The sequence below is a fragment of the Cryptomeria japonica genome, chromosome 5 (genome assembly GCF_030272615.1).
Source record: "Cryptomeria japonica chromosome 5, Sugi_1.0, whole genome shotgun sequence".
In the NCBI taxonomy this organism is placed as follows: Eukaryota; Viridiplantae; Streptophyta; class Pinopsida; order Cupressales; family Cupressaceae; genus Cryptomeria; species Cryptomeria japonica.
The window spans coordinates 77,388,803-77,460,891 of NC_081409.1; the positions used below are offsets into that span (position 1 = coordinate 77,388,803).

General features: G+C 36.5%; 1 protein-coding gene across 1 annotated transcript; it reads right to left on the bottom strand.

The window, feature by feature from the left end:
• Window positions 1–9,124: 9,124 nt before the first annotated feature.
• Window positions 9,125–38,241, bottom strand: LOC131032755 (uncharacterized). Its single transcript, XM_057963804.2, has 3 exons — window positions 37,869–38,241; window positions 10,207–10,283; window positions 9,125–10,056 (listed from the first exon to the last, which is right to left on the bottom strand). Exons 2-3 carry the CDS (start codon window positions 10,273–10,275, stop codon window positions 9,427–9,429), a joined length of 699 nt encoding a protein of 232 aa, XP_057819787.2. The 5' UTR covers window positions 10,276–10,283; window positions 37,869–38,241; the 3' UTR covers window positions 9,125–9,426.
• Window positions 38,242–72,089: the final 33,848 nt, after the last annotated feature.

The following is a 72,089-nucleotide window of genomic DNA, read 5'->3' on the forward strand; positions in this document are numbered from 1 at the left end:
CTGGATTAAGAGTTAATCCAAGGATAAACCTTTGTGCAAATGTTTAAGAGATAATCATGGTCAAAGCATTAATGGCCTGATGAGACCTTTGGGTTGGGTAGAGGTTGAGTCAAAACAAATGTTTTAACCATGTGGGAGGGTTTGAGGTAACCATTAATGGTTATTGGAGACTTTGGGGATTAAGTGGTTGAAGGTTGAAAGCCTTCAATGGTTATCAAAGACTTTGAGCCATTTAGTGGTTGAAGGTTGAAAGCCTTTAATGGTTATCAAAGACTTTGAGGGTTTGAGAAGTGACCTCCCTTTTGCTTAGGAATGTGACAAAGTTTAGAGAAGGGGTTAAGTTATTTAGAAGTGATTAGAAAATTCTAGAAGGGGTTTAGGCATGCAAGTGGATTTTGTAGGAAAATGCAAGTGGGAGAAATTTTGGTATTTTCAATTAAAATAAAATCATTTATTTCAATTAAATGGTGTAATTTGCATTTGGATAAATATTAATTTATTTAAATGAGAAAAATGAAGATAAAGCATTAAAATGCTTGAAGACTTTGAGGGAAACCATTAAAGGCTTGAAGACTTTAAGGAAAACCATTAAGTTTGAAGAAGACTTTAAGGGAAGCCATTAAAGGCTTAAGAAGACTATAGAAGGAAGCCATCAAGTTTGAAAATTTTAAAGCCATCAAGTTTTGAAGACTTTAAGGGAAACCATTAAAGGTTTCAAGTGGGTGAGGATAAATAGGATTTTAAATAAATAATTTATTTAAAATAGTTGTGCAACTTGCTTTTGTAGGAAAATACAAGTGGGTGGAGGATAAAGGTGATTTAAATAAATTATTTATTTAAAATAATTGTGCAACTTGCTTTTGTAGGAAAATGCAAGTGGGTAGAGGATAAAGGTGATTTAAATAAATGTTAATTTATTTAAATGTGAGAGGTGGGATTTTGGGGGATTTAAATAAATATTAATTTATTTAAATGTGAGAGAATATTTAATTAAATAAATATGATTTATTTATTTAATTAATGGTCTGAATTTGGTTAAGTGAATTAAATCAAATAAATTGAATAATTTATTTAATTAATAGGAGAAGAGGGTTAAGATGAATTAATTAAATATTAATTTAATTAATTATTAATTGATGGTTAAATAATCAAATAAATACTAAGTATTCATTTAATTAAGTAGACAGATTTATGTGACTACAGAATTATTTTTTGATCAAAATAAATACTCTAGTTGTTTGGCGTTGTCTACAAAGATGCTTGTTGCACGGATCTCTTTAACTACTTCATTGTTTAGAAAAGCTTCACCAAATCAAAAGTTATGGCATCTGAAAATTTGTATAAGAAATATAAAAAAATTGTTGAACACAAAAAAAAATGTGAAAGGGAGTTACATCTATTGACCAACTTATGATGCACGTGTTATAATACATCATAAAACATCTTTTTATCGGAAGATAATCTAGACACCACTTTTTGGGTGGTTCTAGCTCTACAATCTTTAATTATTATTTGATGGTTTTAGGTTTTGTATCTCTTAGATATTGTGTGCTTGAAATGGAGATTGAGTCCAAAGTTTTATAGATATTGTTAGAGTTTTATAGATATTGTTAGAGTTTTATAAATAAAGTTCAATATTTTATTTTTGATGGTTATCAATTTTTGCATTTGTGTTTCTACATAACTTTTCCAATTGATGCAACTTATTTATAATATTTCATCTATGTTATATTACATTAGAAATTTATGATCTGCTTTGGCTATCTTAAATGGATGGATATGCCTAAAGTTTTATTGAGTGTCCATGTACAAATTTGGACCCAATGGTGGTTGATTGGAGACTATTTAGTTTGAGCAAATATATTGTGTATATCCTTTGGCTCGCTCAATTGAGTTCAGATCTATATGTTTGATTGCATTCAAATATTAAGATATTAATATATTTAAATCTGAAATTGTGTTTATTGTTTGTGATACATACTTTGCTCACATTAGGTGGATATCATATGGTATTATATTCTAATATTTTCAATGTTAAATTGTATCTATAATAGGTATGTTTTATTTATTTTTGAATTATTGTACACTTCAATTTTTTGAAAAAACATCTATTTTAGAGTCATTACAGTAGCAAAAAATCCCTAATTTCTTGTGTGATACAAAAAGAGGGATGATATGAATATGACGACCATAAGAGTATGTTTAAATTTCAAAATTGTTTATTTTGAAAATAAATTTTTACAGTTCTAGAAGATATCATCAATGATGGATTTGGTAGTTGTGGTGTTTGATTTTTTACAATAGAGTAAAAAGTCAATTTCAAACTATGATTGTTTTATTTTGTGAAATGTAGTCTCCCTTTTGTTTTCAAATTATGCATCATTAGGCAATATGACATGGAATTTTGCATCATTTTTTGTGCCTTGATTCTTTGGGCTAAGGTTGATTTTTTATGTGTTTTCCAAACTTTAGATATAGGGATCTCAAACTTTGACCTTGTTCTCCATTCCTTAATTTGGTTGGTGTAAGATGCAATGAACTTTGACCTTATTTTCTATGCCTTGACTTGATAGGTAAAATTTGATTTTTGGACCTAAGATTTAATACTAAGGTCGCAAAAAAAAAAGTGGAACCATGTTTTGCTTGAAGAATTGGGGATGTCCTAATATGAAGTATTTGTATGGGTAATATACTAAGCTTAAAAAGTATTGGGAATTCAAACATCTAATATGAATTAAACTAAAGACCTTGAAACATTGCTTACATCAAAGGTCATAAGGGAATTGCATTAGATGTGTTCTAGACATCCTTGTGTCAAAGACCCTAAGGAAATTGCACAAGAGGGTACTATAATCATCACTTACATCAAAATCCCAAAGAGAATTGTGCAAGAGTAGTAGTATGATATGCTTGCACCAAAAGCCCTAAGGGAATCATGGGAGATATTGATGACACTCTATGTGGAAGACTTCATAGTGCCTTTCCTATTTTTATTGGGTCATTGGCATCAACTACATCTTTGAAATTTCTTCCTTGAGTGGGATGTGCATGCTTATTGCTTGATCTTGGTGTTTTTTACCACATCTTGTGTGTTATTAGTTGGAGGCTATAACCCTTGTTTTGGAATGTGTATTTTCTTGGTATGTGTGATGCCATGACTCATATATACCTTTTACTTGTATATAATGCCTCCCCAATCAATCATCTCTTAGTTCAAAAGGGAGAGCTTGAAAGGTTCCACATGGATGAGTAGTGTTGTTCCATTGTTGGCACTAGCAAAATTCTTGGATTTGCTTTGAAAGAATATCGTGTTAATTATTGTTGGTGGCATGGTAGGCATCTGTATACTATTTATTATGAAATGTGTTGTAGACTTTTGTCATTCATTGACTTATCTTGTGTTAGACTCATAATTGAACTTGTAATCTAGGGTAAATCATTCACTCTTGGATACAATTTGCATTTGTATTCATTCAAGTTATTGTTTATGTTATGTTGGATACTATTACAAATATCTTAAGTACATATATCTAAAAACATGCCAAGAAATATCAATTTGGAACTATTCTATTTATTTACAACTTATTTTATTTTACATTGACTATATATGTGGAAATATTATGTTTATTATTAGATATTAATATTTTGATGTGTAAATACCTATCAAATTTAAGATAAAAGGAAAGAGTTTTTGTTAACATTCTCATGCCATTACACTTCACTCCTACTATTCTAGAATGCCTCTCAACATTAATTACATTGAAATGGGATCTTGTGTCATGCTCATCTTGATATGTTGTGTGGGCATTGTTTATTTTTCACGCTTCCGTGATGTTGTTATCCATTTGTGCATCGAAATGTTTATAATAAGAGACATGACTTATGTTTTAGGGAACCATGCCCATTGTCGGGGTTCTTGTTCAACCAATACAAAGCCCATAGGTGTTCAAACATTTAATCCAAGTCATTTTCACTCAACACCAAAATTAAGGAAGATATACCTTGTTGATGACAAAATCATAGCTTGCTAGTTTTTAAACTTGTTAATTTTCTACAATTTGAAAATGTAAACTAGTCCACAATTCAATTTACAAGTACATAGTCCAGAGTATGGGCATTTTTCATGGTGCATAATGTAATTCAAATTCTAAAGTTTAATATGCATAATAGTTTTTGGTCTCCAAAGTCTAAGGTGAATTTATGGCAAACTTGGACTTGACCTTGAGAACTCTTGTTGTTGCATGATATAAATTGAACCCTACAGTTTGAAATGCACAATGCAAATCAGACTTTGAGGCCTAAAGAGCTAAACTGACCAAGCTTGAGGCCAATAAGAGGATTTATAGGATTTGTTAAGTATAAGATTGACTTTGAGGTCAAAATTGTCAAATTGTCTATTTAACTTTGAAGTCCAGTGTATAGTTCCTAGAGTTTGGTGCTCATCACGGGGACTTGCTCTTGTGGTTCATTATTTGAGGCCTGAGGCCCAAATTGTTGATGTGTTAAGGCTCGATGTTGTGGAGTTTTCCAATTTGCATTTTGCAACTTAGACTCTAAAGTTTGAGGTGTTGCATAATGCAACATACTCCCCATACCCCAAAGTCCAAGCCATGTTAGTTAGGGTCAACAATGTAAACTTCTTGTAATTTAGACCATGAAGTCCAAATCAATATAGGATTGCCCTATTGGTCTATTTTTTAAGATGCCAAGAGAGTGGCTTGGTAGGCAAGTTGTTAGGATTTGTAAGTTGGCTTGAGAACCTAACTCTCCTCCATATCTTGATGTTTGAGCCTATTACATGGTTTTTTCCTTGTTGGCTTAAGAACCTAGACCAAGAGTTGCATTATGAAGAGTAAACCAACAAGATGCATTGATCTTGACCCAGCCCCCTAGGGTTCCATATGTTTCTTCATTGTTGATGATTTTTTCATAGGCCTTCTACTAGCAACTATTTATATCCTACACTCACTATACATTTATGTAATCCATTATGCCCCCATGCTAATCTATCATACTCATTTGAGACTTTGTGGGTCTTCATTGTCATATAAATCCTATTTAAGAGATTTTTTATGAAATAAACTCCACCTCTCAGCCAAGTAGAAGGGTTTGTCCAAAGAGACTCCCACATTGGAGGCACCTTTTATCTAATTGATGTTGACAGATATCATATAAAGAGGCATCTTGAAAGCTTTTTTTCTTTTATCAATTCGTAGACATCTTTGGTTTTGGAAAAAGCAGAATATCTCAATTAAATGCTACCTGGCTTTTTTTTTTTGCATTAATTACAAATTTCCTTTGAAAATTGTCAATCTGCTTTAAAATCGATTGCAGGATAGTTAGAACTGAAAACAGGTAAATATGGAGAACTTGCTAGACTGATTTGACAAGCATAATTCTCCCAGATAAAGTCAAACATCCCTTTGTCCATGAGATCTTCCCATTGTTCTCTTCTTAAAGGTTTGACTGACAAGGGGGATACCCAGGCATTTTAGTGAAAAATATATGCTGTTAAAGATAAAATTTCAGATATTCCTCTTTGCATACGATTGTTAGTATGAAAGAATACAATCATGGATTTATCATTGTAACTGGCCTGAAGCTGGCAAATAAGTAAACAAACATTGCTTAAGGTTGAAGGCTTGTGTAAGTATAGATTCTTTCGTCATCAGAGTTTCATCTACAAAACATAGATCGGTGATAAATTGCATCCTCTCACAACTTTTCACTCCTTTGAGAATTCCACTCATTTGTTCTCCAGTTTAGTATCTACCCTGACATAAACCTTACTGAGAATTGAACTGCATTAAGCCGATCCATTTATGAGGAACCACTGCCCACATCATTGCTGAGAGAAAAGACCAGTAATGCAATCTTTGCCTTTTGAATCTTGACACATTAAGCTTAGTAATCATTAAGATTTACTTATATTTCTGCTTTAAGCGATAATGAAAACCCAATTCATTATAACTGCCCCTACAAATCCACCTTGCTCTCAAGAGATGAGTTTGAGGAGGAGTTCCATGCATGAAGCTATTAATTTGCTATAATTTTATTAACCGTGTTACATAGAGAAATTCACCAAATGTCGTCATAGACTAAAGCCTCTCTTTTTTGGAATTAAGAAAGCCATTGAATTATTTAATGCCAAACATCTAATTGGAATGTCAGGATTCTTCATCACATTCCTTAAAATAAACCACTCTAAATCTGCTGGGGCAACGAATCTTACGTTTTGGCATCAAAAGAACAACTAACTCTAATTCCTCCTTAGTGGTTGGAAGATCCTGATAACTCTATATATTTGGTATTCAAGATAGAATTTCATGCTGCTCTTGGAAGTTATTGGGGGTAACAGTTTAGAAAAAGACTACTGTTGCCCTTTGCATGTACACTCAGTTCTTACCTCAATACTTAAATACTTTTAATAAGATTTGATCGCCTTCATACTGAAGCAGTTGTGTTTAATAAGATTCGATTGCCTTCATACTGAAGCAGTTGTGTGAAAGAAGGAGGTGTTAAGGTGCTCCTCTTTAAGCTGTCAATCCCTTCATGGCTGCTTCCACATAAGTTCTCTATATTTCATTTCTTCAATTTGTTAAAGGTCGGTAGCTAAAGGTGGAAGATATAGGTTGAGTGATTGTCTGCTCTATCTCTTGCAGCTACATCTCTAATTCTTTCTTTTTGGTACTAGGATTAACAAAGTGAATTGTTTCCAAACCTTCAACTGTTGTTTCAACTTCAAGTATTTCAGGCCTCAGCACGCAAATAAGCATAGCTGTACCATTCCTCCAGTCCATCTCTTTTCAACAAGTTTCCTGAAGGAGTGATCTCTTATCCACATTAACTCAAATAAGAAGAACCATTTAAAGGCTTCTGCATCGTAAGAGATTCAAATGTTACTGGCCAATGATCTGAACCAGCCCCAGTAAGAAGAGAAGAAAAGAGGATACTCCCTTGAATAATTCAATTATCACTGGGGATGAATCTGTCTAACGTTCTGCTATAAAAAAAAATCCCAATTCTCCTATTAATCAATGTATAACATCCATTTATATAGGGGACATCTCCAAATATTTATCATTTAAGAAGTTAAAACTGATGAAATAAATGTCTGGGTTGATCTAAGTTCTTTATCAGTCAAAGACAGAATGGCAATTCATTGCCATTTAATATTCTGAATTTCATTTCTAAGGGATGTCAAGGCTTCTATTGTGCCATTACTCTCCAATTTCATTCGCTGCACAAACTCCTGTGAAAAAAGAAAAGGAACCCTTCAATTTACCAAAACATTCTATCCAGAAAGGAACCCTTTACTTTACCAAAACATTCTATCCATAAAGGACCCAAAGTGCCCCTATTATATCGATCACGCAGAATGATTTAAGACTTCATTACATTAGAACCACCCCAACCAGATTAGCTACTTCACAGCCCTTCCAGAGTCTATTGGCCATTTCCTCTATTTTCAATTTTGTTTCTTGAAGAATTTACTATATCTGAGTCATTGCTATGAATTTTCCTTTGATAGCATTTTGTTAGGGCTCACTGCCTAATGATAAATCCCTTGCATTCCGTGTGACAATCTTCATGATGAAACATGAGTTATAAAGTTCACATTCTCACCCTGCACTGTTGTTACCTTCATTGATTGTGCATGTTGCTCTTTCTCCAACAACTTCTCCAGCTTCTGTAATGTCTGTTTTTCTCTTTTTACCACTGGTTTATTTATACCCAAGGGGGAATTTCTGCTTTGTAGTTTCCTGTTTACCAACGTCAATTTCTGCTTTTGAATTTCCTTAATTGAGCTTGGTATCAACATTTTGTCATTTTGTGGGTTCTTGCTATCCAGTAAGCTCTGGCTTCAGGCCTTTTCATAGCATTGAATAGTAACTGATATTATAGGTGTGCTGTGCAGCATCAATAAGAATTAACTGTGCTGGAGGAGGGGATTTCAATTTCAACAGTAAAAATTGCTTTAAAATGTTCTACTTGCTAGCCTATAGAACAGTAGGGGGTGAATGAGTGGATGGGACCTATCTACAGTAGCGAAAACATTTCCATATAACTTGAGTACAAACAAAATACAGTAGGCATTGAACCTATGAACCTATACCAATCTATAATAGACAGCTGAACCGGGTATGTCAACTTATGCACTCAGTTCTCGATAGAGCCCTCCCTGCATGCTTATTCTAGCGTATTCTAGCCCCCTACCCCCAGCCAAATTGTAGGGGAAGGGCTAGCCCCCTACAATAATCTACCTCCCCCCTACCCCCAGCCGAATTGTAGAGGAAGGGCTAGCAGGCGTACATTAATTACCCCCCCTACAATTCTATGGCTAGCAAGCTGATTAATAAAGAGGGTTATTCTGCCATAGAATAGTAGGGGCCCCCATGCATGAGTGAACACTGCCGTTATTCTGATGAAGCTCGACTAAGGTGATAATTGTTCATTAATCTGCAGGGTGAAAATTATGCCACCTCCCCCTACTATTTTGAGAGGTAGCCCCCTACTATTCTAAAGGGCTATCAGGCTTATTAATCTACTGCTCGCCCTAGGGGTGGATGTTCTACTTCCATCCTCTGAACTCTGAAGGCTGAAATTTAGCCATATTCTTATAAAATATAATCCTTAACTGATTGACAACTCTTCTTCTGGATTTGTGAGTTATGTGAAGGCTCTTTCATTCTATCCCTTCCAATATTTTGAAAGTGTCAAGTTATTTAACTTGTTTTGGATTGCTGCTTGTGTATTTTAAGTTTAACCAATTATTAACTTTCAGTTTAAATACACTCTTGATTATTATAATAAGGGCAATTTGAGACCTTGGCTGTGTCACCTGTGTGAGATTTGAAAACATGCATCTGCCTCCATTCACACACATTAGGGCTCTGAGCCCATCAATTCTTGAACCCAAGCCTTTTGCAGGCAAAATCTGATTAGTGCGAGCAAATATTTTTAGAAGAAACTAATAACTAAGAAACCTAATTGGTTGAGTGACAAGTTATTTGATATTAGAAATACTCTTTCTTGAAAAACATATTTGAGATTAAATCCACACCATAACTTAAGCACTTGTAGAGAATAGAAGTAAGCATCTACAGCTTGCCAAAACATTACCTAAAACAAATTCCCCCTTGCTGCCATATTCCTGCTTCAAAATTCAGCAAGAAATATTGCAGCTTTATAGAGATAGGAGTAATTCATGTTGAACCTGCCATGATATCAGAATTTGTGAAGATTAATAAACCTATACATTGCAACAAGCATACAATCAAATGAACACCTGGAGGCATCACTGAAACAAATATAAAAATTCATAATCTAGGTTGCTGCCTTGCTATTGATGCTTTCCAATATGACTTTCTAATAGGAGTTGAAACAGACACTCTCTACAAAAGCTTCCATATGAAACCATGCAAACTAGAATCTAACCCAGCAGCGTGTACACTGAGCCATACAGTCCCCTTTACAGTCAACATTGTAACCTAACACCTTAGGATTGCGAAGGAGAAGGTTCCGAAGTGTGTTTCCTTTAATGCCCCAATCCCTCTCTAGAATAGCAATATTATTCTTTAGGTCATCCTCAAGACTGCATCCAAGTACTTCTGGGAATTTTTTTAACAGTTTGTGGAGATCATCATCCGAGAGGCCTAGGTTTCTTAAATAGCTCAAGGATGCTGATACTAGAATTTTTTTAGGCAGAGTTTTTCTTTTCTCTTCCCCCCAGTAAGGAGAATGTACCCAACCAAAAGCCTTCCCTAGAATTGCATCCACTTCTTCAATGCTAAAATTCAGAGCTGATAATGGTTCTTGGGATTCCTCCCATTCCTTCTTCTCCTCTTCTTTAAAAGCTTGCTGAAGTGTACTCAACTTATTTTGTGCACTGCCAAGACTGCATTGGACTGATATTTTCTTATTTTCTAATAAATGTTTTGACAAAAAATAATTGCCATGCCTTATTGCTTTTTTCTGCATATTGTTACAAGATACCCTGCATTTTCCATGAGCTGTGTACAAATCTGATGATACGAAAAAAATTCCCGAATCTACCTGAAACAATGGTCCAGTTAAAAAAGTGCCTTGTATCTAGAAATTAACAAGTTAATTTGCACAGGAATGAAACATAGAATTCTAGAAAGGTTTGAACATAGATGCACATAATCAAAGTTTGGCAACTCATAAAATATTGCATTACAATACCAAATTATTGTGAGAATGCGATAAATGCTTGTATTTGCACCAGGACCAAGGTGATATGATTGTTTGCATCCCTGCTTCTGCATTTTGGGGAGCCAAGTGGAAATATTTAGCTTCGAATATCAAGACAAAGGAGTATGAGGTATCAAATGTTTTGTTTCCAAATTCCAGATTGCCAATGAGAAAAATTAAACCAAAAAATCACTAAGAGAGAACTTAAGACAGTAAAAGTGAAAATAATAACCCTGTTAATAAATACACAAAATTTGAGTGTCCAATTCTATAAATAGCTAAGTGATAACACAGAATCACAGATAGCTTTGAATTATAATCAGACTCTTGCTATCTCTTGGGAACAAGCATCTTCAAATCTTCAATTTACGGTATGAAACTGATTTATGCAGATTTGCACCTGCATGATCTCATAAGCCATACAGCTTATAGCTATAATGTCTCATAGCTTTCTCAACATCAATCCTATAACAACTCATAGCTAAGATGTGAATATCAGCATTAGGGCATTGCATACCAAATTCTATCATGAGCAACACCCGCAAACATATCAGTTCCACTTGTTGATTGTGACTAGGTAGAATGCGGATTCCAATTGCCTTAAGGCAACATTGGAATCCGCCAAGGGCTGGGCCCTTCTCTCCCTTCTCACACGCCACTCTTAGGGCTGGGCCCTCTCTCTCACGCCAACATAAAATAGGGCAGACCCTATCCTCACACCACTTGATGTCGCTTTATAAAAACATGCTAAGGAATAATAATAAATAAAATAAAGGTTATTTTATGCTAAGCCGACTTTAGAGGTTTATACCTAGAGGAAGATATATATATGAGTTCATCAAATGAAGTAAATACAATTTTCATACACACATACAATGCGATCTGCTCTGATCCTAAATGTGATCTGCCCTCCTACACTTGGCAAATCTGCTCCTTGGTGAACTGCAAGAACATTTAGCTACATGCTGCTTCAGCCTATCGAAGTTATCTTCTGCTGGTGGATGTCTTGATCATCTACAACTAGGGCATCACTCTACATCACCTTGGCAACTTGTTGTTTGGATAGCAATCAGAGATAAGTGTTGTAATCAGAATATTGTATTTAAGGCATAATCAGATCTGAGGATCTTTCTTGCTGGGTTTTTCCTCCTAGGAGGTTTTCCCAGGGTACTTGTGTGTTGTGTGTTCATTTTGTTCATTTCTTAACTTTTACTTAATTCTGGAAATTCCTAAGTACTAACAGCAATTCATATAATCTGGAAATTAAGTTAAATTCCTATTTTCTGAGTATTGAATTAATCTAAAAGGCTAAACTCAACACCAATGTAAAACAAAGCTCTTGCAATGTGTAATGAAATTACTTGCACATGAGAAGAATATAATAGAAAATATGCTACAAATATTTGATAATAATAATCCACTTTGAGAGGTTAAAACTCCAAATGTCTTCAATAAAAACAGAATTCACAATATGATGCTTAACTAGTACTTACTACCTTCTATATAGGCATCATTAGGTAACACTAGAACTCTAATCTCAATGAGACTGACTTAGCGTACCACAATTATACTAACAGACTCACAATAAATTTAAGGATTATGTGGCTCATACTAGGATATCACAAATCTCAATACAATAAATAGGTTATTGGTGAAGCATGCCCCCCCACTCACCCTCCTCCCCAATTTCATTCACACAACTGTTGTCCTCAATGCTAGTCAGTTGTGGATACTTCTACCCAAAATCATCACTTTCCCATACAGTATCTTCAACCAGTATACTCTTCCACTTAATGAGATACTCTATGATTGTTCTCATACTCAGTTTCTTTGTGTGTGTTTGGAGAATTAATTCTAGATCCAAAATGATTCTTCCCCCTTCATCAAGCTGTAACATTGTCTATGCTGAAATCTGTTGTCCAATAACCCACTTCAAACAAAAGATGTGAAAAACTATATGTCTTTTGTTGTTGGAGGTAGCACAAGGTTATAAGCTACACTGCCAATCTTTTGCAAAATCTGATCAGACCCACAACATTTAGGTTATAGCTTGTTATTTTTCTTTTGTTACTTTAGGGACATTTGCTTATATGGTTGCAACCTCAAGAAATTCCAATCACCTACTTCAAAGTCCTTTCATTACAGAGTTGGTCAGCCTAATGTTTTATTCTATTTTTTGCCATGGCCAAATTCTCCTACCAAAAAGTACATATCCCAAGCCTTGGTGTAGCCTTCAATGATAATTGATGGATGGGAGGTAGTATCTATACAATGTCATAAATGGGAACATTTTTTACAAATTATGAACTGTTATACCACCATTCTACTAATGATAGCCAAGCCACCTATTGACACTTCCTATCCAAGTGAAACAATGTAGATATCCCTCCAAGCATTTGGCAACTACCTCAATTTGCTCATTTGACTAAGAATGATATAAAAAGCTACAAGCTAGTTGAAAACCTAAACAAGACAATAGATCTGTTCAAAAAATACTAGTGAATATAGGATAATAATCACTTACAGAAACCTTTGGGGTACCATGTCATTTCTAAATATTCTCTATAAATGCTTTGGCCAGTTTACTTGCTGTAAAATAATGGGATAGAGCACAAAAATGGGCATATTTGGTGAGCCTATCCACCACTACCATGATGACATTCTTCCCTTCGAATTTTGGCAGACCTATGAAGAAATTTATGGAAAGCTCTTCCCATCACTAGATAGGAATAATCAAGGGTTGCAAAAGACCAAGTGTCTTGACTGTCTCACCTTTATTTCTTTGACATTCTAGACATTCTGCCACAAATTTTTGAGCATCCCCTTTAAGCCCTTCCCAAAAGAAATCCTACTTGATTTGCTGATGTCTTCAAAAATATTAAGTGAACCTTGACTAGCGAACCATGTAGCTTGTATAGAATCTTTTCTTTGAGGGTGGAATTCTTGCATAGATATAGTTTCTTTATACCATAGGGTGTCTTTCTTCTAACAAAAGTTATCTGCGCTACTCAAGTCATTCTAGTCTCACTTATTTAACTCAATCTATTTGTAACAATCAAATCACATACAACAACACCTCATCCTTGCTATCCTTTCTAGATAGAGCATCACCCACTATATTCTCCTGTTCTCTATTATAAATGATCTCAAAGTCATATACAAACATCTTCTCAACCTGTTTTTGTTGTTCTTTAGAGGATAATCACTACTATAAAAATATTTTAGGCTATCATGATGTGTTTAGACTTTTAAGTGTCTATCCATCAAGTATGGCCTCAATTGTTTAACTAAATGATGAATAGCTTGAGTTTCCTTCTGACAAATAAATTTGAGTTGATTTTTATCTTCAATCAATAACTTTCAAAAGCAATGGGCCTAACTTCTTGCACAAATGCTCCTATTCCACTTCTTGAAGCATCACACTCTACAACAGAAGTTTTGGTGAAATTTGGAGTGGTACACATAGCCTCCTTTGACTCTCAAATGTGTGATCATCTCATTCCACTTGAAAGCATCCATTTTCAAAAGTGTTGCCATGAGTGCTACTATGTTGTCATAATTCTTTACAAATCTTCTATGGTAACCCCTCAAGTTCTTAATGGATTTAGAAACCAACCACTCCACCTTAGCCTTGATTTTGTTGGGATCAACCTTGACTCCTTCATGAGATACAATGTGCAACAAATACTCTAACTCTTTGAGTCCTAAAAGCTCACTTAGAAGATTTAGCACAAAGTTGTTACTGGAGAATATGTAATGCCTAATCAACATGATGCAAATGTTCCTCCCATGTTTTGCTATAAATCAATACATCATCAAAGAACATTAATACAAGCTTCCTCACAAATGGCTTAAAAATGCAATTCATCAAACTTCAAAAAGTAGAAGAAGCATTTGTAAGACCAAATGGCATTATGAAAAAACTCATAACAACCCTCATGGGTCCTAAATGTTGTCTTGGGAGCATCTTTCTTAATTCTAATTAACCTTACCTAAGAGTAAGTTTTGTAAAAAAACATGGCTTCATTTAGTTCAACAAGTTATCAATAAATGGAATAGGAAACATATTTTTGATGTTGAGCTTGTTGAGATCAGAATAGTCAAAAGACATGTGACAGGTGTCATCCTTCTTCCATACCATCACCACCAAAGAGAAATAAGCACTTTGACTATGACAAATCATACCTGCTTCCAACATCTCATGTACAATTTTCTCAATTTCACTTTTTTGCATATATGGGTACCTATAAGGTCTATTTTTTGGTGTTTGTCTCCCTTAGTAGGTGAATGGCTTGATACAAATCTCTTTGAGGCAATCCCTTTGGCATATTTCCAAGAAATCGAGTGTCTATTTAGATTTTTTGAGGATCTAGTGGTGCAAGAGCATTGCACATCTAATGAAAATAATTGTGCCACAATCAAATCTACAATCAATTTTTTGCATCTTTTGCATCCGCTCAGAGCTTACCATTTGTGTAGACTTTGCACACAACCCACACAATTGAAATGTCCTACCTTCTAAATAAATACACAAGAATAAGTCTTGGAAATTCATCTCTATTGTTTCCAAGGTGTAAAGGTGAAAAATGGGATTCGCTAGTCTAAACATGCAAGCTAGGAATCAATACCATTTTACAACCAAATTACATGATATTAAGGTGAAAGAAATTCAATAAGTTCGACCTCAAAAATATTGGAAAGGGGCTGAGCACAAATTGGATTCACTTCACCTTGTTGGAGTTGAAATTGATTATGAAAGTGTATGAATTCGGGCTAAATGGTGTGAAATTGATAATGATCAGCATAAACAGACAATCTTAGAACTGATATGCAGACATCAAGTACAGATCTGGAAATGGGAAGCAACGAGGAACCTGTATGTGAAACCTGAGCTTGAAAATGCGAGACAATGGAGCTACGTGACCTTGTCCCAAAGTTATCAAAGGCAGATATCCGAAACAAATTCAGGATCAAGATGTCGTTCTAAGTATCTCCTTGCAATTTCATTAGAAAAGTGTTGGACAATGAGGCTAGGCGACCTTGTCCTACATTTTTCGCTTCTACAAAATCTAGTTCTGTTTGTCTCAGTCTGCACTTTCTGGATATATATTTGTTCTCTCCATAATATGTCACTTGTGCACACAAAAGAGGAAAATGTTGTTGGGTTGATAGGGATTTACCTAGCTCAAACTCTGGGTGGAATTTATCCCATGATGAATGAAATAGAAAGCGTGCCTTTAGGGGTAGAGGCCAGATCTAGAATTGAAATGTTATACCTTTATGAATCTCCTGTGTCTTTAAGTCTTCATGAAAAGGTGGTTGTCATATAGGAATGCATAGATGTCTTCACAAGAATTTGATCATGGATGCCATCTTGAATGCTTGAAATTTGAATACTTGACATCTCCTTCAATTTTCTAATGATGCTTGATTGCTTGCTCCCTTGAATTTGAATTGTGGAGTGAATTTCCTTGAGAGATGTTTCAAATGAGAGGATAAGACTTGCTTTTATACCTATCCTCATGAAACGTGTTGAAAACTACAAAAAAGGCCGACATCGCAAATCAATTCCTACTCAACTGTTTATGATCGTTAGAGGGTTCAAATTTGGGCCGTTCTGGTTTGGACAAGGGTGCTAGGGGCCATTGTCCAAGAGGACAAGGGCACTTGTCTAGACCATTTGGATTGAACAAAGGTCTAGAGATCAGAGCAGAGAATCACATTCATAGATTTGGCACTGGTGTGAGCAGAATTGGGCAATATGTCATGCCTCCGCTCTAAAAAGATAAAATGATAAAATGAAAACAGATCTAAAAACCAACCTGGTTAAAGGCAACAAAATAATAAATATAATAAATAAAATAAAATGCAACTATTGGATGCCCCTTCAAGAGCTGACCTTGTAAAAAGAAATCAAAATAATTTTTAGTTTATTTTTAACCTCAATAAGAGAGCCAACCCCCATAGAAAGGTGTGCCTACCCTAGGGCAAGGGTTTTTAATTAATCAAAAAATATATAATAATAAATAAATAATAATTCTTCAAGCTGGCCGATGTGTTTCAAAAGGTCACAACTTTTGGCATGTATGGGGTATAAAAGGAAGGTCTTTGGAGGTCATTCATCAGGGGTTTCGATTGCACGTCTCTTCCATTTAGAGCAGACTAAATGAAGAAAGAGGAGCAGAGATAGAACAGAATAAAGAGTCAGATCAGAAATTTGAATACTGCAAATCGGTAATAAACATCAGCCACCAGAGCAGAGAATCGAACATCAGCAAAGATATTTCATTCACAGCAGATCTGGTTAAATAGCAACATATCAAATTCTTGTGGGTAGGAAAGTAAGTGCAAGGAGGAGACAATCAATCATCCAGCAGAAGTACTCATATAGCAGAGACAATTAAACAAACAGCAGAAGCAATTCGGGGTTATCCTATCATACATGTACAGATCAGAAGCAATGAAGAATCAGGCTCTAATAGTTGACCTGGGAGGAGATTTTTAGACAAGATCTGAGTGTAAATTATAGCAGATTCCTGAAGGAGATTTATGTGCAGAAATGAAGATTATTATAGCAGACTTATGAGCAGATATGTAGCAGATTTGTGAGCAGAATTTAAGGATTATGGCAGTAATCAAACCAGAATTACATTTGCATCGGCAAATGCAATCATATCTACAGCAAGGCGATATGTTATAATCTATTAGATTACTGTGGTATTAATAAGTAATATTCCATATATATATATATATATATATATATATATATATATATCATGTGGAAAGAAGGAAGGGAAGGAGGGGGAACGGTGAAAGATTCCTCACTCGATATGGCGCCTCGTAAAGATGGTTAAAGACCACAAGGCCGCCTCATCATGATGATTGTAAGCAACCCCAAAAGTCCGACTTATTGTAAGCACTGTCAATGGGTGTCTAAAAGTCCAACCACTGTCAATGGGCATCTAAAAGTCCGACCAGCTCTAGGTCATTTCCACTTAACATCAAAAGGGTCTGGCCCAAGGCTAGGAAATGACGATTATGCTGCTGTATCAATGCTTGAGCAATAAAGATGAGGTTGCTTTCATGAAGGAAGGTAAGAATGATTTGAATGTCTGATCAAACAAATGACTAAGGTCGATGAAGAAATGAAGAAATAAAGGTGATCAAGAAGGAAGTTATCACTTCTACTTAACAACCAAAAGTCCGACCACTGTCAGTGCCCTATCAAAAGTCCAAACACTGTCAATGCTCATCTAAAAGTCCGACCACTTCCAGTTGGTGTCCAAAAGACCAAACTTCCTATGCCCCATCAAAAGTCCACCCATCTAGATGTTACTTCCAATCCATGGCTTAGAAATCTAATGAGTAATAACAGGTCTCAGACCTGAAACCAATGGAAATCAGACCTGATTGCAAGCAAATTTTATCAGCAGACTACCATTTCCAGATTTGAATTATTGATTAGTGATGCACTAGGGGTATGAAAGGTTGCTTTATTATCATGATTTTTTTTTGTCTCCTTTCAGGTTTTGATGCAAGGAAAGAAGGCTGAGAAAGATGAACATTCAGAGAGACGTCAAGGAATTTAGCATGTGCAAGACAAGGAATCAAGTGCAAAAGGACTCTACTAAGGCGAAGACCCTCAAGGATGGCATGAAGAGGATTTCACAATGATGCAATGGAGGACCCTTCATCACCAGGTGAAGGTCAACATCATCAATGAGCAGGTACAATAGATAAAATGACAAAAGAAGAACAAGAACAATACATTCAAGGTAGAGAAAGACATCTCACCAGCTTGTGAAGATGACGGATTCTAAGGTTGAAAGATGAAACACATCATAGGTCGGAATTCCCCAGTATGATGATGGATGCAAAGAGAAAGAGCTCAAGCACATCAAGACATTCACATTGATAAATGTGAGAGAAGGACGTCTGTTGGCGGCAATATTGTACACGGAAATAAAACTAGTTAATTAAGTTGTAATTGTGTTGGTTAGTTGGCAACCGAGGGGTGGCAGTTGCGGTGCGACGGTTGGCGCTCGCACCCCTCCGCATCTTTATATACTTCGTAATGTAACTTGTAAAAGAATGATTATGAATGGAATAACATCTGATATATTGCATCTGATATCTATGGCATTAGTATTCTGCATTACGTGTTTTAACTGTGTGCTTTAAGTTATTCACCCGAGAGGGCAAACATTTGGCGCCGTTGCCTAGACGTACTCGGGAACGAAAGACGCGGATGGCGCACGGACGCGATGGGCCTACCCATCGGTGAGATGAACCTAGAGGCCGACGACGCGCCCACAAAACAATTAGCGAAGGGGAAATTGAACCCTGTAATAATCCCGACACAATGTTGAGATAAATTGTGGCCGAAAGGAAAAATAATAAAAGTTTTTTTTTTGTACATGGCGTGTGCTTGCTATGTACGGAAGTGATTTATGCCCAATGTATTAAATAAAGATAGAAAAAAGAAAAAGAAACGAACGAGTGGGAAGTCGCGCAAAGGGCCTTGATTCTGGAGCAACAAGTAGAACGAAGGCGTAGGCTAAGGCAGCTTGCCGAGGGACGACCGGCCGAGGGGTTGCTCGAAGGGAACCCAGGAGGTGTCACGAAGGTTGCGGAGGCAGAGATAGACAGAGAGAAGTACACTCTCTACACTGTCGTAGGGTTGCCCGAAGGGAACCTAGGAGTCACAGAGGGTGCTGAAGGCGACCTCTACAGTTCGCCTGAATACCACCACCGTAGGGTAAGAAGTCACGAAGAGTTGGTGGAACAAACAAGGTAAAATCTAAACTTGATTGACGCTACCAGAGACCTACTAAAGAATTTGTCCATTTCGGAGGACAACCGGAGGGAGACGACCGAAGGTGATGGTACGGCCAACGGTGCCAAGGGAGCACAAGGGTACCGTAAGAGAGGTAATTTGTTCGGTTCGGGGTCAACAACCTTCTCCGGAGGACCCACGAGTGGAGGGTCAAGTGCAGGAGGCGGAGGCAAAGGATCACCAAGTACAAGCACACAAGGCACTAGAGGAGCGAGACCGAGCGGTGGGATGGCCAGTAAACAGAAGTTGCCGAAGTTCAACGGCGAGGGGAAGGAAGATCTCGTCCGCCATTGTCGAACGTGCGAAACCATATGGTCAGCGAACGGTGTTACTGACCAAAACGAATGGGTAACACAATTCCCAACAACTTTAAGGGGAGTGGCCATAGACTAGTACTCAGACATGGATAAGGCCAAAGTCGGCACATGGCCCGACCTGAAGAAGGAGTTTGGGATAGAGTTCCACCTCCTGAGAGATGACAACGAAATAGTCACTGAGATCTATGGAACGAAGCAAAACAAGAACGAGACTATCCGAGCCTATAGTCGGCGACTGAAGGAACTATTGGGAAAAATGGAGAGTCAACCAGCAGATGGGTTGAAAAAGCGATGGTTCGTGGAGGGACTAAAGCATTCCCTCCGAAAGAAGATGAAAATCGTTCCACCTACATCGTACGAAGACGCATACAATAGAGCGATGGATCTCAAGAGCGAGACCAAGACATCGAAGAAAAAGAAGAAGGATAGCTCATCCGAGGAGGATGACTCGTCACAGGAAAGCAGCCACGACATCGAGGCTGGCAAACGGGTGCAAGCGCTCCAGAAAGACATGGAGCAAATGAGGAGGGAATTCAAAACAATGAAAAGCACCGGTCGGACCAAAGGGGACATATGGTGCACTGAGTGCAAAGAGGAGGGGCACACAAAGGGTACTTGCCCGAAGAAGGCATTCTGCGAGATTTGCCAAGTGATGGGACACTCCACCAAGGAGTGCCCATACAACATGAAAACCCGAAGTACGCAAATGAGCCAAGTGTTATTCACAGAGCAGGCCACAACATCCGCACCAGCGGGTACGGCCCAGCAAACCAATACAACGGCATCATCTGGAGGTTACCGGGACAACAGACGCGGTGGCGGAAGGAATAGCGACAATAACAATAACGGAAGCCGTATCCAGTATGATGCCAAGGGCCGGCCAATTATCCAATGTAGGGCCTGTAATCAGTGGGGGCACTTTGCCCGTGATTGCACAAAGGAAGCCACCCCTCAGCACCTTTGTCGATGGTGTGGGCCAGGCGACCATGAGGACGCAAATTGCCCACAAGCAGGGGTTAATCTCCTCAACATTGAAAAGGCTGAGAAGACTGGTGAGAAAGAAGTACTAGCAATCACCCGCGCCCAGACGAAAAAAGCCACTTATCTCGACCCCCGTATGGATAAGGAGAGATTACGGGAGGCAAAGGCCAATATTGAATGAGAGATGATAGCCGAACGACGGGACAACGAGGTGGCGAGTACATCATCCCGTACAGAAGCGGAAAATAACATCATTGGGCAAGTACTGCAGATGGAAGTACCTATAAGGGTAAAGGACCTTCTAGAAACAATGCCACAGTTACGAACCGCCATTTTTAATTCCATACAAACCACTGCGCAGGCACCTTTGCATGCCACACGAGCGGAAGTTCCGGTCAACCCCTCGACTGACCCAATGTTGTTGGCCTTAAATAGTGGTCGGCATTCTGCTATAGCAGAGATGGGAATTCTCGGGGCTATCCTCAAAGACACCATCGTGGACGGAGGTTCGGAGGTGAATGTACTACCAAAGGATACATGGAAGAAGCTGGGGAAGCCAACACTATGGTCGCCCACGTTCAACTTGGTAGGTGCAGACCAGCATGACATCAAGCCACTCGGCACCCTGATGGCCCAGCCGGTCACCATCAGCATGCAACCTTTCATACTAGATTTTGTGGTAATCCCACTCAAGAAGAAGGGGTACGACGCCATCTTAGGCAGAGGGTGGTTGGTTATAGCAAAGGTGAACCACGACTGGAAAAAGAACACCCTTTCTATGGAGAAAGGGGGGCAGAAGTACACCATTGATCTGAGGACCCAGGTTGTTGACAAGGAACTGGCATTATCTTCGGAATCGGAGGGTGAAGGAAAATGCTACCCGAGGGACAAAGGACGGGGCTGCAGGGAGCCCAACGACGAAGGGATTCTCAAACTAGGAGAATGCTCTGAGGATGAGACAGGGTCATTAAACGGGCTCGTCCACTGGCAGATGGAGGATTACGAAATGTTCCAGAGCTACAGGCTCGAAGTAGAGGAACCAGAGCAAATAACAGAGGAGGCGTACTGCAAGAATACATAGAATATTGGAAGGGAGACGCCCCAAACCTCGGTGACGTAGAGAATCCGAAGATCAATTGTGTCGGCAACGATTGGAACCTTGTGTGGAAGGCCGCAGCTTTCAAAATCTTTATTATTCTTCTTCTTCTTATGTACGTGTTGACGTGTATTTTGTACACTATCAAACACAGAATAAAATACCTAAAGGTACCTTATCCTCTCTTGAGTAAAGCCTCCGAATGCTGAAGATGTCGCGAAAAGGATCAATCGGGATGACTTCAAGGTTCTTGTATGTAGGGTCTCTACGTGTGGATAAGCTCTCTGTGGTATGATGTGATTTGCTGGAATCACAAGGGGACTTACATTTGATGATTGAACGTCTGATCTGCTTTGGATATTGCTGGAACACAGGCTCTTACTAGCTTAGACTTGAAAAAAAAAAGGAAAAAAAGACAAGGGCGAGGAGAGGATCTAATCCTAATACTAAGGAATGTAGGAGCAATGATTGATCTTCGATGAAATTCTAACTAAGTCTTGTTTTGACATCGCTGGACCATCTCCACAAGGCTAGTGCGATCTTCAAAGGAAAGCTTTATGATGTTCAAATCATCACTGCAGGCATAGACACCATCAGGTTGATGCATATCAATGAAGAAGCGACAATTGAAGTTAAGCTTAAGCTGAATGATTCCAGTTGACTACACAAGGCAAGTCTGCAATCAACAAACTGCTAGTAGTATGGATATACGAATTCCACCATCAATCAAGCACATTTCTTCCACTCATCTAATCATAAAATCAAACATGAGAAGTATAGAGACCATGCAAATTGTCGAATCGACCCATAAATTTCACCATTTCCTCAATGAAGTTACAAGTCTTTTACAACAACATCTTGGCAACAATCTTTGCCTTCTCTCTCTACTCTACTCTAATTGCTATTCTATCAACTAGCTAATCACCTTCTAACTACTCTCTATCTGTCTTCTAACTGCTTCCAACTATTTTCTAACTATTTTACAAAATGAAGAGTCGGGGTTTATATAGTGCCCATAATACAATTCGATGGCTGAGATCAATTCGAGATCAATGGCCAAGATTTTACAATGAAAACCCTAATTAGGGTTTGTTACAACCATTACATAACATTTAATGCTCGACCAATGAAATAATTGTATTGCCTGGACACATGTCCTCTCTAGAAAATTCCACCAATGGATAGTTGGGGTAGGTACATCGGAGTTTGTGCCACCTTCCATGAGTTAGGTACATTGAATCTGGACATGCTGAGGTGGACCACACTGACTGGAGGAGTGATGACTGGGATGCCACCTCATCTAACACTTGTAACTTGGTAGATATTCAACTTGATGTTGTTGAGAAGCTATCTTTAATTAACTCTTCTGAAATTATCTGCTTCTTCAACGAACCCTTTGCTCTGACTTCTTGTGTCCTTGATTTGCAGGATGATGATGTACCTTTCCTTGGAATGCTGGATTGGAAGAGGTCGCCCTTATCTTGATGATGCTGGATCGAAGAAGGTCGTCCTTGTCGATGCTAGACTGGAGGAGGTCGCCCTTGTCCTTGCTTGATCGTCCTTGATGAGAACCCGCCGACTTGTAGATCTTTCGAGCTTGAGAGTCGCCATCTTGATACCTACACAACATTTCACAATTAATAATATATCTTGAAGTGTAGAAATTAGGATTCAAAAGGAAGATTTAAGATTTTAATTAGGAAACTTCATGATAAATCTTGAGTTATCATTTCCTAATTTAGGATTTTCAAAACAAAACGCAAAATTTAAATCTTCAAAAAAAATGGTGCCAAGGTGATTACGCCATACCTCCACTTGGGAATTAATTCTAAAAAATGATGCAAAAATAAGATGAATTTGCTAGGCAAAATGTAGATCAAAGCTCTCCCTTGGATAAAATGCACCTCCTTTAGCTTGGAAAAGAACTCCACCTTCCTCTTCAAAAATCTGGAAATTCGCCTTCAAATACCTTCAAAACATCTGGAATTTATCCTCCAATCTAGCAAGAAATACGCCTCTCCAATAGCCTTCAAGATGAATTTCGCCTTCCTTAGTCTCCACACTTGGTAGAAATTCGCTCCACACAAGCTAGATTTCGCACCTCCTTCCTTGCTTCTCCAAATTGCACTTGAAACAATGAGTGAATGATTTGAATAATGAAAAACACACCCCAAATATATAGAGCGCTCACCATTTCACCTCCCCATAGGCCGACTTGATGAAAATAGGCCAAAAAATAAATAAAACTAAAAAGGAAGAGGCCGACTTAATTAAGCAATAAAAAATGATACCTCAAGCGCTCTTCTTTTAAATTTTAAATTAATAATAATTAATTTCGAAATGCCTCAATTAATTAAAAAAAAACGATTTTCCAAGGCTCAAAATTAATTATTAAATGCTATGCGCTTTTCATTAAATGCCAATTTAATTAGAATTTTTTAAAATATTTCGAAGTTTTTTGGCGAACTTGGCATCTAGTGCGATTTGCTAAAATAAGGCAAAAAATAATGAATTTTGATAACTTCGCTCTGGTCCCTTGGAGAGGGACAGGAGCGCCTTTTCACTTTTGTCCTCAATCCTTCATTTTTTAATTGCCAATTCACGTTATGGGGCTAGCAATGATCCCTTTCGTCCCTTCAGTGCATGTTCAACTCGTTTTTTGCAAGGCAAAATTGATGTTCTAGAGATTTTCGCCCTGGTCCTTCAGTGAGGGGCAGGAGCGAATTTTGTCTTCTAGGCCAAAATGCTTCACTTTTCACCATGAAATGTCTTGGCTAAGGAAGATATCATCTTGTTACACGCCATGAATAAGAGTTCAAGTCTAAGAAAGGTCTAAAAATGTGTATATAAAGAAAATCGCTCTGGTCCCTTGGTGAGGGACAGGAGCGCTTTTACCTTTGTAGACAAAAACTCCATCATTTCATTGTCTTTGATCAAGTCTGGATGCTCTATCATGCTCATTTCGTCCTTCACCATGCCTTTGATGTTTCAATCTGACCAAACAAGGCCAGGAATGACCCAAATAAGCTTTTTCGCCCTGGACCCTTGGTGAGGGACAGGAGTGCTTTGCCTTGGTCCCTTGGAGAGGAACAGGAGCGAAATTCGCTCTGGATCCTCAGTGAAGGACAGGAGCGAAATTTGACTTTTTGAACTCTCTATCAGGATAATTTTTATGGAATATAACACTTAAGTATAAGAAAATGTCACTTATACTTTAAGTTATATTCCATATATACTTTCAAGATGTTTGAGAGTGGTTTCAGACCTCCAGGAGTTATATTGCAAAATCTAGTTTTTTGAGGTTTTTCAGTTTCTAGACTTAGTCAAATTCAGGATCAGGACATTCCAGACTTAGCCAAATTTCAGGATCAGGACTTTCAGACTAGCCAAATTTCAGGATCAGGACTTTCAAACTAGCAGGACCTGCTATCCTATTGATCTCCCCGACAGCACTCAAAATGCAAAGGCTAACTAACAAAACCCTAAAAGACCTAGAAAACAAACCCTAAAAAGCAAAAAGCAAGGGTCCCCATTTGCAATGGGGCGATGTGTGAAATGGTTACAACAGTATGGGAAGGAGACCATGGTCCCTGTAGAATTTGTGGTTCCAGGTCTTCGGATGGCCATTGAAAGTAGATTGGCCACCAAAGGATCCAAATTGAAACCCTACCACGCGAAGCGCGTAGGGGACCCGAGAGGCCGGACGGACACCCGAGAGCCCAGAGGGGGACCCGAGAGCCCAAAGGGGGACTCGAGAGGCTGGGCAGGCGACTCAAGAGGCACAGGACCACAGCAAGAGACTCTCGGGCAAGGAAAACCGAGAAGAATGAAGGGCGATCCCAGAGACAGGGGACCCGAGCCGACGACTCTCTAGACAACTAAATTAGGAGATCAAAAAAAAAAAACGTACGGTCGTACGACAGGCGACCATACGGTCAAAAAAATTGGAAAAAAAAAATCCGTACTACTGTACGGGTCCGTACGGAAGTTGACCGTACGACTTTAAAAAAAGAGAGAAAGGCAAAGTGCACCGTGCGGTGGCACCGTGGGTCCACCGTGCAGTGGCACCGCGGGTCCACCGTGCATTGGCACCGCGTGGTCACCGTACGGTGGCACCGCGGGTCCACTGTGCGGTGGCACCGCGTGGTCACCATCCGGTGGCACCGTGGGGTCATCGTGCAATGGTACCGTGTGCCCACCGTACGGTGGCACCATGTGTCCACCGCATGGTGGCACCGTGCGGTGGCTATTTTAACCCGCACAATAGAAGAGGTGAACAAAGGAAAATAAATAAAGAGGGAAACAACATGGAGGAAGGAGATTGCACACACCCGCACGCCAAGTACACCGCACAAACAAACACAGCCGTACGGTGGAGGGATATTGACCGCACGGGAAGCGTCCGTACGCTGGAGGTGTGTCCGTACGGTAAGGAGGTTGTTGACCGTATGAGGAGGTTGTATGGCCGGGGTGCCATCGGGGACATTACAGTGGAAAAAAAAAAAAAACGACGACCAGATTGAAAAATCATTCGATGACATATGGAGCCAGGACGCTGAAAATATTAGAGTGGAGAAGAAGGGTTTTTACACCTTAAAATATCACAGAAATGATGTGCGCCATGGACTTTCGTATGGTTCTGAGGGTTGTAAACAGGGAGCGCACTTGGGGCATCTTTATATACTTCGGAATGTAACTTGTAAAAGAACGATTATGAATGGAATAACATTTGATATATTGCATCTGATATCTATGGCATTAGTATTCTGCATTAGGTGTTTTATCTGTGTGCTTTAAGTTATTCACCCGAGAGGGCAAACAACATCACACCATGAAGGCAGCGAAAGCAAAGACGCTATAGGGCAAAGAGTAGAGATCAAATCAGGCAAGAAGAAGGAATGCTAAGGACAAAATCCATACATTCAAGGTGATTGCAATGGATGAGAGGTTAAAATCAGAATGAAGGTGAACGCAAAGCACTACAACGTGAGAGATGAATGCAAGAGCAAGCATAAGAGATGAAGTGCTAAAGGAAGGAATTTTACAACTATCTTGAATTTCATCCGAAAATCCAAGAATCATCACCAGTACATCAAGAAATTTCCCAATGCATGAAAGAGAATTGGAGAAGATGATCAAGTCAGGCAAGATGATGCAATTCATCATCTCATTTCCTCCATCATCACTGCAAGCGCTTGGAAATGTTAAGTATCAAGACATATGCCTCAATCACCTACAACTTGTGATGAGTTACAAGGCATGCAAGTAGTTGAGGTGGTGCCCAGTCATCACCACCTCACCCTACACATCATTCCAATTCAAGACGTCCAGATTCAATGCATATGACTTATCCAACGAGGAGGATAACTATCACATGTGGGCACAAAGTCCGATGTACCTACCCTCATCAATCACTAGTTAATCATTCAAAGAAGGCCGTGTCCTACAAAATGTAATTTTATCATTGGTCAAGCATTAAATGCTACGTAATGGGTGTAACAAACCCTAATTAGGGTTTCTATCTTGTAATCTTGGCCATTGATTGTGAATCAATCTAAGCCACTCATTGTAAAGAGCTATCTATATAAGGCTCAATTTTCTCATTTGTGAGGGTTAATGGTTAATAGTTCAATGGCAGTTAGCAATTAGAAGTAAAGGAGAAGGCAAAAATTGTTGCCAAGCTTGTAAATAAACATCCTTTTCATTGAAGATACGGTGGAATGCATTGTTTCTTTTACATAATTGCATGGTTTCATGTTGGATCTTCATGTTAGATGATGGTAATTAGATGGATGGAAGATTATTGTGGATGATTAATGGTGGAATTCTTATGTTCATACTACTAGTATTTTGTTGATTGTTGAACTCATTTATCCAAGCTTAACTTCTATTGCTACTTATTAATTGATATGCATCCTCTTGATGGTGTCTATGTCAAATATCATATGCTTACCTCAGAAGATCGCACTAAACTTTGTGGAGTTGTTGCTTTTGCATGGCAAAGCAAAGTTTAGTTGAATTTCACTAAGTCATTCATAGACTCTTACATTCCTAGGATTAGACTAGCTTCCTAAACCCTCACCCTTTTTATCATTTTTTTTAAGTTAAGTGAATTTCCACGTTCCAACAGCACATCATACACATTGAGTCTATCCAAGAGCACGTCAAGACCTGACATTCGGAACCTTGGAGTCATCCCATTTGATCACGCAATTTAGCACTTAGGAGGATATTGTTCAAGAGAGGATAGAATACTTAGTATTTTATTTTGTGTTGCATAGTGCATAAAAAACGTATAAACAAAATTGGCACTAGGAGGGGATGACAGTAAATACATGAATGCGAACTCTTGAACAAGTGAATTCAGTGGAAGATAAGTGAAGAGACATCCTCAACACTCAACAGAATTATCATAGGAGGAAGGAAAGAACATTGGGTCATCAGTTGGACTTGCAAAAGAAAGGAAGTAGTTTACGCAGCTAGTGTGAAGTCCCTTACTAGATCTGAATGCAAATACATTTGTATTCCCAAAATATAGTGTTGTACTATTTCATTAAACTGGTTGATTTCGAGTTGTCTATGATTTCTTTCAACAATGTATTCCATACATCTAAGGTTTTCAATCAATCGTATATTCCATGCAACTATGATTTTGACTCAATAGTATGACCCATGCATATAAACTAACTTTCATGCCTTATTTAACCAACATAACCTTGATTGAATAATCAATGTTTAATTTCATATAAAAGAACACTACAAGTGCACCTGTTGGTTCGCAACTGTATTGCCAGACTTTTGTTGTGGTCTCCCCGGAAGCGTCACCTCTTGCTCATAGGTTGATAGCGTGTGGAACTCAACACCATTTTTTTTTGCTTCCCTCTGATCCTTAATCGCATGGCCAACAACTACGATCTGGTTACTGGATACAATCACGTGCTCCGTTTGATGACTCCCGATATTGATTCAAGCCACAGGTTCTGATGGTGAAGATGTCTTCATCCCGCGTTCTGGAAACATTCCGTCACTGCAATCGATAGCCACAACTCGGGTTATATCATCTATCTTATTTATGTTCTGGAAGCCTTCGGCACGTATGCACGGCAATCACAAGTCATGTGTATCGTAAATCTCCCTCCCGATACCATAGTAGACATTCGCACTTGTGCGGAGTTCCCGACGTCGTGCTTTGGAAATGCTCTCTATCTCGGACAAGGGTTGGTGCAAATATTCAGAGTCTTTACGCTACTGCAGTGAACTTTGGTATTCGCTAGACGAACTGTGTTCCACTGCTCACATCTCCCATCGCCACCAATAGGCCAGGTTTTTCCTGACGAAAGGGGATTCAATCTTCCATGGTTGATATCGTGTAGATAATCAACTCCTATCTCTGGTTTGATAATGTTTATAACATTCTACTCCCCCTCCTCGAGGCTATCATCCATCCTTTTATTACATCAGGCAGTTGGAATTCCCGTAATAGTTAGACACTATTTACAGCGCTAATCAAAAGATATAAGTTAATGTCTTTTACTCATAGAGCAAGAGTATATTAATTATTTATATAAACGAATGGAAGGATTCATATAATATAATTAATATATATTTTTTTTTTATACAATTTTCAATCATTTGTTAGGGGACATGACAGCTAGAACCAGTTGAGCTTTCAAAGTCATATTGGAGATTTGCTAGATCTCTCTTATTCAAAAAACCAAAAAAGGTGAAAAACCAAAAAAATTAGAAAAAATCAAAAAATCAGAAAATTCCAAAAGAAAAGATTTCTCAATGGAGCAGCAGCAGTTTCACAATGATCAGCAAGTTGATATCTCTCAACTTTGGTGGTCATTGAATGCACAGCTTCATCCAAGCAGTTTGTCCGAGTTTGCATCGTCTAGGAAGTGTAGAATCCATGAGACAAATGAACATGATGAGTTGCATTGTTTGACATTCTTGTCAAGAATTGACCTAGCACAACAAGGGAAAATCTTCTTTTGGTATATAGCTAAGCCGGAGGAGTTCATCAATAGGAAATATGGTTGCAGCTATTGTGGTGGCAATAGGAAGTCAAAAGGGTAGTTCATTGCTCACTTAAGGAAAATTTATTACGGTTGCAACTATTGTGGTTGCAACTATTGTGGTGGCAATAGAAAAATCTTCTTGCTCACTTAAGGAAAACAATGCCACTGTCAGGAATGATGGTTGCCACCACAATAGACAAATGGTTTGATCAGTTAATCAAGCAGATGTGCAATTGTCTAGTACTTGCACAAGGGACAAAATGTCATGTGGGTGTAGATGGCAGCAACAGAGTGGGTGCAGTGATAGAGCGGAAGTCAAAAGGGTAGTTCAGCAGGTGGCAACCTGACAGTGGCAATGTTTTCCTTAAGTGAGCATAGTCGTTCATTGTCCCTAACAGCAATCTGCAATGCTCCTTTGGCAGTGACTGTTTCTATGTCTATTCACATTACTTACAAGCATCTTGTTACTCCCTTTGGGCACGTGATTTTGGGTTTCTCTAATGACAAATTGTTTACCCTTTGGGCACTTGCAACTATTCAGATTCGCAAGCACTTTGTTTTCCTATGTTGGGCAATCATCCTTTCACCTTCCCACATCTGTGCATATCATCTGTTGGGCAATCATTTCCCCTGTTCTAGGTGATGCCATTTTTCTCTGCCCTAGCCATGATTGCTGCTATCGCTTTGAACAGTGATGGTTGAAGGCCACAAGCTGATTTCCTGTGAGTTGAGCATCAGTTAGCCTGTTGGGCAGCACCCATTGATTCCCTGGCCAGCATGGTTATTGAAAAGATAGAAGGACAAAGCAAAGAGTTAAAGAAGAGAGGCTCCTAATTTTAAAGGTGTGTGAAGCCATCATTACGACCCTTGGGCCCTTGGCCAATGCCAGAGTTGGTGAGCTGGCTGTCTATGCAAGCCAGAGCCATTTGGGCTAACGGTGCTAAAGGGGCTTGGCTGAGCTTTGCTTGACCCGGCTGGCAGAGAATGTCAGAGCCATGGGAGGCTTTTTAGGCAAAGCTTGGAACCATTAGGCTTGCATATTAGAGATGGTTGGAACCATGCTCTAGGCTTGCCTATTAGAGATTGTTGGAGCCATGCATATAGGCTGACAAGTTGGCAGAGACTGGTTAGTTGACAGGGTGTTGATGGAAGGTAGAGGTATCCTGCCACAAGTGTGGAGCGACCTTCCAGCATCCCATTGAGTGCCAATGTTGTCTTGTTGGACAACGGTAACAACTCAATTACAATAGAGGTTGCATATTGAGCCAATGGGGCTGCTGCAAGTGTGGACAGCAAATACATTTCAAGGAGTTTGGTGGTATAAGTCCTTCATGCAGAGCTATAAGTCCATCTTTTCTGACTACAAATGTTGTGGTCCTTCATCGCACACTTCTGTCAGTGTAGCTCATGTTCTCTTCGGGATAGCATGCAGGTATATTTGTAAGCCCATCGAGGCAATGTGACACTTTCTGCAGTTTAGTGGCATAAGAGCGCTGCTCATTCTTCCAGGAGTTTTCTGCCCATTTGAGGGCTTCTCCAGAATTAATCGTCTTGGCATTTTGTGTGTGCAATTGCAAGAATGTTTATTTCTGCATTTTGAGTTGTTCTCTGTATTAGCCCTTGATTGCACGTCATGGCATGTGACATACATTATAGACCTTGTATTGAGGCACTCATTTGAATCCACATGCTGATGTGCCAGAGTGTGGCATGCCTGCCCCTGATTATGGATCAGTTTATCTCATTGTTGGTAAACAGATTTGTCACTGCGAATTCACCTTCAAAATTGACCTTGTTTGCCCGAAGAGCAGTGACAACCGTTCCCACAGTTGGGGAGATTATGGTGAAGCCACAATCTTCCTCTGCGTTTGAGAGGGGCAGCTCCCTCATATGATGGGGGTATTCGGGATTTTTGTGTACTTTTTAACGGAAAGTACAAAAAGGAGACAAAACTAAACTAAAGAAAGGTGAATAACAGAAACCCCAATGGCAGACATATGAACACCAAATGAGATTCCACAACTAATAATGATTACAAAGGGGGTTTGAGCACAAAATTGGTTTTTGATATGCAATGATGAAGAAATAAAGCTAACAAATCTTGACATATGGAAAGATAAGTTATTTTTACACATCAAACTCAAGATACCAGGAAGTGATTGTGTTTCATTACATCAATTGCATAGATTGCTGATAATTCACGTGGGCACAAAAAGGAATCACCAATTTAACATATGAAGAAAATTAGTAATGACAACTTAGAAGAACATCAAGAACATACGAACTTGAAAGCTTTCTTTATTGTCTTTGTGAGATTATACAATCTCATAAACCTCTTTGTACATAGTGTAAAATCAAAATTCATTACAAGATCCTCTAACAATTTTTGCAGAGTTTCCCCTCTCTAAGAATCTCCCCCCACCCTCCGCCCTTTAAAAATGAAAATAGCCTCGTATTTATAGGCATTTGAGAGAACAACTACCTTGTAACCACTTAGTCTAACTACTTAGGACAACTACCTGGGTAATCCACTTAGGATAACTACATAAGCCAATGCTTAGAATAACTAGCTTTTTGAAGAAAAGTTAGGATTTACCTAACTTTTACAAAGCTCAATCCAAAAAGATAACTTTAGTTACAGTAGGTGACTTAAGTCAATTTTACAAAAAGAAACAACTTCAAACTTGTGACTTTGATGAAAACCAAGTTATTGGTTCTGTTGTATCACTTGTCCACCATGAACCCTTGATTGTGTACCCAATAATCTATATTGAGATTATTTCCTTCAATTCCATTGAGCTAACTTGGGCAAGAAAGAAAATCCATCCGATGTCCAGAGATTTAATCTCACCACTTGACACAGGCTACATGCTAGCAAAAGTTTTCAAAACTTGGCACTATACCTACCACATCTCCATTTAAAACCTCCTTTCGCTTCCTTGGCTTTAACATGGTATGTTTACGCATCCTCTTCACATATCCCATTGCCATCCAACTTCATCATTATTTTCCTTCTTTCATTTGGCACTATGTTTCTATGAACAATACTGAATTTGTGAAATTAAGATGCATAGTGAAACAACACCTTTACATCTAGAAGCACGCGTATATTGGAGGACTTGAAACTATATTCACAAGACATAAATTCCATTCACATTTCTAGTGCATTCTAGTTTTAAATGGCATAAATGTAATTCTTCCTTTCCATGTCATTTTCAGCTTCCCATTGAATCCAATTGTTGCCCTTTGAGAACTTTCAATTCAAAAGAACTCATCATCCTTCATACTTTGATAAATTTCCATGCATAGGCATTATAAGGTCGAGGGTCAATTCACAATGTACTTTGATGGTAATTGATACCTTTTCATTTCATTCCTTGAGATGACATCCCTTCACGGCTTTCTGTCAAACAATTCAGCCACTGTTTATGACTCCACATTTTACATGTACACCAGCCAGAGTAGTTGCAGTTGTAACATCTGGTAAAATCCTTCTATCTTTCGTGCTTTGATGGATATTTGTAGCCTGCCCTGTAGTCATTACATTTGATGAAACATCGTTTTGAGACATTCTGTGTAACATCTCACATGTTGTTTTGTGCTCTCAGAGATTGCGTACACGATGGCCATAGTATCCCAAACCATAATATCTGATAAAAGCCCAATATGATGAATGCTTCAATAAATGTCCACAACCTGTTCCAAAGCTCTCATTTTGGTACAAACAATGAGTATGTTTGCAAAGGTTTTCCAATTCTTCTCTTAGGCCTACCAATTGCATTTGTTTCAAATATACCAGATCCATTTTGCACATATCTTGCAATTATTGCATTCCATGTGAAGACATCTTTCCGAATCAGTTCTTGTGCCTTGACCATGCTTCGACGTTTGGCAGGCATGACTATTAGAGCATTTTCCAACTATAAACGTGACAAAATTCATAATGTGCTCTCCATTACTTGTAAATGTGGTAAAATTGATTTTAAGCCTATCGATTGCTTTTTTGCTTCAAAGTTTCTAAAGCTTTTTAGTTTTTTGAGAAATATATTTTGTGTGCTCCCTGTTGTCATTGTGTTCCTTGAGACGGCATCTGTCTGATGCACTGTGTCAAACACTTAACATGATGCTTTGATGGATGTTTATTCGATGTTCCAAAGTTCCTACTTTGGCACGCAGGTAGAGAGTTGGCAGAGGCATGGGTGAATTTGGCTTTATGCTTGCCGATTGCATTTGCTTGAGAATTTCTAAAGCTTTTTTTAACAAAATCTATCTTCTACCAAAAACCACGACCACTTCTGTCGAACACCCATCTGTATATGTTGCAGTCGATACTTTCCTTGAGGTGACATCTTTATGATATTTTTCTTTTGAACATTTCAACATCTCATTTCATTTAATTCCTTGAGATGACGTCTCTTTGAGCATTTGGTGGGTTTTAATGGATTGTATGACTTGTTCCAAATCTTCCATTTAGGCACAGAGGTGATGGTGCTGGATATCATCATGGAACATGGTATTACACTAGTCTCTTGCATTTGCTCGAGAACTACAAACTTGTTTGACAAATGCATTTCGTGCATAACCTGCAATCTTCGCATCCCATGAGAAGACATCTCTTTAATGCATTATGTTAGACATCTCACGTGCCTTGAAGGTTTCTAAAGCCTTTTCAATAAATCCAGTTTTGTGCATTCTGCCCATTATTGTGCCATGAAGTGATGTGTTTTTGAGGCTTCTGTAAAACAGTACTCGTGCATGTAGATGTGATCTAACACTGCATTCTATGAGATGACGTCTCATTGATGCATTCTGTCAACTAGTTCAAGCACTTGTCTATGTTTCCATTGCCTCGCAGACATAATGAAAATATCTGACACGAATCCCAAATTCATTACAATTTGGTAGACGTTCATATGCTGTTTTAGAATTTTCAGTTCATCCATTTCTTGTAGATGCCACGGCTTGCACTCATAGCATGTTATGAGACCACATTTCTTTGAGGCATTGTACAAACAATTCTCGAGCATCTTCTATGCCTGGCATGAGATGCACTTGCTTGAAAGTTTCTAAAGCATTTTCGCCAAGTTCATTTTGCCTATGATCACGACATGTAGTTTGTAGAATAAGTAGTTATAATAACTACTTTCTTTGAGCCATCGGGTAGTTACAATAAGTGCCTTCCCCTAGCGATCGGCAACTTTCTCTTCTTTTCAAAACCTCCGACTTAGCCAACACTATATCCATCAACATATCAAAGTTGTTTTGGAATTTTATCGGTGATTTTTGAAAGCGCCACAACTTGCCAATGAGTTGATGGGTAGTTATAATAAGTTGATCAGTCTCTTTGCCAGTTTTCACAATTTATTGAAATGGCCGATTGAAGTTAGTAGTCCACTTGCTATTGATTTTTTAATAAACTTAGCCAACTTCTCTAAATTGTTGATGAATAACCAATTGGCTATATCGGTTACTTTGGAAACTTACATAACTCACCGATAGATCATTTAATGGCAACTTTGAAGACCAAGACATTGACTTTTGTAACCATTCGTGCTCATTCACCGCCAACTTGATTTAGTGTAAGAATTTTGTAACTGATCAATTTCAGCTAATCTGCATTCTTGTCGGTCTTTTTGTAAAGTGACCCAACTTACCAATAATGCCAAGAGATTGAATATATCAACATCTTTGAAAACTTGACCAACCATGTGAAAGGGCCAACCCATACACTTAGCAAGTGTTTCGGCTCATTTACAAATTATTGGTGATTTGAAGAACATCCGCAAGTCTATCGATATTTTGATTGATTGTTGAACTCAGCGAGATAACCTATTTGATGGCTCCTTCACTTTGGTGGAAATAAGAATATCCACGACTTTATTTAATTTGTGAAATAGCCGATGAGATAGGAGACTTAGCATTTGAGGATTATAGGAGACCTTTCAAATCGACAAATATCGTGCACAAGATTTTAAATGCCAAAAGTTTGAAAATTGCCAAGTTTAAAAATAGGGGTAACACTCATTTTCAGCTGTTTTTACATGTCAAACCCTCTGCGTAGGGTACACAGAGAAGCTACGGTGCATGTCAGAAGTGCCCCCAGCACATGCAGACCATTATTGGAGTGCATTTCTCAAGTGCACAGAGTGAGTCATCATATCCAGGTGTGTCTTGAATCTAATTTCAAAAAAAGTCAAGTATGTCACTCTGCAACACCACAAATACCAAAAACTGCAGTGGCAACAGGAGAAAAGGCTCCTGGTTGATACTGTGAGTTATTAAATTCAAGCTGAGTTCACCTTTTCTCAAATTCCATAGATAATTGAATCAGTTAGTCAACAGTTTAAATCTGAGGAAGCCAATACAATCTTCGACAAATGAAACATCAGTCTAAATTATCTAAATCCTTAAATATACAATCCTCACTAGTTGAAAAGTCAGAAAACAAAACTGTATAATTTTCTACATTCCAAGCAAGGCAATAAAGACTTTCTAAATAACTGAATATGCTGTTGCAATCAATAGTTTGTTTAATCAGAAATATAATTTTGTTGATCAACTTGGTACAACTGTGATTATTCATTTTAGATGATCATAAAACAGTTAGTGCAAACTTCTTTTATGATCAGAAAACCATATTTATCTTTTCATTCAGTAAGTAGGTGGAGAAAAAAAATTGATAGTTGATACCGGCACAACTTTACAAAATCAGCTGCTATACAAGTTGTTTTACATTAGACAAATGAAAACCCATCTTTTTGGTCATATCACCTAGACTTGTCGACAATTTAGAGAATCAAAAAAGTTAAGAGTGGGATCCATACTCTGGATGAACTTGGAATAGAAAATAAACAAATTTGATTTAAAATTTGATAAAAACCCATAATTTTCTTTCATGAAAACTTCACTTACTGGACATTAATCAAGTATAAAAACATGTATCAAATAGGAAAACATTAATGTGATGGGATGCAAAACATCAACTAATATATAGACATTGAAGTATCATGAGTAACTGTCGACTTGGCACTTCATGAAAATTTCAGAAATTACTCACAATAATCAATTCTACTGGTTTTCCACAGGTTTGTGCAAATTTGGGAGTACTTGACCACTAAAGAAAAATATTGTGGATATGATCACTTAGTGATTCATTAATGAATGGGTCCACTATTGAATCGAGACCTTAAAATTTGATAATTTGAATAAGGAGCGACAACTAAATTATATTAGCAGGGATAGAGAGAATGATACAGAACCCTGGACACTTAACAGGTCAACCTGGTTTTGAAAACAGTAGAATTTCAAGCTTGCATCTGCTGAAATGGAAAACTTGTCATTCAACCACATGGCCAGTTCCTTGGCATTCCAATTATAAATCAAACCTAAGTATTGTCATTATGTAACGACTCCAGCCTTCTGATTGCTACTCAAAATCTGGAAATCAAATATTTATGCTATGCCATTTATAGTAGACTAATTGGAAATGGTATCCAGTCAGGCAGCCCAAATCCTCTTGTAGAATACCCTGACATGAGACTATTGACCTTTAACCATCCTAAGGAGTGGAGCAATTGCTCCTGTAATTCCGTTTAATCCCTCGGTCTCATGATTTACTGGCCTCCACCAACCATTGTGTATTCTCTGCAGCAAAATTTCACTCCATCCAAGCTTTTGGATTCAGGCAACCTAATAAATGGACTAGCATTGTAGCCTTGAACCTCCCTAGCTCAAAATAAATTCAACAATGAATAAAAATTACAAAAGAACAGAGAATATGTAGAGAAATAAACAGGTAGGGTACCTCAAAATTGCCATTACAGTTTTTCATAAGCTCCTTGAAAGGTTACTCACAAATAAGGGATTATTTGGTATTTGAAATAAGACTATCATGCCACTACGCCAAATTTAGAGAATGTTTTAAAGAAAAACATTAATAAGAGCTAGCAATCCCTAAGATTGGCATACAACTTCGTCAAAAATAAAGAAAATCTTCAGGAAAGCCTCACAAGTATTCCATAAGAATACTTGAACGGCAAATCTCTTGAAGATAAATACACAGTGAAATGAAATACCAATTCACTACCCATATACGGTAAGATATGTTTGGCGAGAAATCTGATTTTGTGGGCAATCGTTCTTTTTTTAACTTGTTAGCTCGAATTGGATGGAGAAGAGGGAGAGGAAACACAATAGCGTTAAGCAATTTTAAGTGATATACAATTCCATTTACGCATGGTTTAACAATGGAAAAAATGCAATACCATTGGTCAATACACAGTAAGATTTTTTTTGATTCAGCATACTCACCTACTGAAAATGTAAATGTAAACCTGAAAAGTGATTCAGAAACAAGAAAAAGCTAAAGATGCCTATCAATTTGAATTAGAGATTTTGCTTACCTGAACTGCAGGAGATCGGCTCCTCACCCTGTTGTTGACTAGAGGATATACACAGTTAATGAGAGTAGTTACAGTTTGCATAAATATATACACTCCCTTAAGAAGGGTGTTTATTGAGGTCCATGTAATGGCAGGGAGTCTCCTAAGATTCGATGGAATACAGCATATTTTACGATTGTGTGGCCCTCACTTTCTCCGAAATTCTACTCACAATTTTATATATTAAAGATGCATAAAGGTCTGAAAATTCCCCATTAAGTATCTGCGACTCTTTAGATAATCGTGCATTACAAGAGTTTTAAGTGTTTTTTCCCTTTGTTGCAGCAACGTTCCAAGCAGTTGTTCCTAACACTCTTTTAAGAAATTGTCTAACTTTCTAATATCTTCATTCGTAAGTTTTATGTTCTATTAAAAAAAAATTCACTACTACAATTACTTATGAATCTTATATTGTTTGCCATCACAATTTTAACAAGTGCCACATTTGTTATAATATATTGTTTAATTTAATTTATCTTGTTTTATATTATTTATCTTTTTGATAATTGTGTTGTCTTACATGTATTATGTCAATTTGATTGGTGAGAGAAAGTTTTATTCATGTAGTGTTGGACTATGATAAAGTTTAATTTTTGGGGGTAGAAAACCTTCTTGGTATATGCAAGAATCAAATCTTTGGATGTTCAATGACATTTTGTTAGGAAGTCTGTTTACCATTTGATGCATGAGTTATATAGTTTATCTATATTACAAATTATGTCATGGTACATGCAAAGTTTGGGTGAGTTTAAAACACTATCGTGGCTATAATTATAAATTATTTGGTGAATAACACATTAACAACTATATTTTAATTGTGTTGTGTGGAGGTTGTACACTATAGTGTATAGATGAAAACTTTATGAACTTTGGTGTGCAAATCAGCAACAAACGCAACAACAAAGTGAGTTATATTTGTTAAGATAAATCATTATACAATTACCCGACAAAGATAGTGCATAACTAGAGAAAGTGATTGACAAAGATAGGCGAATGAGTGATAGGTATTTGCATAGGAAGTTGAGTTTGTCATGAAAGTTGTTGTCATTGACTATGTGAGTGTTCTTATGTATTTTATTTGTTGATAGGTTCTTTTTTTCAAATGGTACTTTTGTATTGGGAAGCATCTCTTTCTTTGGAAATAATCTCTTGAGATTGTCATATCTTGTACTTATATTACAGTTATCATGATCTTGTATTGTAAGTGTTTCACTTATATCATTTTAATTGGAGCAATGTTGGATATTATTAAGATTTTATATGATGTATGTACCTATATACTATAATTTTACATTTTATATGTATATTGGTAATTTGGTTTTCAATAATCTTTGTGTGTGTGTGTGTGTGTGTGTGTGTGTGTGTGTGTGTGTGTGTGTGCCAATAACAATATTGTAATTGTTTTATTAAACTGTTATAAGCTCTTGTGTTTTATATAATTGTTATAAGCTCTTGTGAATTGACTTTATATGCATTAGAAGTTAATTAGTTTTAAATCCAAAACTGTAATATTTTAAGTTATTCTTTGCGGAATAGTGAACTTATAGATGAACAAACACATTAGCATCTTCCATTCTTTCTTCTTAGGAAATACCATTGCCAATTGTCATAATCTCAGTGGCCAAAGTTTGAGGTAGGAGGATTGTTAACCAAAATTCTTTAGCCCTTTTGAAATTGTGCTTTCAATCTACTCGCACTTAGAGGATAAGATCTGCCTAGTTCTATAATAAATGTCATCATTTTAGTTTAATATCTACAAAATGAATGGTGACCACTTGGACTTTGGAGTTGTTTGAACAAATGGTGAAAGTAATATAACAATAAAATTTCATGAGGCAAGTAGGGGAAGAGCACCAGTAGCCGTCATAGCTAACTTCGCGCACCGACAGATCCTAAATGATACATCGAATTTTGATTATTTTGTTTTGGTTGTCTTCGTATGCGACTTAACTTCTTAAACCTATTGATCTGGCTTTTGGGTATTAACGATCCAATCTCTATGGGTCATTATGCGTCGAAAGGTCAAAAAGTGGTCATTTCAAAGTGTCGACCAATACTTGACCTCTTTTGCGCCAATACCCACACACCAAAAGACCAATATCCATTTATAAAATACCTAAAAAGTAATATGTTTTTCACGTTTTTATAAAAATTAATTAACCTATAAAATTTATCACATGCATATAATTAAAAATATGATGAATATAAAAATGTTTAAAATGGGTGGTCAAAAAACATGTTGACCACCCATAACCCCCTTCCTGCGTAGGTATGGTGGCCCCACGTGGCACGAACTCCCGCTATCTTTTTTGCCCTAAAAACTTAGGGAAATGAAGATTTTTCATTGCATTTTCTTCACTCGCAACTTCACAAGCCCCTGTCGGCGGCCTCCTCTACAACCTCTTCTTCACTCGCAACTTCGGCCTCCTCTACAACCTCGTCGACGGCTTGCTCTCAGGTAACGATCACTCTTCCTCCTTGCATATTGGATGTCCAATGATGGTTTTGCTCCTTCGCAGCTGCATTATGCTTTGTCTATTGATGATTTCTTCGTATGTGGTTTAGGGTTTCATTTCAATGCTCTATTAATATCAAAATCCTGACACAAAATGGCAAAACAATTGAATATCTCTTCATTTACTTTGAAACCCCTTCATTATTTTTCATTTCATTTTTTGGTTGCGCTGTTAAATGGTGTTTCTTTGTTTATAATGTTGAAATCCTCACAAAGAATGGAAAAACAATTGATTATTGTTCATAATTATTCGAGGCCCCTTCATTATTTATCATTTCTTTTTATGGGTGCGCTGTTAAATGGTGTCTCTCTGTTTATAATGCCGAAATCATTACAGTGAATGCAAAAAAAATTAATTATTGTTCATAATAGTTCGAAACCCCTTCATTATTTATCATTTACTTTTATAGGTGAGCTGTTAAATGGTGTCTCTTTGTTTATAATGTTGAAATCATTACAGTGAATGCAAAAAAAATTGATTATTGTTTATAATTATTCGAAGCCCCTTCATTATTTATCATTTCCTTTTATGGGTGCGATGTTAAATGGTGTCTCTCTGTTTATAATGTCGAAATCATTACAGTGAATGCAAAAAAAATTGATTATTGTTCATAATAGTTCGAAACCCCTTCATTATTTATCGTTTCCTTTTATGAGTGCGTTGTTAAACTGTGTCTCTCTATTTATAATGCCGCAATCATTACAGTGATTTCAAAAATAATTGATTATTATTTATAATTGTTCGAACCCCCTTCATTATTTATCATTTATTTTTATGGGTGCGTTGTTAAATGGTGTGTCTCTGTTTATAATGCAGAAATCAGTACAGTGAATGCAAAAATAATTGATTATTGTTCATAATTGTTTGAAACCCCTTCATTATTTATCATTTCCTTGAATGGGTGCGTTGTTAAATGGTGTCTCTATGTTTATAATGTCGAATTCATTACAGTGCATGAGAAAAATAATTGATTATTATTCATAATTGTTTGAAACCCCTTCATTATTTATCATTTCTTTTTATGGGTGAGATGTTAAATGGTGTGTCTCTGTTTATAATGCCGAAATCATTACAGTGAATGCGAAAATAATTGACTATTGTTCATAATTGTTTGAAACCCCTTCATTATTTATCATTTCCTTTTATGGTTGTGTTGTTAAATGTTGGCTCTCTGTTTATAATGTCGAAATCATTACAGTGAATGCGAAAATAATTGATTATTGTTCATAATTGTTCAAAACCCCTTCATTATTTATCATTTCCTTTTATGGTTGTGTTGTTAAAAGTTGTCTCTCTGTTTATACTGTTGAAATCATTATAGTGAATGTGAAAAAAATGGACTATTGTTCATAATTGTTCAAAACCCCTGTATTATTTATCATTACATACACACACACACACATATGTGTGTGTGTTAAATGGTTAATGGGTGTGTTGTTAAATGGTGTCTATCTGGTTATAATGTCGAAATCATTATAGTGAATGCAAAAAAAATTGATTATTGTTCATAATTATTTGAAACCCCTTCATTATTTATCATTTCATTTTATGGGTGCGCTGTTAAATTGTGTCTCTCTGTTTATAATGCTGAAATCATTACAGAGAATGCAAAAAAGATAAATTATTGTTCATAATTATTCGAAACCCCTTCATTATTTATCATTACATATATGCATATGTGTGTGTGTGTGGGGGGGGGGGGGGGGGGGGGGGGTGGGGGGGTGTACACATGGCACGAACTTCCGCTATCCTTTTGGTCCTAAAAACTTAGGGAAATGGAGATTTTTTGTGGCATTTTCATTGTTTGCTCTTCCTTCAATTTGTTAATATACTCACTGTAAATAATATTATCAGGCATACCATACATTACTTCCAATAAATTTCATATGAGAAATACAACAACATCATTCAATCATTTACTCATTTTATTTTCAGCTATATGGTTATTGTCTATATTATCATGCATACAGAAATAGAGACACGATACCATTTTATTTTGTTCAAATATGTACAATGATGAGTTACAGAAATATATTTGTTTTTCATCATTTATCTCAATGGCATTGAGGGTTTCATTTCAATGATTTGTCTCTCTATATATATTTATACGGTAGCACTTATTTTTTGTTGAAAGATGTTCAATGATGGAATTGTTCACTAGATCTAGTAGAATATTAGCAATATCCAATTTTCAATCACATCACAGTTGCATATTTTACTCATGCATCTCATGCTTTTTAGTTTGTCTCCTTGTTATATACAGTTTCAATATCTCTGCCTATATCATTCAACCATTTACTCATTTGAGAAATGAATCTGCATATTAATACTATATCAACAATATCCACTTTTTAATCACATCACAGTTACATCTTCCACCGATGCATCTCGTGCTTCTAGTTTCTCTCCTTGTTATATAATGTTTCAAGTTCTCTACCTATGTGTGTGTGTGTGTGTGTGTGTATATACACACATGACACAATTTTTTTTGTTGAAATATGTTCAATGATGCAATTGTTCACTATCTAATAGAATGTCAACGATATCCAATTTTCAATCACATCACAGTTCACTATCTCATGCTTCTAGTTTCTCTCCTTGTTATATAATGTTATATATATAGACACACACACACACACACACACACACACACACACACACACACACACACACACATCACAATTACATATTGAACTCCTGCATGGCTTTTTTGAGTTCTTCGGCTATATGGTTATTGTCTATATTATCATGCATACAAAAATAGAGACACAATACCATTTTATTTTGTTCAAAGATGTTCAATGATGAGTTACAGAAATGGATTTATTTTTCATCATTTATCTCAATGGCATTGAGGGTTTCATTTCAATGATCTGTCTCTCTATATATATTTATACAATAGCATTTTATTTTTTTGAAAGATGTTCAATGATGGAATTTTTTACTATCTAATAGAATATCAGCAATATCCATTTTTCAATCACATCACAGTTACATATTTTACTCCTGCATCTCATGCTTTTAGTTTGTCTCCTTGTTATATACAGTTTCAAGTTCTGTGCCTATATGGTTATTGTCCATATATATGTCTACACACACACGCACACACACACACACACACACACACACACACACACACACACACACACACACACACACACACACACACACACACATATGTGTGTGTGTGTGTGTGTGTGTGTGTACATGTATATGTATATGTATATATATACATGTATATGTATACATGAAGAAACACACAATAGCATAATATGTTCTATAACAATGGTTGATTCGAGTTCTCTGGCTATATGGTTATTGTCTATATATATTTTTATATGTATATGGACAATAACCATATAGCCACATAACTTGTTGCAATCAACAATAGTTTCCTTATTCAAGGGCGGTCATGCAGATTGGTACACATTGAATAACTAAATTCCTTCTACAGTCAATGTTAAATGTTATAAATATTTCAATTTAAATTATACTATTTTCAGTAAACCAGCATTTCTTTCAATATAGTCACTGTAAATAATATTAACAACCATATTGGATGTCTAATGATGGTTTATGCTCCTTCGTAGCTACATTATGCTTTGTATATTGATGATTTCTTTGTATGTGGTTTAGTGTGCCTATATGTTTGTCATCCACACACACACACACACACACACACACACACACACACACACACACACACACACACACACACACACACACACACACACACACACACACACGTGTGTGTGTGTGTGTGTGTGTAGAATAAAACTGAACAATTCGAAGCAATGGAGGTCTGCATATTCAATATGACATGAACGACTGTTTCCCACAAAAATTCAAATTTGAAAATTGCTAGATACCACAATTGAATGCATTGCACATTCGAATTATATTATAAGACAAAAATTTCCATGTCACTTTCATTACAATCCAATTCATTGCATATTTCCAAGTTCTGCAAATTCCCTTTGCACATTCCTTAGGTAACTATTTATTTGCAATATGTATGTACGTTATACATATGCATATGCATATTTATGTATATGTGCATATGTGCAATTCTATGTACATGTGCATATGTATGGAGCTAGATATGTATATGTATGTACTTATGCATTCAATAATGTATGGATGATTTGTTGTTACAACATTACGCTACCCTCAATTATTGTTGTTTTTTGCAGGCGTGCTAGAGCATCGAGGGAAGAACCATACTTGTGAAAGATCATCATATCAATGTAAATGTGTTTATTAACACACTTAAATTCTTTGGAGATTATGCCTTTAATGCTTACATTTTATATGAACTTGTCTTGGGAATCCTGCAATTTTTTGGCCTGTTTTTCCACCCTCATAGCCTCCTTTTCTATCGCTTCTGCTTCACATTGTGCCTTCCTCTGTCTCATATGTTCTTTCTTTCATTCTGCCAATTCCTCTTCTCTTTTCCTTTCAACCTCTTTATCTTTTTCCCTTTGAATGTATTCATCAGATGTCAAGATCTATGACTGGCTACTAAGACGTAAAACCTCTTTCTTACCTCCACGTGAAGATTGATTCATTCTCTGCACTGGAAGTCTTAAGAATTTGCTGATTTGCCTTGGCACTTGCTGCCCATCCTCTTGTGTGTATGGCACAAACTCAGGTTCATCTTCACAATCAACACCATCTTGCTGCTCCCAGTTGACTGTATTGGTGAAGTAATGTATGACATCTACTGGATCAATTTATGGTAGACTTGGCATGGAAAGTGTTACATCATCACAGTTGGTTGCTTCTTGGGTCCACTCTGGTATGTCAGCTTGTGTTGGCAAAGACATGCCCATTGATGTATTTTCAAAACCCTCATTTGGCTGGCTGGTTTGTGGGGGCAGACCTGCTTCGGCAGTTTCTGGTGTCAAACTTGTACCCTCAACCGTTGCTTGTGTTCCGCTATGGAGCTCTACAAAATCTTGAATCTCTTCCTTATTATAACCTGCCAATCGCAAGCACGCTTCCACTGCCATCTACTCTGGTTCTTCATCCCTTGAAGCGGCATCATGTTTTGTTCCAACAACTGGTTGTATATCAATTGCAACCTCAAATGCCTCACTTGGTCTCATATCATTCTATAATGCAGTTTGATTAAGTGGCCAAATACTTGTCCTACAAAAGCTAGTGATTATATTAGTCAATGTCAATGCTTGGGCAAAGGCCTTGCTTGCAAGAGTTGCCAACTCTTCCCTTCCAATTTCAATTTGTGGGAACTTTGACATCCATATACTCCTTTGTTGTTTGAAATAATTTTTGAAAGGTGAGAATACAGAGACATCAAGTGGCTACAGTTTGTGGCTTGTATGAGCTAGAAGGGTTACCAAATCTATACATATTCACCTTGCTTCTTCAATTGTCTTGAAGGCTACATGGCTGTCATGACCGTCAAAGATCAATAGGGCCCTATGTGAGGGTGAAACTCCACTAGGGACTGAACGTGCAAAATGTTCCAACCAATTTAAGAACAACTCCTTCGTCATCCATGCATGTTCTTGGACTGCCATGCATGCTCCTGGCTCACAGTTTGCTATGTAGTTTGGGATATGCCTCTTAGATTTGAACAAATAAAATCCAAGAATGCTAAAACCACATGCACTAACACATGCCAAAACAGTGATCCACTCTCTACTCTTCGAAATTAGGTGTGGTACACACCTCTGCCCCAATTTGGCTAACACTCTCATTCCACAATTCCTCCCAGCTTGCACACCAGTCTCATCATAATTCCAAATCTGACTGCTACCATAGTGATTGAGGTTGTACATTACCTCCAAGTTGTCATAGAAAGAGGCAACAATAGAAGGTCAAAGCATAATAGCCCTATCGGAGTCCACTCCTTCTGTTGTTCTCATCATTAGATCAGGGTGCCTTCGTCTAAAACCTGCCCACCATGACCTCCCTGGCATCCCATTTTTGAATGGATTAGGCCTATTCTCAGTAATTTGGGCAATAGTTGATTGAAGTTGACTGATTTAGAGACCATGACCAATTTCAGCCATGTCTTTGCACCTTTGGACAACTGCATCCTCCTCCTCTGCTGATAAAATGGTGCGTGGACCCCTCACAGTTGTAGTTGTGGTTCCCATCAGCTATGCCCTCAAAGAGGCAATGGGGATACCATATTTGATTGATGTGCCTCTAAGAGACATGTGTCTATCTTCTATGCATGATATTGCCTCTTTCATGTTAGATATGCTCCATTTTGGTTTGGGATCCTTTGAGGCCACCTGTACTTGTGATGTTTGTGGAATAGGATTACAATCTGCAGTAGGATGGTCATGTACAGCATCAGTTTCCATTGCAGTTGCATTGTTAGGTGAATGGTAATCTACAATAGGAGTCACTGGGTCTTCATTTTGGACAAAATTATCTTCATAACGGAAGTGCACCCCACGAGTGACTCTAACTGTTCAACGTCTAATAGACATGTTTCCCTTTCTACCTCGTACCATTATGTTCAGTGAACCTGCAACAAATCATTGGAATGAAACCCTCAATGCCATTGAGATAAATGATGAAAAACAAATCTTTTTCTGTAACTCATCATTGAACATCTTTGAACAAAATTAAATGGTATTGTGTCTCTATTTTTGTATGCATGATAATATATACAATAACCATATAGTGAGAGAACTCAAAAAATCCATGTAGGAATTCAGTATGTAACTGTGATGTGATTGAAAATTGGATATTGTTGATATTCTATTAGATAGTGAACAATTACATCATTGAACGTCTTTCAACAAAAAAAAAATGCTACATTATAAATATATATACAAAGAGAGATCATTGAAATGAAACTCTCAATGCCATTGAGATAAATGATGAAAAACAAATCTATTTCTGTAACTCATTATTGAACATCTTTCAACAAACAAAAAAATGGTACCGTATAGCCATATATGCAGAGACAGATCATTGAAATGAAACCCTCAATGGCATTGAGATAAATGATGAAAAACAAATCTATTTCTGTAACTCATCATTGAACATCTTTCAACAAAAAAAAAATGCTACCATATAAATATATATACAGAGACAGATCATTGAAATGAAACCCTCAATGCCATTGAGATAAATGATGAAAAACAAATCTATTTCTGTAACTCATCATTGAACATCTTGCAACAACAAAAAAAATGCTACCATATAAATATATATATAGAGACAGATCATTGAAATGCAACCCTCAATGCCATTGAGATAAATGATGAAAAACAAATCTATTTCTGTAACTCGTCATTGAACATTTTTCAACCAACAAAAAATGCTACCGTATAAATATATAGAGAGAGACGGATCATTGAAATGAAACCCTCAATGCCATTGAGATAAATGATGAAAAAAAAATCTATTTCTGTAACTCATAATTGAACATCTTTGAACAAAATAAAATGGTATTGTGTCTCTATTTTTGTATGCATGATAATATAGACAATAACCATATAGCTAGAGAACTCAAAAAAGACATGCAGGAGTTCAGTATGTAACTGTGATGTGTGTGTGTGTGTGTGTGTGTGTGTGTGTGTGTGTGTGTGTGTGTGTGTGTGTGTATAGACACACACAGACATAGGTACAAAACTTGAAGCATTATATAACAAGGAGAGAAACTACAAGGACAAGATGCATGAGTGGAAGATGTAACTGTGATGTGATTAAAAAGTGGATATTGTTGATATAGTATGAAGATGCAGATTCATTTCTCAAATGAGTAAATGGTTGAATGATGTTGTTGTATTTCTCATATGAAATTTATTGGAAGTACTACATGGTATGCCTAATAATATTATTTATAGTGAGTATACTAACAAATTGAAGGCAGAGCAAACAATGAAAATACCACAAAAAATCTTCATTTCCCTATGTTTTTAGGGCAAAAAAGATAGCGGGAGTTCGTGCAACATGGGCCCATAACGTGTCAACGGGAAGGTTGTTATGGTTGTTATGGGTGTTCAACATATTTTTTGACCACCCATTTGAAACTTTGTAATAAAAGTTGTCTACCCTGGTGTGTGTGTGTGTGTGTGTGTGTGTGTGTGTGTGTAATCACTGTAAGTAATAGTATCAGGCATACACATTATTGTAATGATAAATAATGAAGGAGTTTCGAACAATTATGAACAATAATCAATTTTTTTTGCATTCACTGTAATGATTTCGACATTATAAATAGAGAGACACCATTTAACAGTGCACCCATAAAATGAAATGATAAATAATGAAGGGGTTTTGAAGAAAACGAAAAGATATTCAGTTGTTTTGCCATTCTCTGTGATGATTTTGACATTATTAAACATTCTCTATGAGGATTTTGGCATTATTAAACTGTAAGAGAGCACTGAAATGAAATTGTAAACCGCATACAAAGAAATCATCAATAGACAAAGCATAATGCAGCTAGGAAAGAGGTAAACCAACATTGGACATCCAATATGGTTGTTAATATTATTTACAGTGACTATATTGAAAGAAATGCTAGTTTATATTATTTACAGTGACTATATTGAAAGAAATGTTGGTTTATTGAAAACAGTATAATTTGAATTGAAAGATTTATAGCACTTAACATTCATTGAACAGAGGGAATTTAGTTATTTTGTGTGTACCAACCTAAATGTGCGCCCTCGAGTAAGGAATATGCAGAGGGTATTTGTAGAGCTCAGGAATATGCAATGAATTGGTTTGTAGTGAAAGTGACACAAAAAATTATGTCTTATAATATAATTAGAATGTGCAATGCATTCGATTGTGGTAGCTAGATATTTTCAAATTTGAATTTTTGTGGGAAACAGTTGGTCATGTCATATTAAATATGTAGTCCTCTATTGCTTCGAATTATTCAATTTTCTTCCCTACTTTGAATTAAACTTGGTTTTTTAAATTGGATTTTATGCAAATTCTTGGATATTGGGGAGCCTTACACTAGTTGTTGCAAATGCAGGTGCCAAATGCAGATCCATTTAATGCATGAAGCTATGAAGTGATATTTGGAAGAATGTACACTTGACTGTCTAAGAAGTTTACAATTGATTGTTTTTATGTCATGTAATGGACCAATAGCTTTGCATATGTAATTGTAATTGGAGTACATTTGTACTCTTAAGCCACTTGCATAAAGTGGCAAATGTAAACATTAAGTTTTAAAAAAAATTAAAATATTTATTATTTGTGCAAGATGTTTTGTATTAAAATAGGAAATATACCAGTAGTTGTTTATTTTTTTTACTTTTTGGTTCTCAACTACTAATTCATTTGTGAACATGTATTGGTGTTAAAATAAATATTTACTAGTATTTTTTTATTTATGTACTGACAAATTTTTTTTAATGTTTTGGGGGGTCAACATGGTATTAAGGTGACGGTTATTGGAACTATTTCATCTATTGGTACTCTTCCCCTAGCATACAATTTAGAGAGATTCATTGGTATGACATGTCAAAGGACCTCTTATAGCAGCCTCAACACAGTCAAACCAATAAAGCCACTAGCTAACAAAGGTAAACTTGTTCAAGTTTGTCCCCTATCTAAAAGGATCAAAGCCATAAAGATATATTAGAATTTATTCAACAGGAACCTATTGTCTAAGTCTTAATTAATGAAAGGCATGCAAATGGAGCAACTTCTACACCATGGATTTTCTTATTCAACTTTAAAATCATTGTCATGTCTCGGGTGGATTCAGTAGAGTAGTCTATCAATGCATGCATAACTAAGATAGATTTAGAATGTTATCCGTGGTGCAATCACAAGCAATGGCATAGGATGCCAAACCATTCTCTTGGGGTCTTTTACTTTGCAGACAATTACAGCGATAAATTATCAAACTAAAATTTGCAAACTGTGAACTAGAAGAAACTAGCAATTGGAAAGGCTTTCTAGAGGGGAATAGAGTTTCCAAGACAAACAAATGAAACATATTTTACATGTAGAAACCCGAGATCTGAGAAATTAGATTTACATATTCAATGGAAAGAATGTATGACTTCAATCTACTAGCTATCCAAATAATATATATGTCAACTTTGAAAATTCGTAGTAAATACACAATCAACTCTATCTGTTTTTGCAAGTTTTGAAATGTGGACAATGACTGATATAATGATTTTAACTTTGACTACATAAACTAATAGAAATTCAGTAGTTTGTTAATTTACAAATATGTTCCATCTTGGTTGTATAATTATTAACACTTATCTACCTCCAGATAAAGATGATCAAGCTTTTTACCAAAATGATGTGCACTATACTATTGTTTCAGGTATTTGGTTGCAGCCATACCTCTATTGTCCTTGTAATAGATTATAGAATAGTGGAGGTTACTATTTAACTTCTACAATAAGGAATTGGAACTGTAAGATTTTCAATATAGCAGTATTGACCATAACAATTCTCCTTTGTTGTGACTGAGTGATAGTTACAATTTGCTCTGTGTTTCACAAGTAATGAGATCTGTATTATGATTGATATAAGGGTGCAGATTTGGAGTATAGAAATTGAGATAAATTAATTAGTGTATTAAAAAATATACTCTATGATTATAAAGATCACATAGATACCTCCAGATAAGCTTATAATTTTCAATCCCCAAGAATGAAAAATTTCCCCAAAACTTCCCAGGGACAACGAAAACCTACTCACACAAACATTGTTGAAAATGAAATTTATGAAACTGTTTACAATAAATTAACAACCAACCATTAGGTATATATCTGTTAATAGACTATCAAAACTTAGGCTCACTTAAATTTATGTTGGGATAGTATCCGTTTTGTGTAAGTTGTGGGATACCAAATAAATGTACAGTCTTTTGGGTCTGTAAATAAGCTGAAAAATGAATAGAGTGGAGTGCAAAAAGAAATAAAACATAAAGTAATTTTAATGATATGGTGTCTCTTCTAACGACGTATGCAAAAAGTGTCGAGCCGCTGGGAATAAACTTGTACATATTTCACATGCCTTTCTTCAACCGATAGAAAAAATAAATTATACGGAACATACCATAAGTAATATCTTCGTCAAGGTTTCAAACGATGATGAGGATAAAGTTCCTATCAATAGGATACTGAGTTGTAATAGAAAGGGGGATGCTTTGAAGAAACAACAATCGTGTCTTGAAAATTACAGTGATGGTGAAATTCCTTTGGATAACCTGTCACCTGTTGATTATAATTTGTTTACCAGGGGTAAGAATGTATTGTTGGAGCGGCGGGACAATGCTCAAAAGATAAAAAAGGAAGTGATAATAGTAACATTGATGATTCTTCTCAAAAGATTGTGCTTTCTGGAGGTGAAGATGTTGCAACAGAACATGAGTCGGAAGAAAAATAAGCCTATTCTTTGAACCAAGAAATTTGAATAGGAGGAAAGTGCAAATTCAACAACTGTGCAATAATAGCAAAGGCTGAGAATAGAGAAACCGTAAAATATGTTCAGATAAATAGCAGAAGAAACATTATCGCCCATTTTCAAAACAACCAAAAAATTTATGCTCATCTCATCGCATGCAAGATTTAAACAATGAAAATATTACTAACATGACAGATATTTGTATTCCCTATAGATGTCGGTGAAGCTTTCTGAATGAAATGTCATTTCGATAAAAAATTTAAATAGGAAAAGAGAATCCGATTATGAGGGGAAGAGAATTTGCATGAAAGACAGCAAAGTTGTGCGAGGAGGAATGGCATCGAGAAAATTGGGACTGCTTCGGGAAATAACAGAGCTCATGCCAAAAAACTCATGTATAACAAGCAAAACAATATTAGCCAATCGTTTAAAAGATAAATGATTTTTTTTAATTATAAAGTTAAAAAATATGCATGTATACTTTAAAATAACTTTAAAAAGTTTTGAAAAAGAAAAATATTTGTTCATAATTGGTCTAAATAATTTTTTCTAATAACCATTTAAGCATAAGAAATGAATTTTCATTACAACAGTATTGCCTAAGGGCAAGTACTAATAAGGACTCTCTCTTTTCTATATCTTGGTGAGGAAGCTTACTAATTTCATCTTTGGTGTTGTTTTGTTATTCAATATATAATGATTGATGATGTACAAGGTTTCAATAAACGAACATCATGTTGAATTTGGTCTAAGTCTATTATATACAATTGTATCTTTTAATAAGATGTCTCTTGAGAGCTTGAAGTCCCAATCTCAAATACTTGACACTATATTCAAATATAGACCTTAATTGTTTTAATTTTTTTAGTTAGGTGAAATAGCTTCAAATACATGGTTGTTCATAGAAAATTACTAATTCTTTACTATTTTTTTGTCAATTGAAAAATTGTCTTTGTCTATCACCCATCTTCCATTAGTACCATTGGTAACGTCCTAATGTTGAATATGATAAAAACTATGTCAACCATGGCATTATTTGATATATCACGAAGTTTACATTGTTGTTCTATGAGGCTTATCTGTGACATTATATTTCTACCATCAAATTTATGATTGTCTATTCTTGGTAGGTATGATTCTTGACCTTGAAAACGTTTTTCTATGCATTGATTTGGTTTATTAGGGTTACACTCATCTTGGTGATTTCTTTGGGACTTTAATTCTATAGAAATTCCTTTGTAAACTTATCTAAACCCTCATTAAAGATTTTGGAAATGTGTCAAACAATTTTTCTTTAATGAAATGTGTCAATGTTTCATGTGCTTGTGGAATTCTTTCCTCAATTTTAGGTGGTAGAAAATAAAATGGGTCCTTATATTTTGTATGTGGATAAAGGTGCTCTAATCCTTAAGATGACATGGTTTTAATTATATTTTTATTTTAAGATTAATTAAAGTAAAAAGGTATTTGGTGTGAGAGAAAATTTTATGTTTCTATTTGGACCAAACTTTGGCCACTAAATTAAAAAAATATATTTTGTCTAGAAATAAATATCAAAAAACTAACCCTGCTTAATATTTTATAAGATTTCAAAAAATATAAAATTTGAAATAGGCGGAAATGGAGTCCTCATCCTAGGAAAGCAAATTAGGAACCATTTCCAAACCCTTTCATTGAGAAAAGAATCAATTAGGCTCAACTTCAATCCTTTAGGAGAGCTTAGCACTATGATCAGTAGTTCCCTTTTGAATCATGATTGAATATGATTAAATGTGATTAAATTAAAGACACAACAATTAGGTAAATTGATGCAAAATTGACAAGATTAAGCATAAACAGACAGATAAATATCAAAAAGCAAAAATAGAAGGACAATCTAGAAATAAGATGTCGAAAGGAACCTTTCATTGAAATTATTAAAGTATTATTAGTTATTATTTAATGGGATTAGTGTAGTATTAGTTAGCTTAGTTAGTTTCTATTTTAGTCTTTAGTTCATGATTGTTTTGTTGTAATTGCCTATGTGTATCCTTTTGTCTTCATAATTAATTATGCAATTACCATTTCATGGTATTAGAGCCAGCTAAATATTTTTTGGCATATTTTTTAACAAAATAAATTCACAATTTTTTTGAAATGATTTTCTTTTGGAAGTTTTTCTCAAATTTTTACAACAAAAAATCGTATTTTTTCAAATCAGGAGGATTTTGAAAAATTGCAGAGGTTTTCAAGGTGAAAATCGTGGGCATTTTCATTCTATCTAAATCGCGCGATGGTTTCTTGAGAAATTTTGGCTTCTATTTATAATGCAAATCACATCGGCTTGTCTAAATCATGGGTACTTTCGTTGAGAAAAATTGCAGCCCACTAGTGTTCTTTCTTACTCGCAGCTAGTTATTCAGCTTGCATGTCTGTTAACCATTTTTGTGAAAAATTGTACATGATTTAAGGGTTTCTACAGACCTTTTAAGGGAGAAAATTGCAAGTGTCTAAGTTTGAAAAATGTAACGAAGGTTTCATGTGATTTCCATCTAGTATTTCCTTTGCAATGGGTCTATCTTCGACCTTGGCTGATTGTACTTTTCTGGTCGTTTGAAGGCTCACTATTTAGGTCGTTTTCACTGGGATCTCACATTTTTTATCAGACATTTTTATCATTTCTGTAGGTGTCATCGGTTTTGGTATTTATTTATTTTGCTTTTCTATGACAATCTTCACATCTGTAAGTTCCTTTGTGTTATTTTTTCAACTTGCGACTAGAGGTGTTTTTAACTTACAACTAGGGTTTTATTTCTTATGCCTAAGGTTTAATAAAATCATGGGTTTTTTTTAACAAACTCACACTTTTTTTGTTTTAAATGGTGGGCTTCTCAACTACGACCTAGGGTTTTCTGCAAACCTAGGTCTTTAAACAAAATTGTGGGTCCTTTTGTGTTTTTCCCTAATTTTTTTAATAAAATGATAAGTATTTTTTTCTAAGTAGTTCCTTGGGATTTGTGCCTCAACATTTGTGTCATTTTTTCATTGCTTTTTAATCCAAAAATCAACTTTATTTTTAAAAGTACGTTGTTGCAGTTTGTTTTACCTCACTTTTGTGCATCAAAATGCGGGAGGGATGGCATCAACCAACATCATGTTGGAACATAATCAATACTTCAATGAAAGAATTACAACTCTTGGAAACAACAAATTCTCACTTGATATTTGAATATTGGTGTCTAGACCAATTTGTTCTAAGTCGGCTCCTCGTCCCATGATGGCAAGAAAAGACTAGGAAAAATTTTGATGAGTGCAATCGAGAAGCAGTAATGCACATCAAGTCGTTAGTCATGGAGGACATACTTCCACAAGTGTCATTTGGCAAGATCGTTATGGAGATTTGGATGCATTTGGAGGATCTCCATGAAATCTCAGACAAGAGATGAGCATTTTTTTCTAAGAATATGTTGTTTCCAATCATGATGGATGATAAAATGTATCTACAAGAGCCTCTTATGAAGATAAAGGACATACCTGATCAATTGGAGGCTATTGATCACAAGATGGAGGAAGAGGATATGGTGGTAATCACACTCAAAAATTTACCACAATCCTACATACACTTCATTGAAATGCTCAACATTACATCCATGAATGTTGACTTAAAATTTCTTGAACTATGCAACAAGTTTCTAGAGCAAGATAGATGGAAACAACAGTTTGGGAGTAACAACGAATCATCCACTACAGATCAAACGTTTGCTACCAAAGCCATGGATAAAGACAAAGGCAAAGGCAAGTCCTTTTAGCCAAAAGAATAGATAAATCTTGTGAGTAGCTCCAAGAAGGTTATCACATGTCATTGTTGTGGTAAGATTGGCCACATGAAGAAATAGTGCAAACAATAGTTGGTTGATGAGAAATCTAGTCAAGGAGGGTCTCTACAGAAGGCCCAAGTTGCAAAGCATATTGAGTAGAAGGAGTCTTCCTTTTACACATTCATGGCTAAAATACTAGTAGACCATGTCAAATAATTTGTCTAGTACATTGATTATGGAGCTTTTCGATATTTCACGCTTAGAAGGGATTGGTTCACAAAGTACTTTCTTTGATTCAATGATCTTTGGAGGAGGTGAAGAGTATACGGTTGTTGACAAGGGCAATGTTTAGATTACATCTAGTGGGAGAAATCTCATATTTCTCAATGTATATTATGTTTCAAGCATGAAGATCAATCTGTTTTTTATTAGTCAGATGATGTGACACTGTCCAAAGTTGGATGTCGTCTTTAGTGCATGCAAGTGTCATATTGTTGATAAGAAGTCCAAGAAGACAATTGTCGTTGGCCTCGAAGATCATGGATTGTACAAGCTAGTTGGTACTAGAGAGCCTCAAAAGATTTCAATGGCTACAAAGAGTTCTTCCATAAGGACTCTTTGACATCAATGGCATGGGCATCTCAACCTATCATATTTCTCTCAATTGGCTTGGGAGAATCTGATAGAAGGCTAACCTGATATTTAGCAACAAAGACATGGTATTTTCAAAGGTTGCTAAGCAGGGAATCAACATCAAACTACATTCTCAAATGGAAAATCTTGGAAAACATCCAAGGTATTCCAATCAGTTCTTATAGATGTTTGTGGACCAATGGATATGACATTGGTCACTGATGCTAGCTATTTTATTTTTTTTGTCAATGATTTTGGTAGAAAAATATGGGTATTTTTCTCAAATCAAAATTAGATGTGTTTAATGAATTTCAAAAGTATAAAGTATTAGTTGAAAAATGGTTAGGACATCAAATCATAACTCTTAGGTCAGAAAATGGATGTGAATTTTGTTCCACTAAATTCACAAACTTTTTTGGTAAACATAGTGTCAAGCATCAACTTACCACACCCTATACCCCTCAACGGAATGGTGTTGTTGAACAAAGAAACCAAACCATAAAAAAGATGGCTTGGTTTATGCTAGAAAATAAGAGTGTGCCTAAGAATTTTTGGGTTAAGGCATTGTATACTGCAATATACCTTATAAATCAGTCTCCCACATTGGTTGTTAATAAGATGACTCTTGAGGAAGCTTGGTCTGGGAGGAAACCGAAAATCAACCACCTTAGGGTTTTTGGTTCAACAACATATGTTTGGATTCCAGATGTAAAGAGAACAAAACTAGATTCCAAAAGTCTAAAGTTGATGATTACAGATTGCAATGATAATCATAAGGCCTAGTGGCTAGTTGACGTGGACACTAATTATCTCACATTTAGTAGAGATGTGGTTTTTTATGGAGAAGGTGGGCTCCTTTAGCTCACTTCTCCCATCCAGCATCCCGAAGACAACCTCTTTAAACAAAATATATAGGTGTTAGGCTTCCATGATTCTGATGATTCTAAACCTGAAGTTGTGGAATCTCCTAGGCATGACATTATCCCACCAAGGTTCCCTTGAGAAAACCTAGATCAATATCTAAATGATTTTATTCCAAGCAACCCAAGTCATGTTGTTACACCTGATTTGTAAGTATATGGTTCTTATCTCCATCCTAAGTGGTGGGAAAAGCTTATCAATAATGTTTGTGATGATGAGCATGACAAGGGTAGATCTTCTAGAGGCAAGAGCAAGAAGAAGAACACAATCAATTTTTCTCTTATGGAAAACATTCAGAGTGTTTATGAGCCCCAAACAATCAAAAGAAAAAGGTAAACCTGAATGGAAAAAGGCTATGGAAGTTGAATATCATACTCTTTTAAAGGATAACACTTGGGATCTGTCAAATCTTCCACCAAGGAAGAAACCCATTGGTTTTAAATGGGTCTATAAATTCAAGTACAAAGTTGATGGAACACTTGATAAATACAAATCTTAGTTGGTGGCTAAAAGCTTCTCACACAGAGAAGGTGTTGACTACGAGGAAACCTTTTCTCCCATAGAATATGAGCACCATCTGATTGGTTTTAGCTATTATAGCATAATCTGGATAGAAATTCCATCAAATGGACATAAATAGTGCCTTCCTTAATGGTGATATGGAGGAAGAGGTCTACATGATGTAGCCTCAATGTTTCAAAGTTGCGAGCAAAGACCATTAGGTATGTAGCCCGGTGAAGGCTCTTTATGTATTAAAACAAGCCCCCAAGGCATGGTACATCAAGATTGATCAATAATTGGTTGAATAAGGCTTATAGAGAAGTCCTTTGGATCCCAACTTGTATGTCAAAGGTGATAGTAACGACATCATTTTACTTGTTATATATGTCAATGATATCATTATTACTAGTAGTGGAGAACACTTGCTTGATGAAATCAAACAAAACTTGTATCGGGCATTTGATATGATAGCTCTGGGACTTCTGCATTATTGTCTTGGTGTAGAGGTTTGGCAAACAAGTGGTGGAATTTTTATTTCTCAATCGAAGTATGTGAGGAGTTTGCTGGATAAGTTCAAGATTCAATATTGTAAACCTTCATCTACATAGGTCTATGGAGAAAGGGTTGAAAATATCAACCAAAATAGATTCACATGTGGTAAATGAGTCGGCATTCAAGTAACTAGTTGGCAGTCTCATTTATCTTATAGCCACTAGACCTTATCTTAGTTATGATGTGAGATACATATCTCATTTCATGACAACCCCTAAAGCACAATATTGGGTTGTAGAGAAGCTTGTGTTGAGATATATGAAGGGGCACTTGACTTTGGCATTCTATATATCAGAAGCAAAGATCCTTGGCTGATTGGTTTTACAAAAATAAATTGGGTAGGTTATATTGATAACGAGAAGCTTACTTCTGGGTATGTCTTGAATCTTAGCATGGGTGCAGTCACATGGACCAATAAGAAGCAACAAGTAGTAGCTCTTTCCTTGATAGAAGTAGAGTATACAAGAAATATTAAGGCAACATGTGAGATAGTATGGCTACGAAAGATGCTTTCTAACATGAAAATGTATCAAGCAGGTCCTTCACCCTTGTTCGGTGATAATCAAGGGGTGTTAAAAATTGCCAAGAATCCAATCTTCCATGAGTAAACCGACACTTCATTGTCATTTTATTTGACAACTTGCTAAAGATGCAAATATGGTCTTGCAGTATGTTCCAACAATGGACTAGAATACCAACATTCTCACCAATTCTCTAAGCCCGAACAAGTTTGTAAAATTTTGGGGACAACTTAGTGTAGTTGATAGGATGACTGTTATTAGTTAACTTAGTTAGTTTCTGTTTTAGTCTTTAGTTCATGATTGTTTCATTTAGAAACTGTTTGTCGATAAAATTCATCATTGCTTAACTATAATTAAAAGGAAATCATAAATCCCTATCTAATTAAAGAAGCCTAACAAATATCAATGAAATAATGCAAACAAGACAATAGGGTTTATAATATTCAATCAAAACTCCCTAGTCCATGATCGCATGTAGCTTCCATTGTTCTTTTTCTTCTCGTGGTATGATGGCTCTTAGATATTGCAATGCTAACTTGCAAGTGACACAAGATTTCGAAGTTCGTGATTGTTAAAAATGAAGAATTGATTTTGAATTTATAGAATTTTAGAGAGGATTGAATGAGAGGTGAAACTCAAGTGAGCTAAAAATTTGATTGATAGTTGAATTGTTGATTTGGAGGTGGAATATAGATTGAATAGATAAATGAGTTAATTGATTTAAGAAAAAGCTATCTAGAAGATAGAAAAAGAATGATTGGAGGAGAATTGAAGAATGATGCAATTAATCAATTAATTGAATTGATCAATTAAAATAGATTGAATTGTTCACTAGAGATGACCAATTGAATGCTCTTTGGAAAAAAGTAAAGTGGAAGATAGAAATAGAGATTGGAAAGATAATTTGAAGGAATGATTTAATTAATCAATTAATTGAATTGATTAATTTAGCATGTGCTGTAGGATTTTTATTGAAATTCAATTCCTTGTTTGCATGCTTTTGAACTTCATTTAGATTTTCAATTTAATCTTTGCATGTGAATTCATTGAAATATTGAATTTATTTTAAATTCAATTTGATATTTGAATCCATGCAAACTTGATTTAGTTTTTCAAATTGATTTTTGCATGTCTTTGACTCTGATTTCGAATCATGAAATTGAAATGCACATGTAACTTAAATTAGATGAAATTGGAAGAATATGAATATGAATTTGAATTAGAGGAATTAATGAAATTAAATGAAATTAGAATTCGGGGAATTAGAATTTGAATTTGAAGAATGAATTAGCTAATTAAATAATTTAAAGAAACTATTTAATTATTTAGAAATTGAATTTAATTAAATAATATAGATTATTTAAATTAAAGGAATTAAATCATGATTAATTAAATAATTGATATTTAATTAATATTTAGAAAAGGTTTAAATGATTAATTGATTAGAAAAATAGAATAATTAGTAAGATGATGAAGAAATATGATGTTAGAAGAATAAGATTAATTTAATTAATTAATTAATTAATTAAAGAATATTTAATCAATTAGACGAATAATTAGTACTGATCAATGAGACTTTTTTAAGTGTTTATAAAAACATCATCTTGTTATTGCCTCTATGTATCCTTTTGTCTTCATAATTATTTGTGCAATTACCATTTTAGAGATTTGGAGCTAAAAGTGTTGGTCGAGTGTGTTAGGACCTCTAGACCTAGAGGTATTTATGTCAACTAAAACTTCATATTTTAGAACAAGATTCTCTATAGATCATTCCCTGTAAAATTTATCCAAAAAGTGTTAGTCTTGTGTGCAAATCAGCATAGAACTAGGGTTTATGGCTATTCAAAATTTGGAATTGTATGTCTTAGTGTGCTCTACACAATATCGCAATTTTTATCGAATACGTTAGCTAGACACAAAAAAGACGAAATAATGTTGTGTTGTATAGGGGCTTGCCTAATTTAAACCTCAGGTAAGTGTTTACACTTCCACAACGCTAATGATAGATGAAAGAGAGCTTGCCCCTAGTAGAGTAGAGGCTAAAAACTTTTAAGGAAGTGATTGAATTGACAAATGATACCTTTAATGTGAAACTGCTTGCCTTGAAGTCTCATACAAATCTTGATGTTGCTTGATAGGTGTTAATGTGTGCCTTCATTCATGAAGGAACACATAACTCGATCATGATTGTTGGACTTGAATGTTTGAATACTTGACTTAAAATTTCTCCTCAATTGCCTTGAAGATGCCTAATTGAATGCTCATTTGTAGTAATAGCAAAATAATTGTTTATAGATAGATGTTCAAATGAGGAACGGAGTCATATTTATACACAATTTACACCTTGTAACCGTGAAAAATTAGGGTTTTTGTCATAGAAGGAAGAAACCACTAAATTTATGACTTAAAAACCATTACATTCAAAAGAGGTTTCCAATCCAATAGATCTAATCACAAATCAACAAGGATTAGGACTGAGAATTATGATTGGATTGGGGTTTTGATGATGTGAATTAATAAACCTCTTTTGTAAGTTGAATTGCTGAAATTAGGGTAAAAGTGCTGGAAATTAAAGTAGAAATGCGTAAACAGTAAGATACAAATGTGAAATTCAGCCACAAACATGGATTTGGGCAATGCAAGCATATTCAAACATGTTCCATAAAAGATCTACTAAAATGTCAGGACCATGGTGGTGGTTGCCCTAGTCCTTTGAACTTCTCGCACTCCAATGGGGGATCAATTCATCACTGTAAATAATGGTTATTTTGAATATCGCAACTCTATACATGTTTATTGCACACAAAAATAAGGGGAAATAGGTTGGGAATAGGGGTTTGCCTAAGTCAAATCCTAGTTCTGGAATTAACCATGAAATTGGAATGAAGGGTGATTGAATTGTAGTAATGAAAATGTTCTCCTTTTGAGGGAGATGTTGAATAATGAATAAAAACACAAATAATATACCTACTTATGAAGTTTTGTTTGTCTCCATAGGGAATTAGGGTTTTATGAGATCTTCAACAACATGGAACATGAATGTCAACTCCAATGCTTGAATCTTGACTTTATGCTAGTCAAATGCTTGAAGGAAGACTAATTGTTTTCTCACTTGACTTGAATGCTTGATTGTTTGATGTCAATTTCAATTTCATATGTGTGTATCCTTCAAATGAGAGGGGAAAGCCTCCTTTTATACTTGCTAGTCAAAAGACATCTTAAATTTCTAATATGAGTTGATAGGGGGCTAGATTTCGTGCTCAATTTTTGAAATACCCAAGGGTCCCAAAGCAAGGCCCTAATTGGGAGGACCAAGGTGTGGAACCCTAATCCTGTTGGGTACCAAGGCACCACACCCTGGTCCTACCTAATTTAGGAGTGAGAACAAAGGGTTTAAATGATGCACAAGGTCAATATGAAGTCAAATTTTCATGACATGAGAAGAATTAGGTCCTCATTAGGCCTAGGGGTGCAAACACTAAGGTGAGGACCCCAAATATGGTCAAAATTGTAAGGGATTACATTTTAGGAGGTTACATTTAGCCCCCACATTAGAGGGAGTATGAGGTTAAGAATATTCTTGATAAATTACAAAGATTCACATTGAAAGACTTTCATCAAGATGCTAAGAAGGCAAGACACACCAAGCCCCCAGTGGACTTTAGGTGTCTTACGACTTCAGGATCAAGATAAAAAGGAAATCATACGAGAAAGAGACCCATAACTACAAGCCAAGTAAGGTTCACTTACCATGAATCATGAAAAAGAAAAATACCAAAATTACAAAGCAAAAGGTAAATTTTGCTAAGTAACTTAAGTATCAAGATGTGCAAAGAGAGAAACATTGAGCGGAGTGTATGCCCCCATGTTAAATAAATTGTGCATGCCTTATCGGGAGAAATTTATTTATGATAGTTTACATTCATACAAAAGAGAAGCACATTATCACAATGATATGCCCCAAGAAGGATAAAAATCAAAAGATAATGATCACAAAACACAAAACACCTAAGGGTTCTACTTAACTCTGGGGTCAATATGCTCTTATGATAAATAATGTATATCATGTATATATTTGTATTGAATTTTCCTCATCCCCCAAAGAAAGTAGAACCACTATGGAAGAAGGGAACATGTGTATTTTGAGTCAACGTGGGAGAGGCCAAAATAGATCTCAATACTTTGCATCATCCTCAAGTAGACAACACTAGGGACAACAAATACAAGAATTGAGAAACAAATAGAAGAAGGTTACGAACGAGAGAGAGAGAGAGAGAGAGAGAGAGAGAGAGAGAGAGAGGATCTACAACACGAACAGAGTTAATCAAGCAAGTCATCCACCTCCCCATCCCGCTAAACATTGTCTTGGCAAGGTGGACAATATGCAAGAGGAGCAATGTCGAGCACAATAGATGGATCTATCACAAGTTCTAAACAAGGACCATGCTCTAATAATGGATCACTTTGTCTGTTACTTGGAGCTAGGACTAGTGCTTGTGAAAACTGTTTAGTTAAATTATTGTCAACGTCAAGATATTCATTATCATTGCTTGAATCAACATTGTTAGCACGAACATCATTTTCATTCATCTCTTCACCAAGATTAATAAAAATAGGATCTTTGATTGGAATAGAACATGAACCATTATTTTTCATAATCATTTTATGTCTTGGAGATTTAGGTTGAACTTCCTCCCTAGGGTTAGGTGAAGGCTTGACAAATGGGATCATGTCAAAATTTTGAGTCTTCAGGATGGAAACAAGTTGAGAAGCAAGTTCATGAGCTCCAACACAATGTTTCCATTAGTATTCTCTCACACAACAATTTCTTTTAGTTTTAGTTAAAGCCTGTGAAGGTTTTGGATCAACACGCATAAGCTTCTTCTCTTCCTTTAAAGAAGGATGCAAAGGAGAAGGTTTTTTAGGTTGAAAGATGGGAGATGTCGGGCGCTTTCATTTGTAAGATGAAGTAGGTGAAACCATGGCATATAAAGGAGGAGTAGAAGGTGTAGGAAGATGACCAAGTCCATCATAAGGAGGAGGAATAGGTCTATTATGAAGAAGAGGAATGGGATTAGGATCTCTAGGCTTGCTCAAGGATAGGATCATCTCATTCTTCCACCTTTGATAAGATTGAAAAAGAGCATCACTTTGAGTCTTAAGAGGTTCAAATTGTTTAGACCTGAAGTAATCAAGATTAACATTCCCTTACCTAATCGTGGGTTGGTACATGCTATGGTTAATTGTTATAATTTTGTCATCAAGAGGTAATTTCAAGCATTTATGAATAGTAGAAGGGATCATTTTCATGGAAGAGAACCAAGGATGTACCAACTTCACACAAAATTGTTTCGATGTAGGAATAATAGAAAAATTAACATCTAAATATTTGTACCAACCTCAAAAAGAAGGGTAATAGAGCCAATAGAAGAATAAGAAAAACCATCAAAGATCTTAATTATCACATCAGATTTATCATATGTCACTTGATGCAATTATAAGGTATAAAGATATTATTCAGTAATCACATTCACCATGCACGTGGGATCAATGAGCACACCTCGTGAGAGCATATTTTTTATCCTCGCAGTGATGTATAGTGGGCCATCAAGTGCTTCAATAGTCCCACTAGGATCAAAGGTAATACATAGGTCCTTATGAGGTGAAGGTTTATCAATAAGATTCACCACATTATTAGACTCAAGGCCAATATCATGAGGAGAAAAGGCAAGATTCTCAAACTCAATCACATCAGTAGAATGAGAAGGCAAAGGATTGGCAAAGATATGGAGATTTTGATTCGGAGGAGCTACGGATTTGTTTCCTTTGTCATTTACACCAGCTACAAATATGGTATTGTTATCAATAAGGTCTTGGATTTTACTTTTTAGGGAATAACACTTTTCAGTATCATGACCAGGTTGCGATGATATTGGCTAAAGGATTTGGCATCATAATGAGGTGGAAAAGGCTTGGTTGTGTCAATTGGTTTGATGGGAGGAAGTTTCAACACATTCTTGTTCAACAACTATGTCATAATGCTATGCAAAGATTCCTTAATGGGAGTAAGTTCTTTTCTAAATACTTGGATAAAGGAGGGACACTTGTTGTTGCGATTGCTACCTAGGTATTGTTGTTGTCATTGAACTTGATGTATTCGTTGTTCGATTTAAACTTTACAAAAGGTTGTTTAGAACTCTCATTGTTATCAACTAGAGCTGTTGAAGGAGATTATTCAAATTGAATCACTTGAAGCTAATAATTATGAAGTACTGTGCACAACTGCACAAAGGAAGCAAACTCAGAAAAGAAAAGTTTATCCCCAATATCTTTTTTCAAATTAGAAATGAAAATTCTTTTAACATCTTGATCAAGCATGGGATAAGAAATTTGAGAATACAAATGCTTATATCTACCAAAAAAATTAGTCACTTTTTCTTTAACACCTTGCTTACAATACATTAAATCAGTCAAAGTAATCTTAGTACCAATATTATTGTGAAATTTTTGAATGAGTTACCATCCACCGACACTTTGACGGTGATTTTGTGTCATGTTACCAAATGTGTCTAGATACAATGAACCTAGGAACTTGCAATGTAATCCTATTGGACTGACATGAAATCAGATTCCTTTTAAGGACATCATGTCTAGGGTTTTAGAATGTGTGTAGATGTTAGGGTTTGTGGTGGTTGATGAGTTCTTGTATGTGCGATCTTAACAGAAAAGATCAAGTCTGTGTGTTGTAACAGAGTGTGGATTTACTGAAGACTGAAGTAATGTTGAAATGCATTAGCAATGAGCTATCATGGATCTAACCAAGCAGACTATGTTATTTGCTAGATCATTCACTTGTTGATTACTCACATCTTTGACAAGTTAGAAACCCTTAACCGGGTAGGCCCAAAAAAGCCTTTGTAAATCCTCTAACAAGGTGATTCACATCTGTGGATCTAAAATCCTCTCACAAGGTAGTCTTTAATCAGACTTATCTCCTAACAGAGATTGAGATTCCTAATAGGATCTGTTTTGGTAAAGAACATTGTATGACCTTAACCGATCTGGTTACTATTCTGCAGATAGTTACTTGTGAGTTTCATCTCACCGTGGTTTTTCCCATTTGGGTTTCCATGTCAAAATCTCTTGTGTTATGGTGATTGTGCTTCTGTGGGTGAATTCCTTACTTGTTGTTTGGTTTGCATTTGTGTTAACCAGTTTGTTAGTTAAACTGTTATACCAGTTTACTGCTAGACTGATAAAGTGTTTGAGTACAGTATTTTTTGGAATACTAATTCACCCCCCCTCTAAGTATTCATCAATTGGTATCAGAGCCAACCTTTATATAAGTCTAACCACTTGGAAAGAGATATGGGGGAATACACTGTGAGGGAACTTACTCATCGGCTCACTCAAACTGCGCAAGCCTATGATGAACTTAAAGTCAAATATAAGGTCTCTCAGGCAAAAAGAAGAGAGCATGCTGAAAAACTGATGGAGCTAACTGAAAACAGTTCTTCTGATGAAGCGGACATGGAAGCCCTAGTTCAAGAAGTTGAAAAACTAAATGAGTCCAATGCCAACCTAAGAAGGGAACTTGAAGGACTAACTATAAGAGTGTGTCAAGAGCTTGAGAACTGAAGGAAAACTAAAGATCTGGTAAAAGACAAAGATCATTAGATCTCCAAGCTGAAGCAAGAGATCAGTGCACTTACCGCTCATCTTCATGAAAATAAAATGGAAAAGGAAGAAATGCAAGGTGAACTACACATGGTTGTTTCTGAGAATGCAACCTTGAAGGAATCCAATGCTCCTATTACCAAAGAACTTATTGAGTCAAAGGAAATACTTGCCAAATTCAATAAGAGCATTGTCAAGCTAGAGTAGAAGCTTGAATTAGCTAAACCGGTAAAGAATACCAATGGAATTGGTTTCTTTGAATATGAGGAAGGTGAGACCTCTGGAACAAAAGATGGAGCATCAAAGAAACAACCGACACCAAAGGATAAAGGCAAGAAAAAGTTCAAACCTGTTTGCTTTAATTGTCTCAAGGAAGGAGACACTACTAATGTATGTAGAAGTAAGCCTTACAATAACTTTCCTTATTTTCTAAATGATAAGCCTAGACCCAATAGATTCAATGGTAATTGTTATGCATGCAACAAGTTTGGGCATAGAGCATTTGAATGCAGGTCTGTCATGCACAACATTGGAAGGTATCCTCAAAGGAGTAAAGGAGCTTTTTCTGAACCCTCTAGGAACCAGAACCCAAACCGGTTTAATACCTATAATTATCAATCAGGAAGCAGTGGCTATCAAGCAGCAACTGGATGGAGAGCAACCTATTTGATCTGTCATGGTAATGGTCACACTGTTGCAACATGCAGAAGGAAGAATGGAAACATAAAAAATGGACCTTGGAGAGCACCTGGAATGATTTGCTATCATTGCAACAAACCAGGTCATACAGCAAGATTCTGTAGAATGAGAAAGAATATATCGGATGATATACCGATCACTCTGGAAGGAAAGATAGATGTTGAAACCGTTCAAGCAGATATGAAGAAAACCTGGAAGAAGAAGCTAGAAGAAGTGTTTCACAAAGAACCGGTTTCTGCACCTAGTGTGGAAGTCACTGAACCGACAAACTAAGCATCAGAAAAGCTTAGGGGGAGCAAATGGTGAAATGTCTCAAACCCTCGGTTTACACTGGTAAAAGACCTTAACCGGTATGTGATAACTGTCAACTGGAAGAAGACCGGAAATGGTAAAAGGCAAATTAGGGTTTACAGCCTAATAGTGGAGCATTTATTATGGTAGGTGGAGAACTTGTTTAAAAGGATTTTTCAAGTCATTTTTCACTTATCATTTCTCGAGCGAAGAAGTTTTTAAGCACTGAGTGACGAAAAGCGATTTGGATTGCGATTCGAAGAATTTTCAAAACCTTGAAGAAGAATTAGAAGCGAATATCAATCAGTCAAGCGTAGAACACAAAGTGGTATTTCAGCAACTAAAGGAGTGTGTGGTGAAGTGTAATTTGCAAGCCCTAAATTTTGAATTACGAAGGTATTTCTCAAATTTCTCTGTTTATCATGGCTTCCACATCACACTCTAGCTCTAGTGCACCCATTGATCCAGTAGACTTCATTCAATAGAAGGCAAAATACAATGCCCTATCTCAAATACCTGCTGGTGTTATAGTGGAGGAAGGCATTTCCAATTACATTGACTGTAAAATTGAAGACTTAGCATCCCTTGTAATCCATTCCCAGTTGAGTTTGTTCTACGGGAAGGACAAGAAGATTAAACCGGAATTTAGCATCCTGGAAAAGAAGAAGCTTCACAATGCAGTCTATTTCCTTGAAGAGTTTTCATATGATCACATCCGCATCATTCTGAGCATAGTGCATGGTGATAAAATGTACTTAGAGCGGACACATGACATCACCCCGGAAGCGATTCATGTCGTCATCGGTTTCTATAACGTAGGTGAAGTGCCAACCCTAAGGAAGAACAGCAAGATGGAAATGACCAAGCTCACCGATTCTGTGAGCAACCAACGGGGAATGACCATCAATCCCATCAAGGACGATCTAGTCAAATATGTCTGCATGGTAATAGGTTACCGGACATTTTATGCTAGCAGGATCAACTCTGTCTCTGTTGTAGCGGTAAATGTTGCCTACCTGATGATCATGGAAGATGCATCATTTGACTTATGCACCTGTATGCAAATGCAACTTCTGGTGAACCTAAAGTCAATTAATCAGGACAATGCCTTGAGATTTAAGCTTGGACAACTAATGGTTGGGTTGTTCTTCTACTTCCAAGGTTACTTCCCAGGAGTCAGAGATATTCAGTGGTCTGCCGACCAACCGGTTACAAAGCAAATCAAGGAAAGCCTTCAAGCGGTTGGAACCTGTTATCCATAAGTTTTGAACAAATACTTTGATGAGTTCAGACACAAAATGAGCCAAAGAGTGAGAATATCAGGCGATATTGTCAATAAATATGAAGATGACATCTGCTTCACCATCAGAGTTGATGAGTGCATAATGGAGGCGGTTGAGCCTAGACAGGAAGAAGTGGAACCGATGGGATATGAGGTAATGTATGACATGCTAGATGGGTATGCCTCTACCCTACTCGCCTCGCCCCTTGATCCAAAGGCAAAGAGAAAAAGCACCTATTTGGAAAGGGTTACACCGGTTGAAGAACCGTCAATAAAGAAGGGAAAGGCAGTGCCTTCAGTATCGGCACCGGTTACCGCAGCAAGTCCTAAAGTGACCAAGTGGTCACCAGCAAAGAAAAAACTGGAAGTTGCACCCGCCAAAGTATTTGAGAGAAAGAGGAAGACAAAAGACACTACACCAGACTCAGAGGACACTGTGTCTGAAGAACAGCCTAAGAGGACTAGGCAAACGAGGAAAAAGACAAAGAATGAACCGGCAACATCTACACCGGTAAATATTGATATTTCCTCCTACAAACCTTTGACACATTGTCAAAGAACTATTAAGAATATTAGAAGAAAAGTGCTTGGTGATTTGAAAGAGTGCTTTGATGATTTTAATGATGATGAAAAGAAGGATGTTGAACAGGAAGTCATCAATTATTTATGTATTAATGACCGGTGGCCATCAGAAATTAAATCTGAGACACCTAATTCTTTATATAATTCTTTAGATAACAAGTGGCGCATTGCCATAAAGAAGGAACAGGAAATAAGAGAGGAAGTATTTGCACAATACTTTCCTAATGTGCCTAAAATAGAACTTTATGAAGTAGTGGAAAGATATAAGGGCCTCTTCTTCATGAGAAGAAGGAGACTACTATTGCTAGAAGGAAAAGTCTCAAAAGTGGTAAAAGATACACACTCCCTTGCTTAATCCGCTCTAAAGTTGCATCAAGTGGCAGAAGCCAACTAGAAAGCTGAGCAAGAACCGAAAATCAGTCAACCTGATGAAGCGTATGATAGTGAAGGAGTATCGGTCACTGATTAAATGGAACCTATTGATGTTGATGCCTTGAACGGTGAAGATGTTACTCTAGGTACACCAACTGAAGCGACAAGACAAGAAAAATAGGCAAAGGAAGAGAAGAAGCAATAGGAAGAAGAAAAGAAGAAACATGCAGATGAAGAAGAAAAGAGGACACAGGAAGAGGACAGGAGGAAAGAAAAGGAAAATAAGAGACAAGAGAAGGAAGCGGAAAATAAATGGAAGGAAGAAGAAAAGAGACAAGAGGAAGAGAAGAAGAAGGAAGCGGAGAAGGAAGAAGAAAAGAAACATGAAGAGGAAAAGAGAAAGGAAGAGGAGAAGAGGAGGCAAGAAGAGGAGAAGAGAAAAGAAGAGGAGGAGAAGAAGAAGAAGGATGAGGATGAAGAGAAGTGGAAAGAAGAAGAAGAGAAAAGAAAAATAGAGGAAGAGGAGAAAAAGAAGGTAGAAGAAGACAAGCTAAGAGCAAAAGAGAAGAAGGAAGCGGCACAGAGCACTCAAGTGGAGACTCCAAAGGCAACTGGTAGTCAAGCCAAACCGGCTAACATTACCAGTCCCATTGACCTCCAATCTACTAATGAATCGGAGCTACTACAAAGCATTAAGCTTTCTCAAGAATGCCTAGAGGTGATAAGGAGGAAGAAAGAACAAGATGTGATCCAAGCTGCGGTGGACACTCTTACCAGTTTGATACCCTGTACCAACCTACCTAGTACCGATTCCTCTCTGGCCCAACTGAAACTCTTATGCATAGTTGTGGAGGACCAGATACAAAGCCTGGAAGAGGTTGTCGAAGTGCATGCCAAGAAGGAGCATCAAAAGGCTTTGAACACTGCCTTGGTGAAAAAGTTACATGAGCTTCGGTCCGATTTGCAGAAGGCAAAGAAGGACATCAGAGATGTAATGGATGAGGGGAAATTGCTGCTCAGTAAGATATGTCTACCCCATCTATTCTATGATGATGTGCTTACCCAGAAAGATAAACTGCAAACTGATTTGCAGACATTCATAAGCACCTTCAAGACCCCATATGATTCCTTTACCACTTATGGGCAAACCGTTCACCAGTTTCAACTTTAGGCTGCAAGAATTTATTTGGAGATCAGCAACCGGACCAAGGATTTGCAGGAACTACAACTGGTTCTACTACCAAGACTACAAATACTTCAGAAGTGCTATCTCAATCTGGATGCCTTGATGGTTACTCAAGAGATGAGTACCTTGGATGCCATGGAGGAACATGTATCCCAAATGCAAACGGAGAGTGAGGTTGCTACCTCATTACTTGAGTCTTGGTCGTTATCCACGAAGCAATTTATGTAGGACTTTAAATCTGTTTTTGACAAATTTCACTCTTTATTGTCATAAACATTTATTCAGCTAATAGAAACAGGGATTATTCAGTTGTATTTTGTCATTGTTGGCAAAGTGGGAGAAGTATTCTGGTATTTAAAATTTTGATGCATGCTATGTATACTCATGTTTATCTCTGTAAGGAAGTTGTATACATTGTATTTTCTGCAAAGGAATAGTGTATATGCTTAGGGGGAGTATTTTTCGATTATGGCATATTTTTTTTGTAAAACACTTAGATGTCAAAAAATTTCCTAAGTGTTGCCATCAATGCCAAAGGGGGAGATTGTTGGTATTTCTGATGATTATGTTGTGATTGTCATTGATGGACACACACTTTCTATGAGATCACTTTTTGTATGTATGAGTTATGCTCAACCAGTATTTGTTTCAAGCCGGTATTATGTTATAGTCTTTAGACTATCAGTGTCTTGCAGAACGTGTTTACCGATCTCAAGCGGCATGAGGACCTCAAGTGGTTCGAGGATCTCAAGCGAAATGGAGCAAAGGAACTAGAAGCGACAGTTATCATTTTCCCAGTCTTCATTTTTGTCAACCGGTAATCTGTTTAATAGTTAAACCGGTATTACTCTGAGTTATCAACCGGTAATCAGTAAAGTTGTATAAACCAGTAATACTCTGTGATGAGTTACCAACCGATATATTTTTGTGATGAGTTACCATCCACCAACACTTTGACAATGATTTTGTGTCATGTTATTAAATGTGTCTAGATACAATGAACCTAGGAACTTGCGATGTAATCCTATTGGACCATCATGAAATCAGATTCCTTTTAAGGACATTATGTCTAGGGTTTTAGAATGTGTGTAGCTGTTAGGGTTTGTGGTGGTTGATGAGTTCTTGTATGTGCGATCTTAACAGAAAAGATCAAGTCTGTGTGTTGTAACAGAGTGTGGATTTACTGAAGACTGAAGTAATGCTAAAATGCATTAGCAATGAGCTATCATGGATCTAACCAAACAGACTATGCTATTTGCTAGATCAT

Coding starts and splice junctions, on each gene's coding strand:
- LOC131032755 (XM_057963804.2), bottom strand. CDS start 10,275: ATGCAAACAATCATATCACCTTGGTCCTGGTGCAAATACAAGCATTTA. Junction 10,057..10,206: donor CGCATTCTCACAATAATTTG/GTATTGTAATGC, acceptor CCATTGTTTCAG/GTAGATTCGGGAATTTTTTT.